At 39.4% G+C, this 72,089-nt stretch overlaps 3 protein-coding genes across 9 annotated transcripts; 2 read left to right on the top strand and 1 right to left on the bottom strand.

The window, feature by feature from the left end:
- Positions 1-35,581: 35,581 nt before the first annotated feature.
- Positions 35,582-37,563, top strand: LOC122027078 (pirin-like protein). Its single transcript, XM_042585909.1, has 6 exons — positions 35,582-35,752; positions 35,844-35,893; positions 35,975-36,013; positions 36,115-36,143; positions 36,278-36,444; positions 36,827-37,563. Exons 1-6 carry the CDS (start codon positions 35,634-35,636, stop codon positions 37,329-37,331), a joined length of 909 nt encoding a protein of 302 aa, XP_042441843.1. The 5' UTR covers positions 35,582-35,633; the 3' UTR covers positions 37,332-37,563.
- Positions 37,564-38,963: 1,400 nt separating this feature from the next.
- Positions 38,964-39,735, top strand: LOC122027080 (zinc finger A20 and AN1 domain-containing stress-associated protein 11-like). Its single transcript, XM_042585912.1, has one exon. It carries the CDS (start codon positions 39,058-39,060, stop codon positions 39,523-39,525), a length of 468 nt encoding a protein of 155 aa, XP_042441846.1. The 5' UTR covers positions 38,964-39,057; the 3' UTR covers positions 39,526-39,735.
- Positions 39,736-39,949: 214 nt separating this feature from the next.
- On the bottom strand, positions 39,950-48,619 carry LOC122027079. Of its 7 annotated transcripts, XR_006124283.1 has the most exons (5): positions 48,430-48,619; positions 48,251-48,300; positions 44,618-45,723; positions 40,575-43,285; positions 39,950-40,144 (listed from the first exon to the last, which is right to left on the bottom strand). XR_006124283.1 is itself a non-coding variant. In XM_042585910.1 (2 exons), exons 1-2 carry the CDS (start codon positions 45,129-45,131, stop codon positions 43,200-43,202), a joined length of 600 nt encoding a protein of 199 aa, XP_042441844.1. In that variant the 5' UTR covers positions 45,132-47,763; the 3' UTR covers positions 40,472-43,199. The 7 variants fall into 7 exon arrangements, 1 of the variants encoding a protein (XP_042441844.1); XR_006124279.1 differs by lacking the exon at positions 48,251-48,300; XR_006124284.1 differs by lacking the exon at positions 48,251-48,300 and having other exon boundaries at positions 44,618-45,661.
- Between the last annotated feature and the right edge of the window lie 23,470 nt (positions 48,620-72,089).

Below are 72,089 nucleotides of genomic sequence, written 5' to 3'. Positions count from 1 at the left end.
CACTCACCAGGATTTTCCATTTGCCTAGATTCACTCACTAGGACTTTCCATTTGCCTGGCTTCACTTACCAGGACTTTCAACACCAAATGTCCGGTCAAGACTAACCCACCTGGATTTTCTCTTCTGCCAACCTTCCCATTGAACTTTCCCTTGTCTAACCTCCAGTTAGGACTTTTTAATCAAGTATCCGGTCAACTTTGACCTACTTGACCAATCTAAAAACACGGACAATTGCACCTGTAATCTTCATATATTGTCAAACATTAAAACTCAAACATCAAAACTCAAGTTTGAGCCAACTCAAGCTTAGTCAACCTGGTTAACCTTAACCCAGGGGATATTGCACCAACATCCTATTTCGGATGACAGAAATCACCTAGGCAAGCGAAACTGGAGCGAAAGACCTTGATAGAAAGTCAACTGGAAGTTGACTCTGATCCGAGCGCCCGGATCACCCGGGGCAGCCAGGGCGCCCCGGGTGTGTGCCTTAGTCAAGGGCTAGTTCATCCTGGTCCAACCGCCCGGACCTGGTCTAGGCGCCCGAACCAGAAAAGTTATCTTTTGCGGAGCTGTCATGATTCATTGCATCATGGATAAAATTTTATCCATCCCTAGGCGTTTGGAACCCTTCTAAGCTCCCGGATCAGTGTTATAAATACAACCCTGATTTTAGTAGTTGAAGAACAACACCTGTAAATAATTTCTTTGTCTGTTCTACTACTGTGTGAGTTGTCAACGCTTTAAGAACCTTCTCCGCCTAAAGGAGATTTTGATAGTGAGATTTAATTGCCTTGGATTAACAATCCATTTATTCCAAACCAAGTAATTCCTTTTGTGCCTCTGTCTTTAGTTAATTTACTTCTTATTTCTTTTTCTTACAAGTGTATGTTTTAATAAAGCTATAAGTTTCGAGGAAGGTATTTTTTTTTGTGCAGGGCAATTCACCCCCACTTGCCAGCCGCAAGGGACCAACAGTTTGCTCCCTCATCACACTGTGGGGCCAATAATGAGGGGTGCTTGGGGTGATAAGTTACCTTTTGCCACATATATTTTAAGAGGCAATTTACGATGCACTGTAAAGTATTTTACTCTAATGGAATGACAAACATGAAATGTTAGGCTATCGGGTCGCCTATTACAAGTGTTTCATGATTTATCCTAATAACCAATAAAAAACTTTCACGGGGCTATGCCGATTATCTCCAAGATTAGTCGACTTAAAGGGCTGGATACTTAGTGCTAATAAATATATTCTAAGTGGCAATGCTCCTGCTACCATCCAATGGTAAAACACTTTTACAATTAACTAGACATTTATAGGTCAATTCCTAGTTGTGCGTACTACGAAATTAATTTCTTCTAGTGGAAAAATAACCCTGGAACGCTGACTACGAAGTGACGAGCTGTTCACATTTATGGATATATATATATAAGTGGCATGCCCCGAGATTATTTTGTATGTGTGTGTGTGTATATATATATATATATATGGTGCAACTCCCTATATCAGTGGCGCAGTGCACAACTGAGGGGGTGGGGTGCCTGGATCATTTTCGAGTGCCCCGACATATATATATATATATATATATATATATATATATATATATATATATATATATATATATATATATATATATATATATATATATATCACAACATTTTTTTTTTTTAATCTTAGGGTTTAACTTGATTAATTGACTTGAATAGTTGGATACTGGATTATCAAAATATATATAATTCAATATTTTTTAACTAAATTTATCCTTTTAAATTCACCTAATCCAATTAAAAGAATTAAGTAACCTCTAACCTAATTCAATCGGCTTTATCTACATTTGATCTCAACCTGAAGAACTTTAGTGTCGTCCATGACTATAAATCACATAAATACTCCAAAGAAAAGAAAAGAAAAAAAAAGAGTTGATGCATTCTCTTCTGAAGCATGTTCAATGTCTGACATGATTTTCTTCATCAAGTTTGATCGATTAATCCTGAAGATAAATGATATTTCCCTAATCCAGGTACCTATACACAACTACTATATTATTTTTTTGAAAAAGATAAATATTTTATAAATGTCTTAGGTGAGTACCACTAAGAGCCTACAATTAAGAGCATGCAATCATGAGCTACAATCATTAGACGTCCACAAGTTGATACACATGTATCTATACCTTATGGAACATCCTATCAACATCAAGAATAAGATCCTCAAAATGATATCTATTACAAGCTTCCCACAATACATAAATCATGCTCGAAATAGCAAAATACTTTGCCTCTATGATGCAGCTTCTATTTCTGTAATGCTGGTCGAAAATCTAGAATAAATCTTCAATTATTTGGATCTCATATCTAATGTCTATCCATCTCTTTACCTTGTCCCATAGAGCCTGAGTGATGGGGCAATCAAAGAAGATGTGCACATTTGATTCATCTTGCAGTCGACATATAACAAAAACCTTATTGGGCTCATATGATAACCTGTTCGTCGTCCGTAGCTGCCTATGCGCAAGCAACCACACAAAAAATCGGTGCTTTGGTATGAGTTTTGGCCTTCAAACCACTAATTCCTAAGCTACCATAGGCCCCCTCGGTTTGAAAAACTCATAAACATTGGCAATCCCACTTTTTTCCCTAATAAACCACTCCAGCAGTGCCATATTCGTTGCCCCTTGCCTGTGTACCCTTTAAACTATCTGATCTTGAATGCCCACTAGCTGTTTGATCAAAGGGGAGTCTGAGGCCTTGACCTTCCATTGCCAAAGGTTAACTCCCTTGATGTAATGTTGATGAATCCATCTTACCTATAACGAATCTGTCTTGGATTAAATATTCTATAGCGTCTTACTTCGTAGAACATTATTCCATGTATGGAGGTCCCGAAGTCCATTGCCCCCCTCTTGTTTGGAAAGACAAATCATGGCCCATGATATCAAGGGATGCTTGATGGTCCAAACAAACATCCGATACATATTATGAATCTATTGGTGTAGTCTGCACTAATAATCAAACTTAGATTATAATACATGAGAATGGTCCAAACAACATTTTTTGTTTTTTTAATTATAGAGTTTAACTCGATTAATTGACTTGAATAGTTGGAAACTGGATTATCAAAATATATATAATTCAATATTTTTTTAAGCTAAATTTATCCTTTTAAATTCACCTGATCCAATTAAAAGAACTAAGTGACCTCTAACCTAATTCAATCAGCTTTATGTCTGCATTTGATCTCAACCCAAAGAACTTCAATGACCTCCATGAATATAAATCACATAAATACTCCAAAGAAAAGAAAAGACAGAGTTGACACGTCCTCTTCTAAAGCATGTTCAATGTCTGAAATGATTTTCTTCGTTAAGTTTGATTGATTAATCCTGAAGATAAATGACATTTCCCTAATCTAGGTATCTATACACAACTACTATATTATTTTTTTTTTGGAAAAGATAAATATTTTATAAATGTCTCAAGAGAGTACCACTAAGAGCTTACAATTAAGAGTACGCAATCATGAGCTACAATCATTAGAAGTCCATAAGTTGATACACATGTATCTATATTTTACAGAACAACCTATCAATATCAAGAACAAGATCCTCAAAATGATATATATTACGAGCTTCCCACAATACATAAATCATGCTTGAAACAACAGGGTGCTTTGCTTTTATGATGCGCCTTCTGCTTTTGTAATGCTGGTAGAAAATCTATAATAACTCTTCAATTATTTGGATCTCATATCTGATGTCTATCCATCTGTTTACCTTGTCCCATAGAACCCAAGTGATGGGGCAGTCAAAGAAGATGTGTGCATTTAATTCATCTTGCAGTCGACATATAACACAAACCTTATTTGACTCATATGGTAACCTGACCATCGTCCGTAGCTTCCCATGTACAAGTTGCCACACAAAGAATCGATGCTTTGGCATGAGTTTTGGCCTTCAAACCACTAATGCCCAAGCGACCATACGCCCCCTCGACTTGAAAAACTCATAAGCATTGGTAGTCCCACTTTTTTCCCAGCAAACCACTCCAGCAGTGCCATATTCGTTGCCCCTTGCCCGTGTACCCTTTAAACGATCTGATCTTGAATGTCCACCAACCGTTTGATCAAAGGGGAGTCTGAGGCCTTAACCTTCCATTGCCAAAGGCTAACTCCCTTGATGTAATGTTGATGAATCCATCTTACCTATAATGAATCTATCTTGGATTGAATATTTGTTTGGAAAGACAAATCATGGGTCATGATATAAGGGGATACTTGAAGGTCCAAACAAACATCCGATATATAGTATGAATCTATTGGCGCAGTCTGCACTAATAATCAAATTCAGATTTTAATATATGACAAAGGTCTAAACAACATTTTTTTGTTTTTTTAATCTTAGGGTTTAACTCGAATAATTGACTTGAATAGTTGGAAATTGGATTATCAAAATATATATAATTCAATATTTTTTTAGCTAAATTTATCCTTTTAAATTCACCTGATCCAATTAAAAGAACTAAGTGACCTCTAACCTAATTCAATCAGCTTTATGTCAACATTTGATTTCAACCCAAAGAGCTTCAATGTCCTCCATGACTATAAATCACATAAATACTCTAACGAAAAGAAAAAAAAAGAGTTGACACATCCTCTTCTAAAGCATGTTCAATGTCTGAAATGATTTTCTTTATCAAGTTTTTAATCGATTAATCTTGAAGATAAATGACATTCCCCTAATCTAGGTACATATACAACTACTATATTATTTTTTTTGGAAAAAAAATATTTTATAAATGTCTCAAGAGAGTACCACTAAGAGCTTACAATTAAGAGTATGCAATCATGAGCTACAATTATTAGAAGTCCACAAGTTGATACACATGTATCTATACCTTACGGAACATTCTATCAACATCAAGAACAAGATACTTAAAATGATATGTATTACGAGCTTCCCACAATACATAAATCATGCTCGAAACAACAAGGTGCTTTGCTTTTATGATACGATTTATGCTTTTATAATGCTGGTAGAAAATCTAGAATAACTCTTCAATTATTTGAATATCATATCTGATGTCTATCCATCTCTTTACCTTGTCCCATAGAACCCAAGTTATGAGACAGTCAAAGAAGATATGTGCATTTGATTCATCTTGCAGTCGACATATAACACAAACCTTATTTGGCTCATATGGTAACTTGTCCGTCATCCATAGCTTCCCATGTGCAAGCAGCCACAAAAAAGAATCGGTGCTTTGACATGAGTTTTGGCCTTCAAACCACTGATGCCCAAGATGCCATAAGCCCCCTCGGCTTGAAAAACTCATAAGCATTGGCATTCCCACTTTTTTCCCCCAGCAAACCACTCCAGCAGTGTCATATTCGTTGTCCCTTGCCCGTGTAGCCTTTAAACTATCTGATCTTGAATGTCCACCAACCGTTTGATCAAAGGGGAGCCTGAGGCCTTGACCTTCCATTGCCAAAGGTTAACTCCTTTGATGTAATGTTGATGAATCCATTTTAGCTATAACGAATCTGTCTTGGATTGAATATTCCATAGTGTCTTACTTAGTAGAACATTATTCCGTGTATGGAGGTCCCGAAGTCCATAGCTTCCCTCTTGTTTGGAAAGAAAAATCATGGGCCAGGATATTAGGGGATGCTTGAAGGTCCAAACAAATTTCTTATATATAGTATGAACTATTGGTGCAGTTTGTACTTGTAGGATCGAAAAGAATTTAGATATCTCCACAATTGCATGATATTGTCCACTTTGGGCCTAAGCCCTCATGGTTTTGCTCTTGGGCTCTACCCAAAAGGCCTCATGCCAATGGAGATATCTTTTTCTTATAAACTCATGATCTTTTCCATGTGTTTTCAATGTGGAACTATGTTTGCAACCTTGCAATACCAACAATCACCCCCTCAAACAAAGGACCACAGGCTTCCCAAGTCCGATTCTCGACCCACCAGGTTTTCCTGCCCTTCGGTCCACTCGACCTACTAGGACTTCCTTGCCTAGTTGGAACTAGGACTTCCTACCTGGTGTCTGATCCTCTTGATCCAAACATAGGAGCCCCCACTTTCTTTGTTCGAGGCCAATATTACACCCACATGGCTTAATCAAACCATAACTCCTGTGCACAGTCGGTGGTTAAACCTTCTGCCAGTCCGGGCTCTGATACTAATTGTAGGATCGAAAAGAATTTAAATATCTCCATAATTGCATGATATTGTCCACTTTGGGCCTAAGCCCTCATGGTTTTACTCTTGGGCTCTACCCAAAGGGCCTCATGCCAATGAAGATATCTTTTTCTTATAAACTCATGATCTTTTCCATGTGTTTTCAATGTGGGACTATGTTTGCAACCTTGCAATACCAACAACACTAACAATCAAATTTAGATTTTAATGTATGACAAAGGTTAAAACTAGACTTGTGATTTAACCTATTTACTAAGTGTGCAGAACTTAAAACTTGATGGGACCTAACACAGACTGAAGTCCAGTTAGGAACTGACAGGAAGCCCATATAAGTTGATATCTGGCAGGAAGTCCAGTTGGGTCTGCGGGACCTAACAACTAGCTCAAAATCAAATGGGGCATCTAGCAAGAAGACTTAGTTGATCGAGAGTTGAGTAAGTCTACAATTGGTAAGTGAGGTAAGCACTGAAAGAGAGAGATCTAGTGAGTACGAGCCCTAGTGGGGTTATAGGCAATGGTCTTATTTAAATCCATTTTAGAATTCTAAGTTGAGACCATGACTATATCCTGATCTTGAGAAGACAAGATATAATTCATACATATTATTTTTAATGTGATAACTCTATTTTACAAGTTACCTTTTGTTATTTGAACTAACGTATCTTGCTGGAACAAAATGGAAGAGTTAGCCTCAGATGAATAGTGCTTGAGGCGCCTCGAAATTGACTGAGGTACCTCAAAGCTGAATGGAGGTGCCCTGGATAAGGAGGAGATGCCCTCGCATAGATAAAATTTGAAGATAAAGTTTTGCTACGGGAATGCACCTCGGAGCGGAGCTGGAGGTGCCTCAGAGTTGATGGAGGCACCCTCGCATGGATAAAGATCGAAGTCTTCGGATGAGATAAGCGTCGTTGGAGACGTTGATAACTAGCATTTTTTATCTATTATTTTGGCTCTTATTTTGGCATTTTTACCATCTTGTATGCATGAATTGGTGTTTATATCATGTTTACGAGTAGGAATTTATTTGAGACTTAATTATAAATTTCCTACAATTATACAGTTAAATCTCATATTTTTAATGTGATTTTGTAGGGAATTCAAAGAGCCATGGATCAGGATCATGTCGGATCAAATTTAGCTTGATTTGGAGGTTAAATGGAATAAATCAAGTTGAATCAATCTGAAATGATATGGACCATTGGATTAAAGAAAGAAGATCAAATGGTCAGATCTCCATCTCATCCTCACAAGAAAGGACAACTCAGATTTGATGAGGAAACCTTTATTTTCTCCAATTCACGCAGATGAACAGTGGCGAGGGATTTTCTTGTTTTCAGCTAGGGTTAGCGTTTCTTCTCCCCCGACACCCCTGCCCATTTTCTCCAATTGATTTGAAGAAGCAAACGATAACAACTTCTAGTGACGCTATACTAATAGTGGCCATTGAGCATCGCCGGAGAGGTTTCTCTAGCGAGGTTCTCCATTCCCTCGTATCTCCTTCAAGTGAGCTTTTGCCCAACACGATGAAGAGGATAAAGCCTTCGCGACGGTGGCGAGTTCCTGTATTCCTTTGGCATTCTTCCACCTCCTTATACCAGTAGCAAGGTTTCAGTTCTTCGTGTTTCTTCTTCGTCCCAAGCTCCCCCTTTTGAGCGAGCTTTTGTTGAATGCGGTGGAGAAAGCAATGGCTTCTCAACAGAGCTTCGAGTTTGGTTCTTCTCCATCATTCATCCACATTTCTACTCCAGTGTCTATGCTTAGAGCACTCTGCCGAAAGTAATGAAGAAGGCAGCAACAACTCTAAGTTTCGACAACCATTTTCATTTCGCCAGAGGAGTCCAGTCGACGATCTTCCAGGTTTCAACACCACACAACCTTAATCTACTTAGTGCGGTGAAGAGGGCAGATCTAGGTTGATGGTTCTTGGCAGATTTCCTTCGCATCTAGCAGATTTCCTTAGAGTGGCTCGCTTCGAGCAAATTGTTCAGGCATGTTATTTATGTTGATGATGTTATCTGTAGTGTAGAGTGACACTGCATTATGGGTTCATTATTGATGGCTAGATAGGACTTCAATTATTCCATTAGATTTAGAAACTCCCAAAATAAATTCTTGGTTCGACTTGGTCTAAAACAAATGCCCTGTCATTAGTTCCACGTGAGAGATGACCTAGTCCTCTACTATACTACCTTAGTGTAGGTTAAGAGGTTTAAGTTAAGTATAAATTATTAATTTGATTTGAGCGAGTGACAAATGACTCTATCAGGTGCCCTGAACCTTTGGAAGCGCCCCCAATAATGTTTAAAAGGAGGGTTTGGCCAAGATTTTAAACGCAACTCTAAAACACAATTCTTAGATCATCTGGCTACGACGTACTCATGCTACCGCTTTGCTACGACCCTACTATGCTCAACTACTACAGACAGAGCTTCACCGACTTTGAGCAACAATTGTCTACCATTACAAGTGTTACTATATTTTAATTTTACTTATTATTATATTTGCATAGGAAAGTGTAGTGCATTACACTATTCTCATTTATGTATTTAAGATTTAAATTTAGTGAATTACCCATCGAAAAGATTCAAAGGGCTTAAATCTTAGAGTAGAAGTGATTGAAGGCTCCAAACTAAATAAATCGTATATCTTGTTCCATTCTTTCTTTCTTAACTATTTTTCTATTACACACTCATTTTAAAAAGTCAAAAAAATCATTTTTAAAATCACATGATTCACCCCCCTCCTCTCTCACATGCATCGGTCCTACAGAATCTTCTCAATCACTCCACTGAGTATGGGAAGTATGGAGAACCAATAGCTAGCATTCAACTCCTTGGAGTAGCGATCTAACCAACTCCAAGTGACCTGCATATGATAAGATTTGTTTCAGCTTTGCATTTATCTTTCTTATTATCGCATCAAGTAGGGGTCCATAGTTCATAATCCGCAACTTCTCTACCGCAAGAGGAATACCCAAATACTGAAAGAGAAAAGTGTCCTCCTAGAATCCAATAATCTAAAGTAACTGTGCTTTCATTCTATCATCTATTCCGGCCATATACATGTTGAACTTCAAAGGATTTGCCTTGAGCCCAGCTTCAACTCCAAATTACTTCAAATAGTCTGCTATTATACCAAAATAGAGGTTCATCCGCTCAAGCAAACAACAATAAGTCATCGGCATATGTAAGATATATGATCCGAATTTACTTACACTTGGAATGAAAATGAAAGATAGACAAGGTCGCAGGGATGAGGCTATCTAAATCCTTCTTTATAATACCTCAATGCACAAACAAAATAATAACGGTGATAAGGAGTCACCTTGCCTTAAGTCATACCTCCCACTGAGAAATCCATGAAATCCACCATTCAGAGAGATAGAATATGTGGCCGTGGTGACACACTCTTGGATCCATTCTCAAAACTATTAGGGAAACTCAAAACCAATAAGTGTCAATTTGAGGAAGCTCCAATCAATCATATCAAACACCTTCTATAAATCCACCTTAATCATATATCTTAGTGAAATTCCTCTACGTGCATACTTTCGAAGTAGTTCTTGTGCTAGATTGATGTTGTCTCCTGTCGAACGCCCCTGTACAAAGGCTGCTTGCGCCAGATCTAACAAGCTGCCCAAAATTGGTGCTAATTAGCTGATGAACACCTTAGCTATTACCTTGTAGAAAATGTTACAGCAAAAGATTGGCCAATAGTCCGCTAGTCCTAGAGCATGATCCACTTTGGAACTAAGACAATCAAGAAGTGACTCCATTGCTTTAGCAACTTCCTAGGCTGAAAGAACTCTTGAGCTACTGTTATAAAATCTCTCCCAATTGTATCCCATGTGGAGGTAAAGAATTTGGCACTGTATTCTGTTGGAACCCCAAGGTTGTTTTGGTGTGATCAACAAGTTAAGATAGGTCATTTTTTCTAACCTAGTGTCTAAGTGTGCAGGAGCTTAGGAGCACATGTAGTTGAGCGGAAGACGCAGCCAGCGAGAAGGACGGCACGCGGTGTGTCCGAGGGACGAGGCGCTGCGGAAAAGTACACCGGCAGACGAGAAGGAAGCGCGCGGTGGTTCCGAGGGACAAAAACCGGAGCGGAAGATTGCTCAGGGAGCAAGAGACGCAGCTAGCGAGAAGGACGGCACGCGGTGCATCTGAGGGACGAAGACTGTGGATGAGTACGTCGGCGGACGAGAAGGGAACACGCGGCGATTCCGAGGGACGAGAAGTCGGAGGGAAGCCCGCTCGAGAAGACCGAAACTTGGGTTCTGGTGAGCCCTATTCTGGATATCAGAGATCACCCAATCAAGCGGATCTGGAGCAGAGGACCCGGACGAAAGTCAACTGGAGTTGACTAAGCATCCGGGGCGCCCGGAACTGTCCGGGGCGCCAGGAACTGTCCGGGGCGCCCGGAAGTGAGTTTTTGACCGGATCGAGCTTTGACTCGATCTGAACGTTGGGGGATAAAATTTATCCCCCCAGGGCGCCCGGAACCCTTCCAGGCGCCCCAACCAAGGCTGTAAATATAGCCTTGGTCCAGAAGCTTCAGATCAACTCAGTGCATTCTATTTCCAACACTCGCTACTGTTCTAGATTAGCTTCTCTATTTTACGCTTTCACTGCTGTAAGAGGCTTCTCCGCCTGAAGGAGATACTAGTGCTACATTCCTTGGATTAACAACCTCCTTGGTTGTAACCAAGTAAAAACCCTCTGCCTCTTTCTTTCTGCTTTTATTTACTGCTTTAATTTTATACAAGTGTACTGTTGAGAGTTCGAGAAAGGGTTGTCTTATTTTTGCAGGCTATCCAACCCCCCTTCTAGCTGGCCACAACGGTCCTACAAGTGGTATCAGAGCCGAGGTGCTTCAGGAGGACTAACCGCCGAACGAAGCAACGAGATGGCCGGACCAAGCATCTACCCGCCAAAATTCGAGGGGGACTTCGCAAGATGGAAGAAGCATATGGAGGTATTTTTCGATACTGACTTTGATTTATTATTAACAATGGAACTTGGTTTTGAAGCTCCCGAAGGCAAAGTAAAATATCAATGGACGAAGAAAGAGCAAGCCGACTACGTGGCAAACAAGAAAGCAGAATTCCATCTGCTAAGCATACTTCCGCCACAAGAAGTCAACCGTGTCGGCTCCTACAACTCTGCAAAGGATTTTTGGGAGAAGTTCCTTGAACTACACGAAGGAACATTCGAAGCCAAGCTTGCGAGACGGGACTTACTTCGCAACCAGCTCACCAACCTCTGTCTTGAAGAAGGTGAAACAATTGCACATCTACACTCGAGGATACATGAGCTCATCACCGGACTTTCGAATCTCGGAGAAGAGGTAAGTAACTGAGATTCGCTAAGGTACGCTTTAAATTCCTTTCCGAGAAATCCAAAATGGGCATCACTAGTAGATGTCTTTTATATTTCAAAAGACCTAGAAAAAATTTCTTTAGAAGAATTTTTCTCAACATTTGAATTGCACGAATCAAGATACGCAAGTTCAAAGGAGCCTAAGAATAACATCGCCCTCAAAGCATCGAGAGATGAACTTGAGTCGGAATCTTCTCTCGACAATGAGGAAATGATAATGATGGTAAGACGATTTAAGAAGTTATACAATTCTAGAAAAACTAACCATCCACAGGGTAGAAAGAAAAGAACGACCAGCTGCTACCATTGCCACGAAGAAGGGCACGTCAAGGACAACTGCCCCAAGCTAAAGAACAAGGATAAAGATAAAGGTAAAAAGCCTGTTCAAAAGCGCAAGGCCCTAAAAGCGACGTGGGATGATACGTCATCCGAATAGGAAGTCGAAGCATTCTCCAGACTCGCACTAATGGCGAGTCATCAAGACGACGACTGCGATTCAAGTTCCTCCGAGATGAGCATCGAAAGAATCGATGAAGGGGGAGCTTCGTTGGAAGAAAGCAGCAGTTCAGAGGGAGACACGGACAACGAAATTGACAAGGTAAGTCAGGTACATTCACTTCCTCCTGATAAGCTTTTTAAATTTGTTAAATTACTAACTAAAGACTGCTGCAAGTTAGAAAAAGAAATTAAAAATTTAAAAGGAATATTAGCTGAATCTTGCCCGTTAGAAATGTTAGACAAATCAAAACTAGAAAATGAAAAATTGAAGTTAGAAATTCAAAATTTGAAAATTCAAGTAGAAAACTTAAAAAACCATAAATGTCCATCTAAAACCAATTTTAGAAGATCTAATAATTTAAATTGGTACTTTAAATATCACCCTAGATAAATTAGGAACATTTCAAGAAAATATGCCCCTAAAAACTTTTTAATTAATCCAGTGGGTTGGAACCTATATTGGGTTCCTAAATCATGCTTAAACTAAAACTTTAAAATTAAAATTAGCGCTTTAAGTGAGAAAATTAAACAAAGAATTTCTCTATGAGGTTTTGTCAAGGAAGTGATTGTTGCTCCAATGACCAAGAAGGTCTAGTGCCTCGCCATGACTTGAAAGCTAAAATATTGAAATAAATATTTAATTAACTTACTAATAAAGTATTAATACAAGAATTAATTAATGCTTTAAAAAGGTTATTCAAAACATTTTTTTAATTTAGAAATTTACTTAGATTTTTTTTTTGTAAAATTGACTAAGTCATTTTTTACTTAGAAAAATTTTCTGAAAATTCTCAAAGACTTAAGTTAGAAATTTTTGCTATTTCAAAAATCTTTTTACTTAGATTTTTTTTTACTTAAAAAAATCATTTTCTTCCTAAGTTAAAATTTTTTCCCTGAAACTAGAAACTTCTGCTTTAATTATGTAGAAAAAACTTTTTCACTTTTTTAAACTTAGAACTTTTTGACTTAGAAATGTTTTTTTTCAAAATCTTTAACCCTTGGATTGTTTTTTGGAACCCCATTTTTTTGTGATCAAAGGGGGAGACGGAAAAGTATAAGTCTAGGGGGAGGTAGACCAAAATTTTAACTAAATTTTAACTTGTGTTATTTTTTGCACTTAATTGCAAATTTAGCTTATTTTATATCTATTTTTAACCTTAGCTTATCTTGGGTTGATCACACCAAAAAGGGGGAGATTGTTGGAACCCCAAGGTTGTTTTGGTGTGATCAACAAGTTAAGTTAGGTCCTGTTTATTTCTAATCTAGTGTCTAAGTGTGCAGGAGCTTAGGAGCACAGGTAGTCGAGCGGAAGAAGCAGCCAGCGAGAAGGACGGCACGCGGTGCGTCCGAGGGACGAGGCGCTGCGGAAGAGTACACCGGCGAACGAGAAGGAAGCGCGTGGTGGTTTCGAGGGACGAAAGCCGGAGCGGAAGATTGCTCGGGGAGCAAGAGACGCAGCTAGTGAGAAGGACGGCATGCGGTGCGTCCAAGGGACGAAGACTGCGGATGAGTACGTCGGCGGACGAGAAAGGAACACGCGGCAATTCCGAGGGACGAGAAGCCAGAGGGAAGCCCGCTCGAGAAAACCAGAACTTTGGTTCGGGTGAGCCCTATTCCGGATATCAGAGATCACCCAATCAAGCGGATCCGGAGCAAAGGACTCGGACGAAAGTCAACTGGAGTTGACTAAGCATCCGAGGCGCCCGAAAATGTCCGGTGCGCCCGGACCAACCCGGGGCGCCCGGAAGTGAGTTTTTGACCAGATCGATCTTTGACTCGATCTGAACGTTGGGGGATAAAATTTATCCCCCTAGGGCGCTCGGAACCCTTCCAGGCGCCCCGACCAAGGTTATAAAATATAGCCTTGGTCCAGAAGCTTCAAATCAACTCAGTGCATTCTATTTCCAACACTTGTACGCTACTGTTCTAGATCAGCTTCTCTATTTTACGCTTTCACTGCTGTAAGAGGCTTCTCCGCCTGAAGGAGATACTAGTGCTACATTCCTTGGATTAACAACCTCCTTGGTTGTAAACAAGTAAAACCCCTCTGCCTCTTTCTTTCTGTTTTTATTTATTGCTTTAATTTTATACAAGTGTATTGTTAAGAGTTCGAGAAAAAGTTGTCTTATTTTTGTAGGCTATCCAAACCCCCTTCTAGCCGGCCGCAACGGTCCTACATATTCATCCGGTCCCGGGGCCTTATCACTCCCGAGTCATTTAGATGTGCCAGATCGCTTTCTTATCTATTGGCTTGATTAAATCCGCTGTTTGATCATTAGTTAGCATCTGTCCAAGAATCTGAGTGCTATCTATGGGATTGCATTGTGTCATTTGCTAAAGCAAAGAGTGAAAGAAACCCACAAACTCCTCTGCCACCTTATCCAAGCTTATTATTGGGTCTCCATTTCGTTTGGTGAGTGTAACTATAACATTCCTTTTGTTGTTCCTCTTCACAACATAATGAAAAAATCTGGTGCATCTATATGAGTTCTTAAGATAGATATTTTTGGCTCTTTGTTGATAGAGTTACTTTTTTTACCTACGCAAGTAGAGTGGCATGCTTCCTTATGTGCCCATTATCCATAGGAATAGCACCTTCTGTTAGAATTGTATGTTCTACTTCCTCCAAATATATTTTTTGTCTGACGTGCCTTCTCTAAGATGTGCTCAAAATGCTCTTTGTTTATCTCCTTCTATAGGAAATGGGAAGGTGGGAATATGCCCACGTTGCCCACTACTCTTAATGGAAAATAGCCATTATACCCCTGAGTTATTTCCCTTTATAAATGGTGTGTCCAAGGATCATTCAACAAGAATGACAACGAAGGTTGTGGAGAAAGAGAGAGGAAGGAAAACATCCAAAGCGGTGGGATTTAGTTCATGGAATTATGGAGAACTTTCTGACTTTATGATCGCTCTTCCAACAACAAGTTCGAAGATTACATTCAGCCATCGCCGATTGCAAATATGTGGGAGATCACTGTAAGTCTTTAATTCATTTCAATTCATGCATTTAGAAAATCAACAATGGTATCAGAGTGAGGTTAGTTAGTTCTAAATGCATGACAAATCTCCTGTTTAAATGTCGCTCCGATCAATTTTGTTACTTGCTGCCAACACATGGCAAGTTCGCGTCCATGTCACGAACTTCCCCAATTGCCGACGTTGTAGACCTCGAGGGACACCCACGGAGTTTGTCTCCGATTTTAGCCGGTGGTTGTGCTCATGGCCGCCTCTCGCCGAGGCCTTGCATCATTAGAGGACACTGGCGGTAATGATCCATGGTCGGCGACGACATTTAGGTTGGTTGGCGGCATGCTCATGATTGCCTCTCACAGTTTCTGTGCAAGCAGGGACTAGCTACCCGCATTTATCGCGGGTGAGGCAGTGAGGTGGTGTGCGGCAAGGAGATTGTGGTGAAGAAAGTGGCAGCGACAGCGTAAAATGTGGAAGCATAAACTGTAGGCTAGGGTTCATGGCAGAAAATGAATTTTTTTTATCTATTTAATGCATGCTGTGAAGAATGACATGAAATGCTTGATTATTAAAAAAAAACATTTTATGTTTTCATAATTAAATTCGATGCATGCATAAATGAAATGTTGATTTTATTTAATGCAATACATTTTGTTCACTTGAACTGGGTTCAAGTTTACATGGGATTAGTTTAAAGTTAATTAGAATCAGACCCGATTTAAATTAAACCATTAGTTGGTTTAACCGAATCAATTTGATTTAAACTCGAATTAATTTGGGTTATTTAATTGGGCTTAGAGCTAATATGATTAAATGATTAGATTTGTTCTAATTGGTCAGACTTAAAGCAATGGGCATTGGTTTGATCAAACGGACCTGAGTTTGATCAATAAGTCTGAAACTGATTGACATGGACTTAGATCAAACGGTAATACAAAGATCTCTATCCAATTAGATCAGTTCTAATTGTGGAAAATGGACCCAGCTTAGGATCTGAATTCCTAATCAACCGATCTAATTGATCAGTCAACTTAGACTCCTGAAAATCAAGAAAATTTATTTTTCTTGATTTATTATGTTGGTACTATGCCTGTATAAATTGAATTAAGCCAATTTTGTATTGGTTAGTCAGTTTTGTACTGACTTATTTAATTTTAATTTTTCAGATGACACGGACGATTACTATATTGACTCGTCGCGAAGTGCGTTGAAATCATCTTAAGGAGGAAATTCATGAGATAGAGTATAACTCTACTTATGGAATCGACGAACACGTTGGACGACTTAATGATCTATTTTGGGGATTTGAGCGAGAAGAGTTTCCAGTCCTGGACAGTTATAGAATCTGAGTTTTAATGCGTTCATTGCAAAAAAATCCTAGGATGATAGCAGAATATATTTAGGGGCATTATCAAGGACGCGTTACACAGTATTATGTGAGGAACTACTTCACCATATGACTGAAGAAAATCCTGAAGAGTTCGAAGAGGACTCAGAAATGATTGAGAAGGATCCAATTGGAGATCCAATAAAGAATGCTAAAGTTGTCCTACCTGAGATTACCCCAAATGAGTCCAGGCTGAAAGGAATAATGTTGACCGCTGTACTACTGTCTGTCCTAGTGGGAGTAGTAGTAGCCTATCTAGTTTATTAGAGTTTTGTTATTGTTATTTCTATTATATGTGAATAATATTAGTCCATTTTGTTCATGTCAGTTAGTTATATGTTAACAATATGCAACATAATTTTATGTTAATGATATGTTCATTTATTTATGTTGTTTACTCAACATGATTTATCCGGCAGATAGAACAGGGGGCCCCCGTTTTGAGGGGTCGACGCCACGTGGAAGTCAAAAGGCTAGGCGGACCGGGCGGCTGACCTGAGAAGGATGGGCCGACCTCCCGGCCGGCCGGATAGGAGTCGGGATTTCGGCGCTCGAATGAACAGTGACGACGGGCCGAGCGGAAGTCATGCTTAACCGAAGATATAAGGTAACATAGTGCTAACAGTCCCTACATAGCACCCTACCAAAAATCTCCCCAGCATATCGATGCAAACGTCAGGCCGGACGTGATTGGAGTGTCGTCCGGCCATCGCATAAGATGAGGGCCGTCCGGATGGCACTCCCTGGTCAAACGGATGTACCAGCCCGTGGTGGGTAGAGAAGGACGAACATCTTCTGACAACTGTCAAGTCCTAGGGCTAGGCCATACTCCAAGTCTGACAGCTAGGTGTTCTCTTGTCCCATCGAAGACGTGCTTGGACTGTAGCAGTATGACGTCAGGTAAGCTCTCTGACAGATACATACCGAGGTATGGGCTGCGGACACGTATGCGCCTCGGTGGACGTGCAGAAGCTCTTTCACCGCTCTATATAAAGAGCCTCATACTTCACCGGAGGTACGGGTTCAACACCTTTGGGGCCACTTTTTTCACTGCTTGCTTACCTGACTTGAGCGTCGGAGGGTCGCCGCCGAGAACCCCTTCCCGGCCCGACTTCTGTGCAGGTTCGCCGGAGGTTCGTGCAACTAGTCGAAGATCCACGTCAGCAGCCGGGAGCGCCACGTGTCCAGCGTCCGTTGATTCAGCATTCGGACAGGATCAATGATTAATTCATTTTTATTAAATGATCAGTTCATTTAATTAAATTAATCATGATTTATTAAATGATCAGTTCATTTAATTAAAGAAATTATAATATTATAAATGATTAGTTCATTTGTTGAGATGTGTGTAATAGAATTGATCAATATTGATTTGATTGGTCATACGAATGATGAGTGACGACATTGTTGTCACTTGATTTTGTAAACCAACTCAAATTAATATTGAGTCAATCATAAATTGCATGCATATGAATTACACTGAATACTAAATAATGTGTTTATTTATGATAGATTATGGCAACCAAAAACATTATAACTGAACTCAACAAGGATGAAAAATTTAATGGGGATAACTATAAGATCTAGTACCTTAAGATACAATATATATTTGAGGAACAAGAAGTTCTGGAGGCTGTAAATTAGGTTATGGTAGAACCTGTAGATGGTCCCACTATACAACACAGATGAGATCTTGATGCCTATAAGGCATGGAAGAAAAAGGACTCCACTGCAAAGGACATATTGATTAGTTCAATGGTAGACGACCTAGCTTTTAAGTATGAGTTGTATCTTTTGGCTCATGTAGTTTGGGTAGCGCTTAAAGAAAAATATAGTGGAGTAAGTCTGAGCAAGCTTCGACAGCTGACAATCAAGTTTGACAGCTACAAGAAGCATCCAAATGTATCAATAGTTCAACACCTCAGGGAGATGTCGAACATGATTCGGGAGCTTAAAACTGCTGGTCATGAGTTGACCGATGAACAACAGGTTTAAGCAGTTATTTGTTCACTTCCAGATTATTGGGAGACCATGAAGCAGACCCTAACTCACAGTGAGAGTATCAAGACTTTTACTGACGTCTCATGCCATGTAGAATTGGAGGCAGAGAGAGTTGAATCCGCAAGGATTTCTGGACAAGCCTATGTGGTTGTAGGTTATGTTGGATCATTTGGATCCATGAAAAAGAAATGGTTCAAGAAAGGGAAGGGAAAGAAGAGAGAAGCTGTTGTTGTGGGACAGGGCCCAATCAAGAAGATAGTAAAGAAGATTGGAAAGAAACTTAAAAACAAGTTGACTTGTTTTAATTGTGGCAAGAACGGTCACTTCGCTCAGGAGTGCACTGAGCCGAAAAAGGTAAATCCAAATGTGTATTCTTTTCTTGAGTATTTTGTTGCTAGTTCAGTGTTGTTAGCTGATTCTTATCCTTTGTAGATTATAGATTCAGGAGCAACCAACCATGTAGCTCAGGAACAAGTTACATTTGTTGAGTATCGTCGGGTACCAGCTGACAACAAGTGGATCTATGTAGGAAATAATGTAAGAGTTGAAGTCAAAGGAGTCAGCACTTGCAAACTCAACCTCTGTGGTGGTAGTGTTTTGTTTCTACATAATGTCCTATATACTCCTGAAATTCGACGAAATCTTGTTTCTGTTACGTGTCTTCTTGATTTAGGATATTGTATTAATTTTTACAGTCGGTGTGTTGAACTTAAGATTGACTCAGTGTTAATCGGACATGGTTTTTTAACAAATAGTTTTATGGTTCTTGATGTAGAATCAGATGTCAATTATGCTATTCATGGTTATTTTTTCAAACATTGCTCTAACTAGTGATGCAGATATAACTGATGAGATTTGACATGCTAGATTAGGACACATAGAACAAGAACGTATGAATCGGTTGGCTAGAGAGGGTCTAATGGGCACTCGAGCTAAGATTCGCTTGTCCATATATGAGCATTGTCTTGCTGAAAAAACAACTAGGAACCATTGGTAAGGCTATTAGATCTGAATCAATATTGCAATTAATTCATTCGGATATTTGTGGTCCAATGAATGCAAAGGCTAGACATGGAGCTTCCAATTTCATTACATTTATTGATGATTTCTCTCAGTTTGATCATGTATATTTGATTTCTCACAAATATGAAGCATTGGATTGCTTTATTCATTATATAAACGAAGTTGAGAATCAAACGGAATATAAAGTTAAGACTTTACGCACAGACCATGGAGGGAAATATTAGTCTGATTTGTTCAAAATAATATGTAATGATAGAGGGATTATAAGACAACTGACAATCCCTAGAACTCCACAACAAAATGGGATAGCTGAAAGAAGAAATAAGACTCTTCTTGAAATGGTTGGGTCTATAATGACACAGGCTAATTTGTCAATCTCCTATTGGGGAGATACATTATTAACTGCAACCTATATACTTAACAAAGTGCCTTCAAAGTCAGTTCCATCTACCCCATATGAATGTTGGATAAGCATAAAACCATATTTAAGTAATTTGAGACCCTGAGGATCAGCTGCTTATGTTTATAATAGTTCTCACAAATATGGAAAACTGGGACTGAGGGTAAGAAATGTATCTTTATAAGATATCATGAGACCTCCAAAGGTTATGTTTTCATAGGTGAGTAATTAGATGGAACCATCTCCGAAATAGACTCGAGAGATGTGACTTTTCTCGAAATAGAGTTCCCAATCAGAGGTGATGATAAAAATGTTCCTCTATTTGAGGAGGATGAGATGTTATCAATAAGAGAGATGTCAAAAGGGATACCTGAGTTTAGTCAACTGAGTGGGAGTGATATGCTGAGTCATGAGTTGACTTCTCAATAGCCCAACTTACAAAGAAGTGTTCATAAGATCAAACCTAAGAAAAGATTTGATATTGAGAATGAGGCATTGATTACACTTCCAATTGATGACGACGAACCTCAATCCATTGAGGAAGCATTGGGATGTAGAGTTAGAGAAAAATGGAAAGTTGCAATGGTTGAAGAGATGGAGTCCATGATTTAGAATCATGTTTGAGACTTAGTCGATCTTCCTCCGGGCCAAAGGGCTATTGGGAATAAGTAGATTCTCAAAATAAAGAGGAAAACTGATGGATTGATTAACAGATACAAAGCTCGTTTAGTTGTAAAAAGATATACCCAAATGGAGGGTATTGACTTTGAAGAGACATTTTCTCCCGTAGTGAAATTTATATCAATACGAGTTATTTTGGCCTTTGTGACACATTATGACTTGGAATTACATTAAATGGATGTAAAATCCGCTTTCCTTAATGGTGATCTTGACGAAAAAATCTATATAGTTCAGCCAGAAGGTTTCATTGCTGAAGGCCAAAAGTAGAAAGTATGTAACTTAAAAAGTCTATATATGGGCTCAAGAAATCGTCAAGATAATGGAACATAAGATTTAACGAAATCGTTTTATCTTATGGTTTCGAGATAATCGATGAGGATCATTGTGTTTTCCTGAAAAGAGAAAAAAGAAAGTATGTCATTTTATCATTTTATGTTGATGATATGCTGATAACTAGAAATAACATAGGATATGTGAATGAAGTCAAGAAGTGACTGTCATCACAATTTGATACAACAGATATAGGAGAAGCTGAATACATCTTAGGAGTGAAGATCATAAGAGATCGTCCTTAAAGACTTTTGGGTCTGCCACAAGAGTCTTATATAAATAAGATGTTACATCATTTCAGCATGTCAAATTGCAACGTAGAACATACACCTATTGTGAAAGGTATTGTTTTGAGCAAGAGTATGTGTCCTAAAACTCCAGAGGAAATAGCTGAGATGAATAAAAAATTATATGTCAGTGCTATTGGTAGTTTGATGTACACTATGTTGTGTACACATCCTGATATCAGCTATGTTGTGAGCTTGGTTAGTCGCTTCCAATCAAACCCAAGACCGAGACACTGGAAGGCGGTGAAAAGAATATTCATATATCTGAAGGCAATAACAGATTATTGTCTCTATTTTCAAGGATCAGATTTGGGTGTGAAAGATTATTCAGATGCAGATTGGGTTGAGGATTTGGATGATAGAAAATCCACATTAGGCTATGCATTCTTGCTGAATGGTGGCGCCATCTCTTGGAACAGCAAGAAACAAGCTTGTGTAGCTTTGTCGATTATGGAAGCTGAATATGTGGCATGTTCAGTAGCTGTGCAAGAAGCAGTCTGGTTGAGAAGGTTCCTGAAGCATATGAAAATTGCTGAGGATAGTGGGAGTCAAGTAACTATCTACTGTGATAGTCAAGCTGCAATAGTTTTTTCCTAGGATCTCAAATATCACAGTAAAGGCAAGCATATAGAAATTAAATATAATTTTGTGAGGGATATTGTAACTAAAAGAAAAGTAATTCTTGAGTATATCCCTACACATGCTATGCTTGTAGATCCTTTTACTAAGCCAATGACTAAAGAGTTATTTAAAGAATATGTAAAGTCTTTGGAACTTCGTAGAATGTAACAATATTGAAATAACTGTTAGGACCAAAAGTAGCTAGAGGGGGGGGTGAATAGCTCGTTGCTTTCGCTCGTTGCTCGGCGTTGCTTGTTTCTTCAAAGATGTGCAGCGGAAATACAAAGAAACAATCACACAACGCTAACACGGTTGGTTTACTTGGTATCCACCTCACAAGAGGTGACTAATCCAAGGATCCACACCAACACACACACCCTCCACTAAATAAAACTCTCCTTTATGGTAACTACCAAGGGCGGAGAAGCCCTACAAGACTCAATACAAGAAGAGAGGGAAATGATACAAGAAATACAAGCTTACAAGCTTACAATGAGTATAAACCCTAACCCTAGCTTCTCTTCTTGGCTTTGATCCGCCTCTTGACTTGGAAAACTTCCAAGATCCTTCAAGAACTGGCGATCTGAGCTTTGTGAGTGCTGTGGAGAAGCTGGCGAGAAATCTGGAGTGTATCGGAGAAGAGATGCCAAAGGAATCGTGCGCCTGCGGCCTTTATCGATGCCAACGGTCGGATCCCGATCGATTCGAATGTTCCCAATCGATCGGGGAGGCTTTGGATCGATCCACGGATCGATCCAGAGCGCCTCTGTGCTCTGGGAAAAATGCCTGGATCGATCCAGCGCTTATCGCGCGAAGCAGCCGCGTCCCAATCGATCCACTGATCGATTGGGACATCTGGATCGATCCACGGATCGATCCAGAGGCTCTCTGTTCGCTAGGAAAGGCTTGGATCGATCCACTGATCGATCCAGTACTTGGTTTTTGCCCAAAACCAAGTCCCAAGCCTACCAAACCAACACCCGGTCAACCTTGACCTGTTGGTACACCATGCCTAGCATTTGGTTACTCCTTTGACCTGCTAGGACTTCCCACCAAGTGTCTGGTCAATCCCTTTGACCCACCTGGACTTTTATATTCATGCCAAGTATCTGGTCACTTCTTTGACCTACTTGGACTTCCCAACACCAGATGTCCGATCATCCTTGATCCATCTGGATTTTCCCTTGCCTGGCTTCACTCACCAGGACTTTCACCTAGCTTCACTCACTAGGACTTTCCATCTGCCTAGCTTCACTCACTAGGGCTTTCACCTGGCTTCACTCACTAGGACTTTCACCTAGCTTCACTCACTAGGGTTTTCAATCTGCCTAGTTTCACTCACTAGGACTTTCCTTCTGCCTGGCTTCACTCACCAGGACTTCCATTCTACCTAACATCCCAGTTAGGACTTCCCAGTCAAGTATCCGGTCAACCTTGACCTACTTGACTCTTCTTCAATCAATTTCTTATTGTCAAACATCTAAACTCAAACCAAGACTCAGCTTGGTCAACCAGGTCAACCTTGACCTGAGGGATGTTGCACCAACAATCTCCCCCTTTTTGATGTTTGACAATACCACAATAACACTTACAATACCACATGTAAGTTAGGCTAATCCTATAGCCTCAATCTTCATGCCACTAGGTAATGAACACATAAATTAAGCTCTTCATTTTCCTCCTAAGAGGGCACACTCCCTCTAGGTAATGAAAGCCTAATTTACACCCATTCACAGGTCCTTTCATTCTCCCCCTATTGGCACACATCAGCCCATCTTTGGGCACACATCAACCCATGCCCCAATTTTTGGTACACATCAACAAATCCATTTGTTGACGACTCTCCCCCTGAAGAGTTGCTCATCGTTGTTCACAACATCACTCGTTGTGATCAACACGATAATGAAGGTCCCATACCCTTCATTTATCCTTACTTCTCCCTCAATGTAGACAAATACCCAACCCTGAGCATTTTCTAACCACTTGAGTTCCTACTTGAAATAATGAGGATATCCACTCCCCATTTCAAGTTCAAAAGCTCATACATGAGCATTTTCTTTAAAGAAGGTTAACCACCTTCCAAGGTTCATGAAAAATAATTTTTCATGTCTTTAAAGAGTCTCTCCCCCTAAAGACATGGTGGTAACTTCTGTCATTGCATCAACAATGACTTGGAATCCCTAAACCTTTAGGAAACCCAAATTTAGAAGTTTTGAGGTTCAAATACTCAAAATTTGAAACAAACCTCAACTTAAACTTCAATGAAGCCTTCCTTAACCAATCCATCCTTATTTTCACATGAAAACACCCTTTGTATGTATACAAATATATTTTGGTGGGTTTGGAATGGTTACCTAGACTCAAAGGGGTTCAAAGATGCTGAAATCAGACCTTCCCAGCCAAAATCAGCAACTTGGATCGATTGGAGTTGGGTTCCAATCGATTGAACCTTTCTGAATCGATCCACTGATCGATTCAGACTACCTGGATCGATCGGCTGATCGATCCAGCGAGCTTCTGCTTGCGGGGGACTTGCCTTCTGAATTGATCCACGGATCGATTCAGGCACTCCAATCGATCTATGGATCGATCGGAGCTCTGATAGTTGCTGAAATTTCATTTCAGTCAACTTCAGAAACCCCTAGAAAATTCTACAAAAATCCAAAAATCATGAAATTTCGTGTAGACATTATTTAGGGCATACTTAATCATGGAAAAATAGTTTTCTATAAAAATACATCATATTTTCAAAGATTGACACAAGATTGAAAACTTGCTAAAACTTTAGCGTTTTCTTCAAGTTTGTGTCTAACTATTCAATGGTGATTACTATCAAAAGATAGCCTTCACCATGGTTTTCCAAAAGCATTTTTTTTTTTAAAACATTTTCAAAACCAATATCCCATCATGTTCCTTGGGCATAATGCACATGACTTGTACATTAGCTTTCCCAATGATGGGAAAACACATAACTATGTGTTTTGATGAACCTAAAACTCAAAAGAATGCACTAAAACAACATCTTGAGCTTTATTCATCATCCTAACATCTCACTTGTATCTAATATGTACTAAAAACACATACAAGTCATCTTATAGGTCTTTGTGAGATGTAGATTTTGGTTTTGCCCTTAATCTAGGGATCATGCATATCTATCTAGGCATTTTGGATATATTAGACACCTACCTAGGATGTCACTTGTTAATAAGTGTTGTTAAATGCCTTTTGTCCTTAATTACAAGGAATTAAACTTAATGCAAGATAATGTTATGGCATACATCAAAAAGAAATAATTTTCAAAAGAAAATATCCTATAACTACATGATGTATGAATGTCATGACATGGTATTTTTGGATTTTTCATAATAAAATATAAATGCAAAAATAGACATGATGTCATGGCATATGATGGGCAAACAATCATGGCAAGATTTAGCATAAATAAAATATACCTAGATTAACTATCTAAGTATCCTTAAAACCTTAGCTAAACTTACAGCTTAAACCTAGATTGCCCTAAAGTGCTTCATGAAAATGCCAAAGCCTAAATTGGCATTTCTAATTCCCTTGATTAATTTATGCCAGTCGAAATTAAGTATATCCTCAAATGTTGGCATATTTCATTTTTCCACAAGAATAGCACCTTTAAATCAAGGCCCGGATCGCCTTAAATTTCCTAAGAACATACCAAAATCCCAACTTGGTAGTTCTTATGAATTTCCCAATATGTGTCATTTAAGATTAAAATCAATTCTTCCACCATTAGGCACATTTTACTCTTTCAAGGAGTAAATAATACTTCCATTTCATTTTCAAAGGTTAACAAACCTTGAAAATGCTCCTTGAGTTTCAATTTCCTCAAAGTTGGGTTAACTACCCTTCTAATCGGAGTTGACACTCTCTAACCCATTTATGGGGTAGAGAAAATGCTCCTAGGAACCCAACACCTATTGGTGCTCCTTGGATGCTCTAGGTACTCACTAGGGATAACTTCCCTAGATACCTTCCTAGTGACCTTGTTGGGCTTCTTAGAAGCCTTGGTCACATTTTCTAGGTCAACTCTAGGGATAGCCTCTCTTGTGACCTTGTTAGTGACTTTCTTAGACTTCTTAGAAGTCTTAGTCACTTTGGTTGCAAAGAGACTTCTAGGGATATCTTCCCTTGTATCTTTGATTTGACCTCTAGACTTAGGGTTTGTTCCATAGCTATATGAAACCCTATGATAACTAGGCACATCCCTTTTTGCTTTGGGTTTGTATCCCAAACCTCTATGGCCATTGGATGACTTTTGTACCCCTAAACCTAGGTTATGCTCATTTTGACCTTTTAGGATATTTTCCATCCTTTTTAGGGTCTTTTCCATTTTATCAAGTCTTGATCTCAAGACTTGATTTTCTATCATTAAATCCTTAGATTTTGATTTTTTATTACACCCATGAGCATTTTTGTTTTTGGGCTTGTATCTATTATCCTTAGTGTTCTTGCCCAAGTGTCCATCTACCTTCCTAACCTTAGGTTGGGTAGTTTTGGCATGTAGGGCCACATGTTTTTCCTTAAAGCCCTCATGCTTCCTATTCTTATGGTAAATCGCATTAAAATGGTAAAAATTAGAACTATCATGCTTTTTACCATAATGTAAAGGGGTAGGCTCAATAAAAGATACCTTCTTCTTTACCTTGGAGGCTCCCCCTTGACTAGTGCCTCCTTGAGCCTTGACCACCTTCTTCCCCATGGGGCATTGACTTCGGTAATGCCCCTTTTGATTGCAAGAGAAGCATATAATATGCTCCTTGCTCTTCTTTGTGTTGGGGATGATCTCCTTGGGCTTCACCTTGCCTTTTTGTGCCACTTGGCCCTTCTTCTTGGCCAATTTAGGGCACTTGCTCTTGTAGTGCCCATGTTCCCTACACTCAAAACATATAATATGATTTTTATTATTAATTGAACTATTTTTACCTTCTTGTGTAGGGATGGCATCTTTTCCTTTAGATCCGGAGGTTGAAGCTTCCTCTTGATCGGACCTTGATTCTCCTCCATTTGATTTTTCTTGACTTGTGGAGGTAGAATCTTCTTCCTCCTCTTCGTCTCTTGACTCGGATGTAGAAGCTTCTCCTTCTTCTTGATCCGGCGTCACCAAGGATTGCTCCCCCTCAATCCTAGAGGTGGAGGCTTCATCTTCTTGAATATGAAACAAGGAGTATGCTCCCTCCTTGTTCCCTTCGTTACATTCCCTTGAGGATGAAGCTTCTTGGATTTCCTCTTCTTCGGAGGTTGAGCATCTCTCAACCTCGGAGTCCTCCTTTTGGTCTTGCTCCAAAGAGTCACCCTCTATGGATACTTCTTGCTCTTGTACAGTGGAGGGGATCTCTTCATGAAGCTTGGCCAATTCGCTCCATAATTCCTTTGCATCTTCAAATTCTCCAATTTTGCAAAGGATGGTGCTTGGTAATAAATTGACCAAAAGCTTGGTCACTTTGTCATTTGCATCGCACCTTTGAACTTGCTCTTGGCTCCACTTGCTCCTCTTGAGAACTTTGCCCTTTGAATTTCTTGGAGCCTTGAAGCCTTCCATTAGAGCAAACCATTGCTCTATCTCCATCATAAGAAAGTTTTCGATTCTTGATTTCCAAGAATCGAAGCTTGTGGATGTGTATGGTGGAGCCACCCTTGTGTCAAATCCAAGTCCATCTTGGAATTGCATCTTGAAGTTGAGCTTGTTGAAATCTTTGACTTTTGATGAATTTGCTTCAACTTCTTCACCCTCTAGCTTTTCTTGTTATGCTTGACCCTTCCGGCGATGATTCCGGTGAAGAGCGGGCTCGCTCTGATACCACTTGTTAGGACCAAAAGTAGCTAGAGGGGGGGTGAATAGCTCGTTGCTTTCGCTCGTTGCTCGGCGTTGCTTGCTTCTTCAAAGATGTGCAGCGGAAATACAAAGAAACAATCACACAACGCTAACACGGTTGGTTTACTTGATATCCACCTCACAAGAGGTGACTAATCCAAGGATCCACACCAACACACACACCCTCCACTAAATAAAACTCTCCTTTATGGTAACTACCAAGGGCGGAGAAGCCCTACAAGACTCAATACAAGAAGAGAGGGAAAGGATACAAGAAATACAAGCTTATAAGCTTACAATGAGTATAAACCCTAACCCTAGCTTCTCTTCTTGGCTTTGATCCGCCTCTTGACTTGGAAAACTTCCAAGATCCTTCAAGAACTGGCGATCTGAGCTTTGTGAGTGCTGTGGAGGAGCTGGCGAGAAATCTGGAGTGTATCGGAGAAGAGATGCCAAAGGAATCGTGCGCCTGCGGCCTTTATCGACGCCAACGGTCGAATCCCGATCGATTCGAATGTTCCCAATCGATCGGGGAGGCTTTGGATCGATCCACGGATAGATCCAGAGCGCCTCTGTGCTCTGGGAAAAACGCCTGGATCGATCCAGCGTTTATCGCGCGAAGCAGCCGCGTCCCAATCGATCCACTGATCGATTGGGACATCTGGATCGATCCACGGATCGATCCAGAGGCTCTCTGTTCGCTAGGAAAGGCTTGGATCGATCCACTGATCGATCCAGTACTTGGTTTTTGCCCAAAACCAAGTCCCAAGCCTACCAAAACAACACCCGGTCAACCTTGACCTGTTGGTACACCATGCCTAGCATTTGGTTACTCCTTTGACCTGCTAGGACTTCCCACCAAGTGTCTGGTCAATCCCTTTGACCCACCTGGACTTTTATATTCATGCCAAGTATCTGGTCACTTCTTTGACCTACTTGGACTTCCCAACACCAGATGTCCGATCATCCTTGATCCATCTGGATTTTCCCTTGTCTGGCTTCACTCACCAGGACTTTCACCTAGCTTCACTCACTAGGACTTTCCATCTGCCTAGCTTCACTCACTAGGGCTTTCACCTGGCTTCACTCACTAGGACTTTCACCTAGCTTCACTCACTAGGGTTTTCAATCTGCCTAGTTTCACTCACTAGGACTTTCCTTCTGCCTGGCTTCACTCACCAGGACTTCCATTCTACCTAACATCCCAGTTAGGACTTCCCAGTCAAGTATCCGGTCAACCTTGACCTACTTGACTCTTCTTCAATCAATTTCTTATTGTCAAACATCTAAACTCAAACCAAGACTCAGCTTGGTCAACCAGGTCAACCTTGACCTGAGGGATGTTGCACCAACAATAACAATTAGACTTTGTGATTTGATTGTGTCATTTGCTATAATTTATTCAATGTATATGTTGTATTTGTTACATTCATATAAGATCTCGGTGAGTATGTTGACATATTGAGATTGGTCCACTCACATGGACAATCATCTCTGTTTGTTAAGTACAAATAGAGATAAGACCATTATTTATTGAATAGCTTATGTAGCTGAAATTAGAGATATATCCATAAGTTGAGGTCGTCTTGATAATTGTGTCAAGATGAGATCATTTATGTGTTAATAATGATCGAAGTAAATGAACCCACCATTTACTGAATCCGTTGAAGGCCAGATTAGAATTCATATGTTGAATTCAGGATTAGTCATTAGGTATATCTAGATCAAAATCTGTACGATATTAAATTTGAGAAAAACATGCACTCTTTTTAGTAAAGAGAATAACATCGTAGCATGTGATTCATATCACATGTGCTATTGTCACAATAAAGGTAATAGGAGAATGGATCCATGTTTCTCTACTATATGATACCTTTGAGATTATAAGTTAATCTCAATTTTTTGCTTTAGTGATTATTTAACTGTTTACTTGAAGTCCTAATCAGTGTTTACTACTTTAGCATGTATCCTATAGCTATGTATAATTCGGTCTATGGAATATAACTAGAAAAGCGACTGATTAGTATAAATAAATTTTAGCTAAAAAAAGAAGATTAAATATATTTACATCATTAGATGTTATTCACTGGTCGACCCATTTCCGTTATGTATAGAAATGAATGTGAATATTGGATATGGAACATGCTCTTGATATAATGGTCATTATAAGGGATTAGAGATGTTCATATTGATGTAAATAAAAATTATTTAATCCAGATAAATAGCAAAACATGGATATCTCCAAGATAATAGTTGTGCACCACTGGAAGATTGGATGGATCCTGAATAAAGGCTATGTGCCACCAGGAAAGAGGCTATATGTCATGCAGAGTGTCTCTAATTTATTTGAGCGACTAAGTAAAGTGTAAAAACTTTGTTAGTATTGATCGCTCAGAGAGTGACTATGTAAGGTATAACAATCTTCTTAGCAACTATCGCTCAATGTGCTTGTTGTCGCACGAATCATTTTCTCTAAGTATGGATTGAATATTCTAATATTGTCTATGTGACTAAATTCTCAAATAGTCTATGTGACTTATTTAGTTTTTGTGACTAACTGGTCTTAGTAACTAACATGAATGAACTAGTCTTAGTGACTTACCTTGGACGAGTGGGAGATGTAGGAAATGAGAACGTGAAAACATACCCACATTGCCCACTACTATTAATGAAAAATGTCCATTATACCCCTGGATTATTTCTCTTTATAAAGGGTGCGTCCAAGGATCATTCAACAAGAACGACAACGAAGGTTGTGGAGAAAGAGAGAAAAAGGAAAACATCCGAGGCGGTGGGATTTGGTTCGTGGAATTATGGTGAGCTTTCCGACTTTGTGATTGCTCTTCTGACAACAGGTCCAGCAAGTCCGAATATTACATTCAGCCATCGCCGATTGCAGATCTGCGGGAGATCGCTGTAAGTCTTTAATTCGTTTTAATTCATGCATTTAGAAAATCAACACCTTCAACCGGGTAAGTTTTGCCTTGAGCACAAACTGCACATTCCCTACAGTCGGACCCATCCACAAGTCTGCCACCACTTTTTGGAAATTCCCATGCAATGCCCACATGTTGAAAAACCTGAAGGGTCGGTTAGGAGCTCGATCTCGAACTAGGGTATGTACAATGTCGCATGAGTGGTCCAATAGGCAGTCGAGGGTTGCAAACTCTACATAGCTGCCATAATCTATCAACATCCAATGTGAATTTATCAAAGTTCTATCCAATTTACATGAGATCATACCATTAGTTCAAATGAGTCTGCAACCTATAGACCGAAGATCCATCAAACCATACATTTAAATAAAATATTAAAAATATCTTATTTCATAGTTTATTACAATATGTCGAGTGACTATAATATGAAATCAATAAACGAATGTAACCAAGAAACCCTCCAGTAATCCGACATTTGATATGACACTGCTCCGTAGCAATAATAATACCCACGAGAATCCTTCCAGCTTTGTTAAGTGATCCACACTTACTGTAAGTATTATTATTATTTGTTTGTTGATGCTGTATCTTTTGTGTAGTGGTCAGTGTGACTTTAGTGGAACTCCTGTGCCTTCCAGCTTTGTGTAGGGATAAAGGAAGACCAGTAAAGTCAAAGAACATGCATGCAGTGCAGTGAGGCACCTTCAGTGGGACACATTAACAACTTTGACTCCCCTTCAACCTTTCCCAAGGGGAACATCGGCCACTAGTCCAAAAGTTTGCAATTATTGATGGCATAACTTCATGGAATTAAAAAGATGTTATACTCAACTATGAATTGTCTTATGAGAATTAATGATGCAGAAACGAGCCTTCGTAGCCAATGAGATCGACAAAATTAATTAGGTTAATTATATATACTTGAATGATGAAGACAATTATGTGCATGTTTCAATGGTTTAGTATGAGTTTATTTCGATTAGACAAGCTATTTAGGGTGTGAACTTGATTACGAGATTGGATATGAGTTAATGGGATCCATCCACTTGGCCTATTTGGCTTGATTAACCCTTTTAGCATGCATGATTAGCCAAACCAACTTACTTGTCTTGATCAGTCAACTTGGTTTGTTTGACTTGTTGATTATATTCATCTAGCTCGCTTAGCCCTTTTAGCTTGGTTGGTGGCTCTAGCTCGCTTAGCCGGTCTTATTTTCAATTATTTTTGGAAAAAATACTCAAAACTCCCTAATAACAAATTAGTTTTCCTCCTCAGTCCTCATGTTAGAAAAAGTTTATTCTCAGGGGGCGTTTGGTTTAGGGGAATAGGAGTGGGGAATGGAAATGAGAATCATTGATTGCTATTGTTAATGTTTGAATTATAGGAATAGGAATGCAAATAAGGGAATGAATCCTTGAAATTGGGTAATAACTCATTCTCATGAATCTCCCCTTCAATGAGTCATTACCCTATTTTCATCAATCAAAATATTCCCTTATTCCAAAAATACCCTTGACCTAAAACTAAAATTTTCTCCCTTAATATCAAATATCAAAATTTATTTATTTATTTTTTCTTTCATATAACTTCTCTCTCCTTGTTCTCTCTCATCATATTTTCTCTCTCATCATTTTATCACACACTTTCTCTCTCCTATCACACTTCTTACTCCTTTTTCTTTTTTTTTCTCATTACACTTTCGTTCTCATCACACTTTCTCTCTCCTCACTCTCTCTTGTCACACTCCCTCATTTTTTCCTCAACACACTTTCTCTCTCATCATACTTTTTCCCACATCATACTTTCTCTCTCCTCAATCTCTCCCATGTTCTCTTTTTTTTTCATCATACTTTCTCTTTCATCATACTTTATCTCTCACCATACTTTCTCTCTCCTCAATTTCTCTCATCACACTCTCTCTCCTCATTTTTTCTCATTACATTTTCTCTCTCTTCATCCTCTCCCATCGTACTTTCTCTCACATCATATTTTCTCTCTCATCTTCTTTCATCATGCTCTCTCCTATCACACTCTCTTTGCTCATTTTCTCTCATCACACTTCCTCTCTCATCATACTTTCTCTCTCATCATTCTCTTTCATCATATTTTTCTCTCACATTCATCTTTTTCTCACATCTAATTTTTTTCTCTTATTTTTCTTTAAGGGTAAAAAAGAAAATTTTAATTTATTCCAATAGAAAATATGCAACTAACCAAACATTGCTTTTAAGAGTGATATTTATGCTCATACCCATTCCCATTCCCATTCCACAATATAATGATTCTCATTCCGATTCCTATTCCTAGGAAAGAACCAAACGCCCCCTCATTCTTTGCATGTAAATTTTTATTTGCTTCAACTCTCTAATGCATACCGATTTACCTAATTTTATTTTTATAAAATATTTAAATTAAAATTTAGTATATTTTTTTTATTAAATTAAACATGATTTTTTTTAAGCCTGATCAATCGATTAGCTTACGCTGAATCAATTGGGCCGGTATGACTCTCAATCGATTAGTTAGCTAGGTGAAAAAAGAGTCATGTTCAATTTGATAAAAAAATAAATTAGATTTTAGTTTAAATGTATTAAATTTAGAAAGAATTATATTTTCTGTTAAATTTTTTATATAAAAAATAAAGAATAATTAGATAAATTAACGGACTATTATGTTTAGTTAGGAAATAAGAATAAATATTTTTTAACATATGGATAGAAAGTAAAATTGAAGTTATGGTTGATTTTTTTTTTCACAATTTAGGGTTGTTTTCTTCTTGCTGACCTAGCTCATGTGTTTGTTTAATGAATCGGCATTAACTTTGGTGGGATCCCTCATGCCTTCTAGCTTTGTCTCAGCCTAACAAAAGCCAAATAGCAATGAAAGGACCACTTCAACATTTGTCTTCTTCTTTTCACATGCAACAGTACATGGATTGACTCCTTCCTTAAGAAGAACATCTTCCATTAGTTGAGATGTTCATGTAATGAAAGCTATACTCAACTAATCCACCACAGTACTTCTAGAAGCATTTCCCATTCAGCCTCCCTCCCTTTAGTCGGTAGAAGGGAGGATATTGTCCTCGGGATTATGGTATAATGATAGGATACTCAGATTATCATCTAGATATTTATGATTCGAGCCTCAGTTATGATAAATTTATAGAAATTTTTTCTCCAAATGGGACACACAATTAAAAAATGTTGGATTTTTGGGCTATCCGCTGTGAACACTTCTGGATTTACCTTGGTGGTCGATGGAAAACTTTCGTGAGGTCGGATCAGTCACTCCAGGCTCGACGTTACCTAACCTGATTAATCGTTTTTTTTATAGAAGGGAGGGTGCCGATATAGCTCCAACTCTTAGGTTGAACTTAACTTGTGGCTTCTCTCGGTACTCTTTTTTATAAATTTGATATCAGGTAAGATAATGATTATCTTATGGACTAATGAAATGAGAGATTGAGGAGAAATTAAGAAGAGAGATTACCAAAAACAAATTAAAAAAATCCATTAAATTTATCATAAAAGAAAATTTTGTTAATAAAAAAGAGATTAATTCTCATATTTATACATAATCTAGATCTTATAACTAAGAAATAAAAGAAATATTAAAATAAAAGAAATATTAATATATGAACTTCAATTTCAATCAATCTTATTGAAAAAAAAAATTCAGAAAATAAATTTTTTTAGAAAAAATTGAAATTAAATGTTGATATAGAAAAACTAAGACTCGTAGATACAGAAATATCAAAATTATCTTAAATATCATAAAATAAAAATTATTAAAAATAATAATAAAATCTTTAGAGTACCAGTTGAGGGCTTAAACGATAGAATTTGAATCCGAAATTTGATGGTTATAAATTTACTGATAACAAATATAGATTCTAAAACATAATCTGATTTTAAATTCCAAGTAAAAAATTTATCCCTTTAAAGTTTAGATTTTTCTTGCACCAGAACTTGAATTTTATTAAACTTGGCTTTAACTTGATTTATTTAGTTGATTTTTATATACATTAAACAAATATAAATAAAATTTTACTAAATCAAATATCAATCTTATTCACAAATATTATTCATTTATAACCATATGTCCTCAAGGCCTAATAGCCCATACTATGGTCCTTATGACAATCACATGACCAGCCCACTAGCCCATCAACTTAGAACCCTTCCTGTTTTTTCTTCATCCCCAACTCATTAATCTCATCCGATTTCTCACAACTTTGACCGGAAAAAAAAAAGTTAGATCCTCTTTAAGGCCCTCAATTCTCATGGATATAGAGAGAAGTAAATATAAATACTCACAAAGCGAAAGCGAAGTTGAAGCTGGAGACGATCCAAAGAGCATCGCTAGCTTTCTCAGAATTTCTAATGAATCATTCATCTCTACTGGTTGTTTTGATCCATTCACATGCATACTGTTCTACTCTTTCTAGTTAAGAAACAACAATCTTCATCGACTTCATGGTGCTCAATTTAGTCAATTCTCTTGAATAGACATGGATCAGCGATGCTGCTAATTAATTCCTTAAATTCAAGAACAAATCACCAGTCAAACAGCACATGAACATGGTGCGTGATTTAATTGGGAGGCTTCGCCTGGCCCTCCATTAATTATTAAACGCAATGCACGACACTGCATCGATCACTGCTGCGTCACCTGGCCGTCATCCTTAATCAATTCCCTCTTATTTCTACGTTGAAAGAGCATCGCCGCCCACCGGAAAACGCAGACAACTCATAAACCACCACCAAAGTCAACATCAACAAACTTAAGAGAAAACAATCTTCGCCCAGAGCCGCTGCATGCATCAGCATGAACGCAGCATGACGAGGAGGGACGAAGGCGACAACTTTATGGCAAAAGCAAACCACTCGATGCAGCAGCGTTCGGTTTGTCTGGCCCCGTTTCAGTACGCAACAAAAGTCCAAGGAAAGGAAAGAAAAACCGATGGAACAGAGCAGCCCCAGCTCCCTATAAGAGCCCCATCGCCCACCGTCTTCAATTCCTCAATTACACCTCCACCTTTTCTCTTCCTGCACTGCCATGGCTGATACAGACAATTACTCCTCCTCTCTGCGGAAGCCACGGCATGTGGCTAGGAAGTTCCAGGCGCGGCCGCAGCGCGAAGGCAACGGCGCCGTCGTCCGGAGAAGCATCGGAAGGTGATTGATTGATTGATTAATTGATTGATCATCTTCTCCTTCAGCACTGCAATTTCACATCTTAATTTACAGTCACCTCTTTTTGGTTCAGGTTTGAGTTGAGGTACTTCGACCCTTTTCTTGTTCTGGATGAGTTCTCAGGTGAGTTCTTCGATCCATCGCCAGGCATTACTTGTAGGAATTATCTCATAAGAACTGAAGCTTAATTCTTCTGTGCCACAGTTTGTGCTCCTGCTGGATTCCCTGACCATCCTCATCGAGGTGTATATATATACATATATCCATGATTGGTCCAGAAATTTGCATCCATTCTAAACTCAGAATTAACTGAAATTTTTGCTTCCCCCTTTTTGATACTTCAGGTTTTGAGACCGTCACTTACATGCTAGAGGTAAAGCATTCTCTTTATCTTTTGATGCTCAATTACATCAAAACAGAGCCATCAGTTTGTTGCTCTTTCACAATCATGCAGTAGGTGGTACTAGTATTTGTTGGTTTACACCATTGGCCATGTAAATATCTCAGGGAGCATTGACACATGAAGACTTTGAAGGCCACAAGGGAACGATAAAGGCCGGCGACCTGCAGTGGATGACCGCCGGCAGGGGAATTGTGCACTCTGAGATGCCTGCAGGGCAAGGGGTCGCCAAGGGGCTGCAGCTTTGGGTCAATCTCTCTTCCAGGAACAAAATGTGAGTCTTGTTTCTGAACAAAGTTTAAGCTTCCACATAGTAAAAGCAGGGACTCCCTTTAGAACACAGCAATGTGGAGCCAGGAAGAACCAATCTAATGATTTCAGGCATTGGTAGTGTCTGGTGGTTGGAGCCTAACTTTGGTTGCACATTTTGTAGGCCATAATGAATTTTCTTATGCAAAAATAATATAAAAAAAACCTTTATTTTTAGTATCATCAAGAAGGAGAGTCTTAATGTAACAATAAAATTACTATATCATGTCATAGAAACAATCTATTCTCTTATTAAAGAAAATAGAAAGAGAAAAGTATTCCTTTAACATTGTTCCATATGTCTTGACAAAGCCTATGCTTATGTAGTCTCTATCTTATCATTGTAGGATCGAGCCGAAATACCAGGAGCTTCAAAGCAAGGACATAGCTTGCACCAACAAAAATGGCATTGAGGTTCGTGTTATCGCAGGTGAGTCGATGGGAATAAATTCGCCGGTCTACACCAGGACTCCGACCATGTACTTGGACTTCACACTGAAGCCTTTAGCGCATCTTTGCCAACCCATCCCGCCTACTTGGAATGCATTCCTCTATGTCCTTGAAGGTGAGGGTGTGTTTGGTGTTGAAAAGTCCGGATCGATTGGAACGCACCATCTTCTCCTTTTGAGCCACGGCGATGGACTTGAGGTGTGGAATAAGTCGGTAAAGCCTTTGCGGTTTGTGCTTATTGGCGGTGAACCATTGGGCGAACCGGTGGCGCAATTAGGGCCGTTTGTGATGAACACGGAGGAAGAGATCGATCAGACGATCAATGACTTCCAATATTGCGAGAATGGATTTGAGAAGGCCAAGTTTTGGAGGTCGGAGGCAATGATAGCCTCAGAAGGTTGACAGTATCAACTTATGATGTTGAATGTTTATTTGTTGATACAAAGTAGTATTACTATGTATCCACTTCGCCTAGTTCACTTAAGACTAAACCTTTCATTCCATCAAGAAAAATATTCTTTAAATTTATCCAAGAAATATCGTGTTAATGTTAAGATCACATTGACCAAGTGTATTCAAGAAACTTCGTGTTCACTTATAGTGTAATTTTGTCTTAAAAATACCATTGAATTCAGCACTGCTTTAGAAATTATCAAGTTATAAGTTCTACGTGTAAAAACTACTGACTAATTTCTACAGTATAGAAATTAATAGATACCTACTGCAGATTATAGAAGATACCTACTAACTTCTGCAAGCAGTGACGGATATAGAGGAGAGCAGGGATGTGCTTGAGCACTCCAAGAAAATTCTACCACTATGTTACAATTTGAGGGACAGTAAGAAAGAAGACAAATTCCAGCTTCTTTCTTTGAATACCCTCTTCTTTTTTTTTTTGTCTAGATCCGACATTGTCTACACACTCGATAATAATTAAATTATGTGTATTTAAAATATTTACTCGTTGAAATATTATTTTAATTAAATTATCAAAATTAAAATGATATTTATTTTATTGAAATATTATTTTAACTATATTATTTCATAGAAGTAAAATTAAATATATAAAATCTACCACTATAAAAAATAGCCACTAATTACAACTATAAAAACTAAAGGATTCTCTGTTTGTAATCCTTGATCTCCTGATCTCTTTCGTAATTTACATGTCGAATCGTGACAGAAATTCAATTAAAATTGATTGTGATATCTCCTGAATTCACCTTTCCACCCAGACAGACGGTCAAAGATCGCTAGCGATGGGCAAGACACCCCTTGCTCGATGTCATACAATCCACTTACCACCGACGATTGTCTATCTCAACTCAAAATACAACCTAAATGAAAAGGTGAATTCAATAGACAACTAATTTTAATAAATTCTAGCAACAATCCGATGTATAAATTACCAAAAAGAATCAAGGATTATAAATCAAAGAATCCCCTCTTCAAAAAAAAAAATTAAAAAAAAAAACTAGCTAGTTTCTAAATTTTACACTTTATTTTTCTTTCCGTTGAAGTAAATTGTAGAAAAACTTTCATTATTAATTTGGCGGTTTCATCCACGGGAAAGCGTGGAAATTAAAGAAAAGATGGGTCATTTTCCATCTTCACTATCTACGTGGCTTATTATCTACTCACACGTTCATCTTTAGTTTTTGCCGCATTCAAATTTCCAACGCGATCCGTTTCGTGACGATAGCCGTCACCACCAGGTGGACGATGAAGGACTGGGAGCCCGCGGCAGCAGCAGCGTGACGTGACGTGACGCGACGCCGACGGAAAGGGCGACCCACCCGCAGCCGTCGGATGAGTGAACTTCCACGTGGTGGTCAAACTGGGCGGCTCCGCGGGGTTGACCGGAAGGCAGATTTTACCAATACGCCCCCTGGAAAGTGGAAACTGCGAGCCCGTCCGGAAGACGCCCACCACGCGTTCTGCCACCGTTTTCCATTTGTCCTTTTTCCTTTTTCCGTCGCGTGCCGCGTCATCGTCGGCGTTTCTCGCCCCTTGATAAAACCCAACCGCTGGTTCGTTTCTCGCCCCAGATCCCAATTTCTTCCGCCAAATCACCCAATTCTTTTGGTCTTTTTTTTTTTTCTTCCGACCTCGATCTCTCTATTCATCGATGGCGCAGCGAGAGGAGGAGGAGGCGAAGCTCCAGCGGCTCTGCGTCAACAACTGTGGCTTCCCCGGCAACTCCACCACCAACAACATGTGTCAGTCCTGCTTCCAGCTGCAATCGGCAGCGGCGCCAGCCTCCGCTTCGCCTCCCCGGTCCTGCTCTCCCAGATCCGCCCCTCCAGCACGCCCTCCGGCCCCGGTGAAGCTTCCCGAGGAGGGAGATCCGAAGGGAGAAGCTGCCGCCGCCGCGGCCGTGGCGGCGCAAGCGCCGGAGAGGCCGGCGAACCGGTGCTTCTCGTGCCAGAAGCGACTGCGGCTGGCGGGATTCCGGTGCCGGTGCGGCGAGCTGTTCTGCAGCCAGCACCGCTACTCAGACCGCCACGAGTGCAGCTTCGACTACAAGACGGCCGCCCGCGCCATCATCGCTCGCGAGAATCCCGTCGTCCGAGCGGCCAAGATCGTCAGGGTTTGAGATCGTTATGCTTGTGATAGCGTGCTGGCTAGTGCTTGCTTATTTCTGTGTGAAAGACAACGAGGAAGGGAAACCGCCACTAACGGTGGAGAAACAAAAGAACTAGGGGAAGAAGAAATCCAGAAAAAAATACTCCCTTGGGTTCTATCCCTCTAAAATCTGTAAAACAAAACAAAACAAAAAAAAAAAATCTCCTTCCTTGTGATTCCATTGCAATTCGTTTATTGAAATGATATGGATTTAATATGATATTATAGATGAGGATTGAGATCGACTTTATGATCGAAATGATGTACAAAAGAAGAGAACTGCTGTTTGAGAACCAAACTAGCAGAGAAAGGAAGATGATTCAAAAGACTCGGACCAAGCAAAGAACAGACCTGAACCCCAAAACACGATATAGAACAGCAAACACTTGAAGCAGAATGAAAAGACACAGCAAAATCCATAGCCAAAATAACTAGTCATACAGAAAGGCTAAAACTAGTACCTCTGTTAACCATCATTGATTAAGAAGGTAAGCGTTATCACTCTCATTGGTGTCCCGGTCATCTTTCTGTTAATCATCATCATCATCCAAACCAAGTACCTCTGTTAACCATCCAGACCAATTTCCTACCTGCACTGAAATTCACAGCTAAATTGATGCATATATGAACCAGGTTTATAGCAGATTACAAGGGAAAACTAAAACACTGCAGTCAACCAATGTAAGAACAAATGAGAAGGGATTATTAGCTCGAATTCAATGAAAGGTCAAGCTAACAAAAAGAAGTATCATTTATCAAGATTAAGAAGATATTACAAGAAGAAAATCACTTGGTTAACAACAAAAAGATAATATTAAGAAATTTATCAAGACAACATTGAGTTTCATAATATTGGTTGCTTCCAACTTCCAACCAAGTGTCACAAGCATAGTTCAAAAGATGAATAAATCAGGACATAGTAACTGAAGCACACAGATTATGCAAATAAAGAACAGTCTATAATGTCTTTAAAATCCCTTCATCAACATCCAAAGGAACAATACAGATAACAACACTTACAGAACTTTTTAGTTGTGCAGCGGATCTAATCCCGTCCGAAGCTAAGAAGAGTGGACCGCCGATAATGTGGTGCTGGAGTTGACCATGAGAAGACTTTAAGCTAGAAACCAAGAGGAGGGGGTGAGCTATCCTCGTCGCTGGAAGAATCTACAAACAAACCGGGCTTGCCCCAGCCTTGCATGCCGATGCTCGAGGTCGGTCCCAAAAATATACAAGGAGCAAGTTCAATGGTAGAGTAACGAAATGCATGAAGAATACGCCTTAGAAACGTGCCCTAGCCCGGGGGACACCCTCTAGTAGATCAGTGAGCAGGTCGTAATATTAGTCGTCACCGCTCAAGTCACTTTCTGATGATCTCCTGTATCAAGAAAATGAATAGTACAAGAGAATAAATAACAAAATAAGTGTATGCAGTAAGGAGTCTCTTTCCCTTTTTCCCCCTCTCGCCTCCTTTTTTTTTTCCTTTTTCTCTCCCCTCCTATCCACGGGACGGACTTTTTTTATAGGAGGGTCATGTCAAGACAAAAGATGTTAGAGGTCATGATACCCTTGTCTAAGTGTCAGAGGGTCTCCTCCAGACAAATATGTTAGAGGTCATGTTACCTCTATCTAAATGTCAGTAGATGAGACAAAAAGAGGGGTGACAAGCCCATCAGTCTAATGGGCTTTCAATGGATTGGCTCGGCTCTGGAAGTGTCGGGAGGCCCTGGTCTAGGCAGCCCTGGTCAAGCCGCCTTGGTTTGGGCGGTCCTGGTCTACTTAGCCAAGAAGTCTGGTTGGCCTGCTTGATCGATCAGTCGATTGGCCGGACGACCGGATGGTCGAACGGTCGACTTTGGAAGATTGTCAGCCGACTCTGGTATGAGTGACTTTGACCTAACTCAGCATACCATTTTGACCTCCTTTTGCATCGATGGTAGCTTTTAATACTCGCCGTATCAGGATCCAAAGCTTAAATTCCCAGCTGGGATTGGCTAGACTCTTGGGTATTGAACATGGCAACATCTAATCTGGATATGCATAACTCCATCACCTAGGGATACGAGAGATTTATCGTCCATAAATTTGTTCAAAAGTGAATAACTGATGCCAGAATCACTCAAGGCAAAACACAAAAGAACCATGACAACTGGAATCTATAAGGTGTTTTGAAAAAGACATTGGAGTGTTGGACCATGCAACATGTAGAAGAAAAAAAGGGTTAGCAGCAATATAAGAACGGATGTCTCACGTTACTAAGAATGATAAAAAAAATAAATAACCAAGAGCAATTAGATACCTCTCCAAGAGATTTTATAAATATGTCCAAAAATAATCAATCAATTCAATAGTTGAAAATTTGAATGGGTGGTGAAAAGTGTAAAGAGAGGCCAAATAAAACTTAATATATAAGAAAATTGATTGAAATATTACTAGTGATATAGCCTCACATAATGACATAAAGCATGATGGAGGGCTAATCAACTGATACTAACATTGAGAATTCAAAAAATTAACTACAAACCAGTTATATTACATCAAAAGATTGATAGAATCTATTGAAATTTGGTCTGACGCAATCAAGTTGGAATCGGGATAAATTGAGATGGCTTGACTTATCTAACTTTCCCTTGAATCTTAGCTTGATTTATAAAGAACTCACATGGAAAGAAGAAAGTCTTCGTTGATTAGCCTTTTCACACCTCTAGATTCTCCACAAGTTCAAGGATCATTCGTTCAACCTTTCCATCACCTTTTGGACGCAACACTTCACCCTTCTGTCTCTTGTTTACTATTCATCGAGGGAGGTTTACAAAACAAGATAGGTTTTTATGGATGGAGAAAGAACATAATAATATCTCTCAATCTACAATAATCCAAAAATTGTGCCTCCTTAATTAAAACTTTAAACCACTACAACATTAAACACTAACAATTTAGTATTAGTAATCTATATCAAACTTTAGATTCACTACAAGATCAAGGATCATTCATCCAACCTTCCCATCACCTTTTAGACTCGACACTTCTTTCTCTTACTATCGATCGAGTAAGGTAATTAGAACAAGATAGGTTATTGTGGATCAAGAAAGAATACAATAATATTCTACAATTGTCCTTAATTAAAAATTGACTAACCCTTATAACATAGAACATTAAATAATAACACTAATAGGTTAGTTGTTATTGATATTTTTATATTAAAATTATAATTTTATTGTTTGTTGAAATATATTTTTATTATTTAATAATTTTTATTAAAATTGTTGCATTATTTGTATATTAAATAATTAGATATGTAATGACACATATTAGGTATTCTTCTTATTATAGCTTTTTTATTTTCTTATTTCCTCACTGGTTCCGATTTCATGGATCCTATCAAATCCTATACAGCCAAATTGCGATCCTCGTATCAATTTTGACAACTATAGATCTAAGATCCTACATAGTTGGGCAGCACAACTTTTGTTATTAATGATGATGATGACAAATGGATGATGAATGATAGCTAAACATACCGTTCTCGCCAATACAGGTAAGCAGCCACACTCATGGCCTCCAGCACGGACTGGACATATTCTACTGAAAGCATCATGAAATGCACTTTTCCATAAATTGGTAGAAAAACTTCCTTGCTACTGATCAGCCAGTGATGATCCTAGCAATTTTCCTGAGATTCTTGGTGTGTACAAGTCCTCCACTGGCATTTGCATGTGGGGTGCCAATGTCTGAAATAAAAAATCACACATGAAGAAAAAGGAAGTTATTAAGAAAGTACATGCGAAGAACGAACAGAAAACAAACTGCACTTTGCCAAGTTCTAAACATGAAAGAAGGTTGCCCCATGAACTAGAGTATAACCAACAGTCTCATTCCCTCTTTATAGTTAAACTAAAATGACTAGAGATGTTCAACACACGTAATCTGGGCCAAATGGTACACATGCAGAGGTAGGTTAAATTTAGCTCTTTCATGTTGATACTTCACATTAATCATGCTAACTTACAAAACAAATCCAGACTGGTTTCTGAACTGCAATTTTGACCAATTTAATCAAAAAACTCATGGCCAAGGAGGTTCATATGTTCACCTCCAGGCACCAGATTTTTCTGGATTTCAAAATACTATCTAGACACTAGACACAGTAATGACCAAAAGGAAATAAATGAAATGTCCAATTCAACCTCTAAGCTTAAAGAGTTAAACCTCAACGAAAGTCAAGCCAGAAATTAGACACTTGTAAATAATCTTATCGCATCATCGAAATTATTTTGATAAATCAGAATAAATAAAGATGTTCAGAGTTCAGACACAATCTGGAAGAATTATCCTATTCTAGCATGTTATGTCCTATATATTCGTTTTTAATTTCTCCTGCATGAAGGGATTCAATCTAAAAAGTCAAGAACACTTCTTTTAGTTTAACTTAATGATCAATGCCTTGTGTACTTGGGAGGACAGAAACAAAAACTATAGAAAGATTTCCATAGTTTTCTCCCTTATTTACTTCGAAAAAATGAATATTTCCTTTCTTTTGTTTACCTAATGGACTAACACATTTATGAATCCATTGGCACATCATTTTCACGGGGCTGCCTGATTTTTTTTTCTTCTTCTTTTCCTTCCCTAGACATGTTTTTCCCTTTGAATTTCTTTTCCCTCTCCTTTCCATCGTTCAGAGTAACCAGAGCCTAAATGATAATCTCATCTAGAAGACTTATTAACAGTCATTAATGTCTAAAGAAACAGTAATTTGGACTGCCGTAATGTATATGCAAGACCATGTGCAAAATGTTTGCACTTCCAGAAAATAGCAGCTGATTTGAAAACCACCAATACAATTGAAATTGATAACCAGGCACAGATCCATTGGCGTGTTTATGCTGAATTAGCTATGAAACAATCAAAATTTTTTACAGGAAGAATGGCCTACAAATTTTCTAATGGTCCTATAGAAAAAAAGGAAATAAAACTTACGCACACTGATTCAACAATTCATGAGAATATCCAAGATTCAATCTTATCCAGCACTTGAGTTCTTTGATATAAAATTTTAGTACCTTGAAACATCATTACCGCAGGGTTTTGCAATATGTACAAGTCCTGCCACTGTATTTTTTGCAATTGTAGCCTTCTTGTCCTGAGTCCAATATTTGCAAGCATGAATATATAGCCTACAAAGACGCCAAGTGGAAGTGTGAACATTATGTGCTGAACTTCCATGCTCTGGTACAACAGAATAGAGAGTTGTCTCAAGAGCAGCAACTTCTCTGAGTTCTTCCTCAAGTTTTTCGCTCTGGAATCTATCTCCTCAATCTTTTGATATGCATTCACCTTGTCATCATTGATGGCATTCTCTTCAACTGTTTCATCAGCTGTACGATTACTCTGACTGCACACAGGAGCCTCATCCATCACATCTATTTCCTTAACCTCTTCAATTGTTTTGTCCTCAGTTTCTTCAGACACTTCTGATGAAGTGGTGGAAGAAACAATTATATTCTCCCTTTTATTGGTAGGAGTTTTCATTGATATTGGTTCTCTGACAGGCTTTTGAGACTTCTTTTGACTCATGATGTTTTGAACATTAGTCTACCATCTCCTTAACGATTAGCACTTCCTCTCAAGGTGTGAGTACTATTCTCAGAAGGTTCTCTTTTTGAAAGCTTCTTTGGAACCCTTGACGCTTTTTTACCTTGTTGTCATCATTAGTTGCAGTTTCTCCTTGAGATGAAAGTGAATCCCTTGCTGGTTCATAATCAGACTCTCCATCTTTACTATTCTTAATATCCTTTTCCAAATCACTTAACGATCATCTATTTCTTCACCACACTCTTAATAGCTAGTCTTCTACCCAGTAGATTCCTTGATATTATCTTAAGTTGCACCAACAGCAATCAATTTTATTTAACTGCTGAATGTTCAATCTATGCCATCAACACTGATGTTCTCCCATGCAGCAACCTTCCTTTGAAGTATCTGTGCAATAATCACAGAATTGATCAGCAACCCATCAGTCCACCATTATCTAACCCTCTTTGAATGGATCGCTGAAAGTGTCTAACATATAAAGACGCATGGATTGTGTGGTCTTCATAATTCTTCTAACTTGTTCGTAATTTTTCATCAAAGAAACCCCAGAAGAAATAGCAGAAATTATCACAAACTGTAAAAAATTATTTTTCTGCAGATTACTCTATGCAAAATTGTAATCCTTTGTACGAGCATTTTTCAAAAAGTACATCAAAGACCCACATGATTGATTTCATGATGATAATTGGCAGACAAAAATAACTAAAAAGAGATAAACTTGCAATCAGAAATATAATATCTTAGCTGAAAACATCACTGAGACGTGATCAAGTAAATCAAATTACTTATTATCATTAACCTCAAATTGTTAGAATCTTTCAAAATAAAGAGGGATTCCAGAATAGCTTTCAAAACATGGTGAAAGAAGAAGAAAGCTATTAGAGTTCATAGGGAACATTAGTGTCGTACCTAAAATTTGGAAGAAGATTCAGACAGTTAAATATGAATCCTTTCATAAAATCATGTCTTCATTAAAAGGTGGAGTTGGAGGGGGCACCATGTGTTTTCATAGTAGAGTCATGTGTAACGCATACTCATGAATAAAGCATATGACAATCCAAGTCAAGTGCAACACACGAGTAGCATAGTGCCCACGGACACATGTTAAGCATGTCATGGCATCCATGTGGCACTTACAAGAACACTTAGCAAATGAGACTTAAAGTGCATGGCACACATGGTTCAATGTAACACTTTGCTAGTGAATTTTTACAATTCATACATCGGCATCGTTAAGTCACATACTTAAGTTACTGCTGCATAAGAAGTCTCCCTCCACTTTTACTGCCAAGTAGGAGGGTCAATCCATGTGCAAGTTGCACAACAACAATTGAGTTTGAGCACAAGTAGTGTGATCTAGCGAACCAACATATTTGTGTGAATAAATAATTCAAAATGTGTGATCTAAATCATTATAGTGACACGAGAAAATTTTAGATGATTGCAGCAAAGGATGCATATCAACGAAAAAGTTTAGATTAGTGTATATAAGAATTAGAGTGAGCTAGGAAAATTGACTTCAAGTTCAAGAGAACCCGCAACAAGTTAGCATTAACCATTCTCAATCTAGTGACAGCAACCTTCTTCCCAATGCATGAAGTTCTAACCAAAACTATGCACATTGGCGAGTTGATTAGATAGAGGTGTCAAAACGATCAATCAAGGCGAGCAAGGCATAAGCCCAAGGCCTGTTTACATACCATGCAAGACAGATTGGACATGATATGGTTTTTTATCACCAGTTGTGTCCGGCACAAGCTCTAATATTAGCAAGGGTTGCCCAACACAAACCTAAGCCCACTAAACATAATATTTGTTAAAAATAAAATATTAAAAATATATGAGAAAATTTTAAAAAACAAAGAAATATAAAAAATATTTTAAATAAATAATTTATTTTAAGTATTTTTTGTTTTCTATTTTTTTTTTTGTTTTGAAATTCTTGGGTCAAGCAAGTAAATTGCACCCGACTCACGAGCCAAGCCAATAACCACCCTACTCAACTTAGCCGGATTGAGTTCAACATGACAAGACATATTCTGTCACGGGCATGACCAAATCAATCTGCGTCGAGTCACGACTTGGCCCGATTTATAGCTATAACATTAGAAGAACTTGCTTTCTAGTTGGATGGAAACAACTCTTCTTCGACAATGCAAGCTATAGAAGAAGCATAATTCATCATATGCTTGAAAAAAAATTAATGGACCTCAGTTGCACAGTAATGGTGCAGACAAATGGAAACTTTAGGAAAATTGGCTATGCAATCAAGTATCACCAATTGCTACAAGTCCATCATTTTTGACCCATCAGCATCCAAAATTCTCAAACACAAATAGTAAAATTGATCCTTCTAGAGAAATGTGTGCTTTGATGGTTGTATAGAATAACTAATTTGAAGAATTGCCATTATGCCACACAGAATTCATTTTTGGAACCGCACAAAAAGAGTGATTTGCGCATTTATATAATGCTTAATATTAAGAAATAGCAACGAGGGTTCAGCTAAGAGAACTTAGCATTCCATGTCAAGAAGCCAACCAGAATCCATCGCCATAGCGTGTTTGCTAAAATCATTTTACCTTAAATCTATCTTTCAAAGTGAAACACATTTCAAATGCGAAGAAGCCTGCCTACCAGAATGCATTGCCATGTGAATTCGATACTGTAAGTTGATTTCCTAGTCACAAGAGGAGCATCTCGAAGAAGTTAAGATTCAATAGTGGTGGTCTAAACACTTTTGCACGGACCTTAGTGCAAACACAATACAACACCCAAAGAGGTCCAATGATACGATTCTCAGTAATAGACACCTAATAGAGCCAACACGCCTGACGCGTCTTGGCATAACGCCGATCTTCAAATTCCAGTATCACTCGGCTAACTACCGATCCAAGTAAATACAAAAATCAATAGGCGAACGAATTTACTTCGAGAGAACCAGCCATCAGACCATACAAAAGCAGTGATCGATGAGTGACGAAAAACAACAAAGCAATCAAGCACAATCAAATGTTCCAGAACTAAGCAAACAGCAACAACAAAAAAACGCAAAGAGATTGCATCGAAGGTAAAAGATAGGGTGTAGATCTCAACAAAACCTAGGCTCCTACAGATTGCCCGCCAAAGAGATCCAGTCCAACCCCCAGCGCTAACAAGCCAACAAAAACGCAAATGTCCGAAGTGAAATGGCCACTTTCCAGAAAAGCAGAGAAGGCCCACGAGACAAATGACAGGACGGCGAAGAAGAAAATAATGGAGAAAAAAGTTTGGGATTCACCTCTCCGCCCGCTAATGACGCCTCCGCTTCTGGATCTCCGTGGAGAGGGCGGCAGTTCATCCGCACTGTTAACTGAGCACGAATGCCGGACTCCACCAGCAATCTATGAACTCAACCTGATGGAGAATTTTGAGGTCCGGGCGCAGGCACGATCGCTCGCAGCAACTCCCCCCTCCCTATATTTATTTATTTTTATTATTTTTTTTAATTCAGATGTCCAATTTTTATTAGTTTGAGGTCAGGACGCAGGCACGGTTTTTCATTCATAGGGTTGTAAATGAATAAAATATTTATGAATATGTTTGATATTCGACTTAATAAAAATTTATTTATATTTATTTAATATATATAAAATTAATTAAATAATAAATTTAAATAGTTCATTAAGTTAAATAAATAAATTTGAACACATATATATTCAGCTCGTTAACATTCGTGAATAATATTCGTGAACAACGTTTATAAATAATGTTCATAAATTATATTCATTAATAAAATTATTTTCAATAAGCTAAATAAATAATAAAATAAATAAATAAATTTAAATTATTAAACTTAATAATCAATCAAACAAACTTGAATTTAGAGCTTGATAATATTTAAACGAATCAAGCTCTAACTAAGCTTAAGCCAAGCTCGAATCAAGCTCAAGTCAAGCTTAAATTGAGAGTTTGATAATATCTAAACGAATCAAGCTCAAGTCAAATTTCAAACAAGCTCAAGCTCAAGCTCAAGCTCAAACTCATAAAAAATAAATCAAGCTAAACTTGAACACTCATTTTAAAAACTTAATTTATTTTAAACTCAACTTGATTCAACTTAATTATCTTATCAAATAAATTTAAACACCTTAAACCTCAACTCAACTCAACTTATTTATAACCCTACCCACCTTTTGATTCGCCATCTTCTTTTCCCTTCCATTTTAGCAAAAAATAAAAATTAAATAAAATAAATAAAAATTAAACAATTACGTAGCAGTCCCGGCTCCCCACGCCCCTGCCAGAAATAAATCATCGGGGCCACGGTAACCCAGAGAAGATAAACACCTAATAAAATATTTTCCACCGAAATTGACCTCAAGATCAGGCCTTTTACATGATTAATTGACCCATCGATATTGGGTTACTTATATAAGTACTTTATCGTTGGGTCGTAATCCGGAGTCTTTATTTATTTATTTATTTATTTAATATTAATTTTTTAATTGATTAAAAATAATTAATTTAATCTCATAAAAATTTAAATAAAAAATATAAATAACTCATCATTTCGTAGTCAACATTTTAAGATTGTTTTCACATGCGCCACAGTTAGAAAGTGACATGTAGATGGCTAAATAATTGTGAAAGTATTATATCAATTTATTATTATTATTTTTTAATTCACACTAAATATCTAATTTACATGAATCTTAAGGATGATCAACTCAATCCTAAAAATTTTTTTTATTAATAATCAGAATAAATTAGAAAGCACTCGTAGCAAATAACTCATCAGTCCAGTGTTCTTAGTGTTGGATAGAGACACATGTACGAGGGAGGTAAATCACATGATTTTTTTAAAACTAATTTTATCGATTTTATAAAATAAAGTCTGCAGTGAAAAATTAAATAAGAAAATAAAAATTCGATCGGTTTTACTTAGTTCGAAACCGTCGACGACTCCTACTCCAAGACCGAAGTCCCGCAGATCTATCAACGGATAATCTATTAATAATTTCTTCCGGAACCACTGGAAGAGGGAATCAAGTATAAAAAAGAATAGGAAAAAGTGTAATATGCTACACTTTTCCTTTTGCAATAATTAAGTACAGAACTGAACTTCGTTACATAACACTTTTGAAGATGATCGGATCGTGCTCGTGCTCGGTGTTGGACGGCTTCTCATGGCAGTCAAGCACAGTAGAGTTGTAGCAGAGCAGCAGCAGGAAGCCGGAGCAGTCGGAATGTCAAACGGACGAGTAGAAGCTTGTAGAATTGTTATGTTCAAAGCTTTAGTCGAATGCCTCTTTTATAAGGGATGTCCCATAATATTGAAGGCGCCTTCAATGCCCATGTCTATGCCTTAAAAATCGGCTTCTTATCGTCGACAACGTCACTGCCTTATATGACCGAAGGCACCTTCCAAGCACTCGAATGCCCCTTCAATAGCTCTGCTCAAGATATTTTTCGTCTCCTGGAAGACGCCTCGTGTACTATTCACCTGAGGCCTTTTGTGCTTCCTTTGTCCTACAAAATGTGTGAGTCCAACACAAAATTATTTAACCTGCAGAACAAAGTTAGCACAATAATAATGTAATTAATTTATAACTTAGGCATGCCCTCCATACTAGGATCTAGTTAAGGTCTTAATATAGATTTTCGAAATGGACCTAAATTGAACCGACACATACTGCCCCCTCAACCGAGGCACGTCCTCACTGAGTCACTCTTCTCCAGTGACTTACCTCCACTTACCAAGTGTCAAGTTACCTCCTTGACATCCAATTTGGCCCACCAGGTCTTCCTGCCGGAATCACATATTCGAACTTCGCCAATCAAGAATCGAACATCCCGATCTCCTGCCAGAATCGTACATCCAGACTTTAATTCATTGGGAATCGTGTTGGTGCAATATCCCTAGGTCAAGGTTGACCAAGTTGACTAATCTTGAGTTGACTCAAGCTTGAGTCTTGATGTTTGGGTTTCGATTTTTGACAATATGTGAAGATTGCAGGTGCAATCGTCCGATTAGGGAGATTGTTGATGTAATTCCCCCTGGTCAAGGTTTGACCAGTTTGATGTGAGGAAAAGTCAATTAGGTCAAGGCTGACCGGATACTTGAGTAGGAAAGTCCTAACTAGAGGTTAGGCAAAAGTAAAAGTCCCGGTGAGTGAAGCCGGACAGTGGGAAAATCCTAGTGAGTGAAACCAGGTGAAAATCCTAATGAGTGAAGCTAGGTAAAAGTTCTGGTGAGTGAAGTCAAGCAGGTGAAAGTCCCAGTGGGAAAATCCTGGTGAGTGAAGTCAGGTGAAAACTTAGTGAATAAAGCTAGGTGAAAGTCCTGGTGAGTGAAGTCAGGCAGATGGAAAGTCTTGGTGAGTGAAGTTAGGCAGATGAAAAGTCCTAGTGAGTGAAGCTAGGCAGATGGAAAGGCCTAGTGAGTGAAGTCAGACACATGGAAATCCAAGTGGGTCAAGGTTGACCGGACACCTGGTGTTGGGAAGTCCAAGTAGGTAAAATGAGCGACTGGATACTTGATATAAGAAAATCTAGATCGGTCAAGGGTGACTGGACATCTGGTGAAAGAAAGTCCAAGTGGGTCATGGAGGACCGGACACTTGGCACGAGACGGTAAGTCCAAGTGGATCACGGTTGACCGGTCACTTGGCACGAGGAGAAAAGTTCAAGTGGGTCAAAGTATTGACCTGAAACTTGGTGAAGAAGTCCTAGCAGGTCAAGGTTGACCGGATGCTATGCATGAGGAGTTCCAGCAGGTCACAGTTGACCGAATGTTGGATTTGGGAACCCTTGAGCTTGAGTTAAGCAAGTCAAGGGAGGTCAATCGATCAGTCGATCGATTGAATCGAAGCCCAATCGATCAGCCGATCGATTGGGAGAGTGCTGCAATAAACAGCAGCCTAATCGATCGGTCGATTGATTAAGAGTCTGAATCGCGAGCACAGAAGCATCCCCAATTGATCAGCCGATCGATTAGGCACCGCCAATCGATCGGTCGATTGATTGGAGTTGGAATTCTCACACGACATGAGGAAGGCTGAATCGATTGAGCGATCGATTCAAGCCTTTTCCAGCGAGAACACAGAGGCGCTCTAAGTGTAGGGGAAAAGGGCACTACAAGAGTAAGTGTCCTAAATTGGCCAACAAGAAGGGCCAAGTGGCACCTAAGGGCAAGGAGAAGCCCAAGAAGACCCCCCCCCCCCCCATGACAAAGAAGAGCAAGAAGCACATAGTGTGCTTCTCTTGCAATAAAAAAGGGCATTACCGGAGTCAATTGATACAGGTTATGATAGGTCGGCCTATCGAATGAAGAAGGAGTCATAATCGAGAAGGATATGAGAGGTATATAGCCAATATACCTTCGCGCGCTCAGTCTGGCAAAGCCCAACAGAGCATAAATGTGCTTAGCTTGATAGAAGCTCGTAGTATATTATCGGCCAAGTGAAGGCCAAGCAAGCACCAAGGTGCCTTCATGCGCTCAGTCAGGCAAAGCTCAACTAAGCGTAAAGGCATTTAACCTTATAGAAACTCATAGTATATTACCAGCCGAGTGAAAGCCGAGCGAACACCAAGGTGTCGTCACTCGCTCGATTAGACAAAGCCCGACCGATCATAAAGGTATTTAGCCTTATAGAAGCTCATAATATATTACCAACCGAGTGAAGGCCGAGCGAGCACCAATGTACCCACATGCGCTCGGTCAAGCAAAGCCCGATCGAGTGTAAAGGTACTTAGCTTTATAGAAGCTCGTAGTATATTACCGGCCGAGTGAAGGCCGAGCGAGCACCAAGGTGGCTTCACGCGATCGGTCAGGCAAAGCCTGACCAAGCATAAAGACATTTAGCCTTATAGAAGCTCGTAGTATATTACCGGCCGAGTGAAGGTCGAGTGAGCACCAAGGTGCCATTACGTGCTCTATCAGGTAAAACCCGACCGAGCATAAAGGTACTTAGCCTTATAGAAGCTTGTAATATATTACCAGCCGAGTGAAGGCCGAGCGAGCACCAATGTGCCTACACACGCTCGGTTAGTAAAGTCTGACCGAGCATAAAGGTACTTAACCTTATAGAAGCTCGTAGTATATTACCGGTCGAGTGAAGGCCGAGCAAGCACCAATGTGCCAACACGCGCTCGGTCAGGCAAAATATGACCAAGCGTAAAGGTATTTAACCTTATAGAAACTCGTAGTATATTATCGACTGAGTGAAGTCCGAGCGAGCACCCATGTTCTTGCATGCGCTCGGCTAGGGAAAGTCTGACCAAGCGTAAAGACATTTAGCTTTATAAAAGTCTGTAGTATATTACCGGCTGAGTGAAAGCCAAGCGAGCACCCATGTGCTTGCACACGATCGGTCAAGTAAAGTCCGATCGAGCGTAAAGACATTTAGCCTTACAAAAGCATGTAGTATATTACCGACCGAATGAAGGCCGAGCAAGCACCCACGTGCTTGCACGCGCTCGGTTAGGCAATGTCTGACCGAGCGTAAATGCATTTAGTTTTATGGAAATTTTTAATATATCACCAGCCGATTGAAAGCCTAACAAACACCAGTGTGTGTATATGTGCTCGGCCGGGTAAAACCCGACCAAGCGTAAGGGCACTCAGCCTTATAAAGTGTATAAATACTCTCAGTCAAAACATGCTTAGCAGAAGGTATTCTCAATATATACACGATCGGCTTGAATGATCGGTCGAGACATGCTTAACAGAAGCATATAAGTATGACAGCTTGGCAAACTTGGTGGGAAATATCTTCTAGAAGCTTCTTCAATTATAATGGCGTGTTCATATGCATATATCATCATAAATATGAGTCACAAACGATAAAATAGGTACATCTGGGGTACCAAAAAGATTCCTTAAAAAAATTATTGCACGAAGTTCAGGAGATGACTTCATCTCATAATAAAATCTAACAAACTGGGGACCACTTCATGACTACGGAGGTTACATGAGGTAGTATAAAAAGGGCGTTCCTCTTCGATGGCAAGGTACACAAGTTCTAGCATCTAGACTCAGTTTCAAAGTACTTCAGTTACTATTTTTTTTCTTCTTCTTCCACCCTTGAGAGAGAAACTGACTTGAGCGTCGGAAAGCCTAGTCAGGGATCCTCACCCCGGTCTTAGGTTGGTGCAACCTTAGGTCAAGGTTGACCTGGTTGACCCGACTCGAGTTGACCTGACTCGAGTTGTATTTTGATGTTTGACGAGAATAGAAAAGTTGTATCTTGATGTTTGATAAGAATACAAACTTAGGAGATTGTGGGTGCAACCTTCGGTCAAGGTTGACCTGGTTGACCCGACTTGAGTTGACTTGTTTCGGTAAAGTCCAAGTATGGAGACTTGGCACGGGAAAAGTCCAAGTATGGAGATTTGGCACGGAAAAGTCCAAGCAGGGAGCTTGGCACGGGGAAAAGTCCAAGTATGGAGACTTGGCACGGAAAAGTCCAAGCAGGGAGCTTGGCACGGGGAAAAGTCCAAGTATGGAGACTTGGCACGGAAAAGTCCAAGTAGGGAGCTTGGCACGGGAAAAGTCCAAGTATGGAGACTTGACACGGAAAAGTCCAAGCAGGTAGCTTGGCACGGGAGAAGTCCAAGTATGGAAGCTTGGCATGGGAAGTCGGAGAGGGCTCGGCAGCTCGTTCTCCGGACTAGGTCAAAGAGGGCTCGGGTGCTCGTTCTCTGGACCAGACGAAGTCGGAGAGGGCTCGGTAGCTTGTTCTCCGGACTAGGTCAGAGAGGGCTCGGTAGCTCGTTCTCTGGACCGGATGAAGTCGGAGAGGGCTCGGTAGCTCGTTCTCCAGACTAGGCAAGAGAGGGCTCGGTAGCTCGTTCTCTGGACCGGACGTGGAAGTCGGAGAGGGCTCGGTAGCTCGTTCTCCGGACTAGGTCAGAGAGGGCTCGGTAGCTCGTTCTCTGGACCGGACGAAGTCAGAGAGGGCTCGGTAGCTCGTTCTCCAGACAAGGTTAGAGAGGGCTCGGTAGCTTGTTCTCTGGACTGGATGAAGTTGGAGAGGGCTCGGTAGCTCGTTCTCTGGACTAGGTCAGAGAGGGCTCGGTAGCTCGTTCTCCGGACTAGGTCAGAGAGGGCTCGGTAGCTCGTTCTCTAGATCAGAAAGGCTTTAGGGTTTAAGGGTGGGAAATTAGATCGGTCTGCAGACCGATCCAGTGATACACTGGGTCATCTGATCGATCTGGTGACCGATTAGTAACCAAACAGATTGGGAGAAGGAATGGCCTGATCGGTCCACAGACCGATCAGGGCTCTGGCAACCAACTCTCTGTGAGAGTTGGGATCGGTCTGGGGACAGATCAGACTAGGGCCTGATCGGTCCACAGACCGACCAGAGATCGCGGCAACAACTCTCTGTGAGAGTAGGGATCGGTCTGGGGACCGATCAGCCTAGGGCCTGATCGGTCCCCTGACCGATCAGAGCTATCCTGGACCGATCAGGGTGGAGTCTGATCGGTCCAAGTCTAGCCGTTGAGACACAACGGCTAGATTTCTTCTTTCTTCTTCTTCGCAGGTTCATATAAATCAAGGGCCTCTACAGTAGAGTATATTGCTAGTCCTTGCTCTTCCTCCTTACTGCGATTTGAGCTTTGCTGAAGCTTCGTGTGAGCTTCCCTCGACTGGTTGATCAGCTGCTGTTGGCATCATCCGTGAAGTTGCTGCTTCATCAACGGACTCCAGTCGACGAGAAGAAGGCAAGCAAACTTGGTAGAGTGTATTTACATTCATATTATCCATTGTTTCTTGCTTTATTTCTTGTACTCCTTTATTGCAGTTGCAAAAGAGATTGTGGCGAGGTTTCTCCACCCAGAAGGAGTATTTATTAGCCGGTTTTCCGGGGTCTCATCCACCGATGGATTTATAGGATTCGTCCACCTTACGGACACGCCGAGGAGTAGGAGTATCATCTCCGAACCTCGTTATATCATCGCGTTTGAGGTTTGATCTTCTCCACTTTTGTTTCTACATTGTAGTTCCGCTGCGCTAACCTAAATTGTAGGAAGAAACGATAATTTGAGGTCGGCTATTCACACCCCCCCTCTCTAGCCGCTATCCGAAGGTCCTAACAATGACTTCATCTCATAACAAACTCTAACAAACTGGGGACCACTTCATGACTACGGAGGTTACATGAGGTAATATAAAAAGGGGGTTCCTCTTCGATGGCAAGGTACGCAAGTTCTAGCATCTAGACTCAGTTTCAAAGTACTTCAGTTACTATTTTTTTTCTTCTTCTTCCACCCTTGAGAGAGAAACTGACTTGAGCGTCGGAAAGCCTAGTCAGGGATCCTCACCCCGGTCTTAGGTCACTAACGCTTTGTTGGTTTGTCTCACTGTGCGTAGAATCACTGAGGGGTTCTTCCATATCTTCAGAGGGTCATTTTCATCAGAGATCATCGTTCGCCGGAGCTAGCGCACCATCTCGCAAATTTCAGACAAGATCATCAATGTTCTAAGGGGAGGAAACCAGCCAAAGTCAAAGGAGAAAGCTCAACTCAAGGGGGAGCTCTCAAGAGCAAACCCAATGTATCATTTATTGAGCCTATTCCTTTAAGTCATGATAAAAAGCATGCTAGGTCTAGTTTATATCATTTTAATGTTATTTATCATGAAAATAGAAAATATGATAGAATTAAGGAAAATTATATAGTTTATCATGCTTAAACCACTCAATCTAAGGCTAGAAAGATAGATAATAAATTAGGTAATAACTCTAAGGACTTTAGATATAAGTCTAGAAAGAGAAATGCTCAAGGGAAAAATGAAAAGTCTAAGGATTTAAAGATGGAAAACCAAGCCTTGAGATCAATGTTTGACAAATTGGAAAAGGCCTTTAAAAGAATGGAAAATATTCTAAAAGGGCAAAATGAGTATAACCTAGGTTAAGGAATACAAAAGTCATCAAATGATCATAGAGGTTTGGGGTACAAATCTAAGGCTAAGAAGGATGTGACTTCATACCATAGGGTTTCATATAGTTATGAAATCAACCCTAGGTCTAGGGGTCAAGTTAAAGATACAAGAAAAGTTATCCCTAAAAGTATTTTTACCAAGACCAATGTGACTAAGACTTCTAAGAAGTCAAAGAAAGTCATCAAGAAGATTACAAGGGAAGTTATCCCTAGAGTTGGCCTAAGTGAGTCAAATGTGACCAAGGCTTCTAAGAAGTCTAAAAAATTCATTAAAAAGTATCTAGGGAAGTCATTCCTAGAGAAAACCTAGAGCATCAATAGGCTTTGGGTTTCGAGGAATATATTCTCTATACCCTAGATGGGTTTAGAGAGTGTCAACTCTAAATGGGTGGGGTGGTTAACCTAACCTTGATAAAGTTGACACTTGGAGGTATTTTCAAGGGTTTTGTTAACCTTTAAAAATGAAAAGGATTAATTGTTTACTCTTTGAAAGAGTAAAATGTATCAAAATTTGAGGAATTAGATTTAATTTAAAATTGGCACAAATGAGGAAAACCAAAAGAAATGCCAAGTTGGGAGTTTGACATTTTCTTATGAAAATAAGAGCAACCTAGGATGATTTTATTAAGTTTAGCTAAAGTTTAAGAATACTTAGATACATAATCTAAGTATATTTATTTATGCTAATTGTCATGATTGTTTGTCCATCATATGTCATGACATCATATGTTACATTCATGCTCATTATGAAAATCAAACAAAAATATCATGTCATGTCATACATATATCATGTAACTATAGTATGCTTTCTTTTAAAAATTACTTATTTTTTATGTTTGTCATAAAACCATCATGCATTATTTTTAAATTTCTTATAATTAAGGACAATGACATTTACTAGCAAGTGACATCCTAGGTGGATGTTTATGAATTATAATGTCTAGATAGATATGTATGATCCCTAGTTTAGGGTAAAACTAAAATCTACATCTCATAAAGAATATAAGTTGACTTATATATGTTTTAGTGCACATTAGATACAAGTGAGATGCTAGGATGATGAACAAGACTCAAGATGTTGATTTAGTGCATCTATTTGAGTTTTGATTTCATCAAAATACATAGTTATGTGTCCTCCAATCATTAGAAAAGCTAATGTACAAGTCATATGTATTAAGCCCAAAGAACATGGTTGGAAATTAGTTTTGAAAATAAATTTAAATATACTTTGGAAAACCTTGGTGAATGCTATTTTTAATAGTAATCATCATTGAAAAGTAAGACACAAACTAGAAGAAAATATTGAAGTTTTCAAGTTTGTGTCAATCTTTGAAAATAAGGTCTATTTTTTTAGAAAACTATTTTTCCATGATAGTATATGACCTAAATATTGTCTACAAGAATTTTTATGATCTTTAGAATTTTATAGAATTTTTAGGGCATTTCTAAATTTCGGTTGAAATCCATTTTCAAGAAATTAGAGCTTCAATCGACCAGCTGATTGATTGGAGTGTCTCAATCGATCGGGGGATCGATTGAGATGGGTTTCCCGTGAGCAGAAGCTCACTGAATCGATTAGCCGATCGATTCATTCATGCCTGGTTCGATCAGTGGATCTATTCAAAGGCATTTTCTATGAACAGAAGCTCATGAAATCGATCAGTGGATCGATTGAAATGACTTCAATCGATGGAATCCCAACCCCAATCGATTGAAAAGACTAATTTTGGTTGCACAAGTATGATTTTAGCACTTTAAGCCATTTTTTATCTCGGTAACCATTCCTAAAACCCTTGGAATATATTTATATACATTTAAGGGTGATATTTTTGTTGAAATAAGAATGGTTTGGTTAAAAGTAGACTAAGTGGAAGTTTAGGTTGAGGTTTGCATTCAAATGTTGATAATTGAACCTCAAAACTTCAAGTTTTAGATTTCCTAAAGGTTTAGGATTCCAAGTCATTGTTGGTATAATAACAGAAGTTTGGAGCATGTCTTTAGGGGGAGTCACTCTTTAAGAACATGAAAATTATTTTGTTTAAATACCTTAGAAGGTGGTTAACCTTCATTAGAAAAAATGTTCTAGTATGAGCATTATGAAGTTGTTTAATGCTCAAGGGTGACATTGCATATAATGAAGGGTATGAGATCTTCATTGTAGTGTTGTGAACAACATATAAGGTTGTGAATCACGTATGAGTAACTCTTCCGGGGGAGAGTTTTTGATGTATGTCAAAGGGGGAGAATGTAGGGTTTAAGTTAGACCTTCATTATCCAAAGGGGGAGTTTGCTCTCTAGGAAAGGGACGGAATGAAGGAAATCCTCATTCATACTTTAGCATGAAGAAGAAGTTGAGGCTATGAGATTAGTCTAACTTAAAGGTATTGTTAAGCATCAAAAAGGGGGAGATTATTGGTGCAATATCCCTAGGTCAAGGTTGACCAAGTTGACTAAGCTTGAATTGGCTCAAGCTTGAGTCTTGATGTCTAGGTTTCGATATTTAACAATATGTGAAGATTGCATGTGTAATTTTCTTATTGCGGAGATTGTTGGTATAATTCTCCTCTGGTCAAGGTTTGACTAGTTTGATGTGAGGAAGAGTCAAGTAGATCAAGGTTGACCGAATACTTGACTGGGAAAGTCATAACTGGAGGTTAGGCAAAGGTGAAAGTCCCGGTAAATGAAGCCAGACAGTGAGAAAATCATGGTGAGTGAAGTCAGGTGAAAATCCTAGTGAGTAAAGCTAGGTGAAAGTCTTGGTGAGTGAAGCCAGGCAGGTGAAAGTCTTGGTGAGTGAAGCCAGGCAGGTGAAAGTCTCGGTGAGTGAAGTCGGGCAATGGAAAAATCCTGGTGAATGAAGCCAGGTGAAAATCCTAGTGAATGAAGCTAGGTGAAATTCCTGGTGAGTGAAGTCAGGCAGATGGAAAGTCCTGGTGAGTGAAGTCAGGCAGATAGAAAGTCCTAGTGAGTGAAGCTAGGCAGATGGAAAAACTTGGTGAGTGAAGCCAAGCATGTGGAAATCCAAGTGGGTCAAGGTTGACCGGACACCTAGTGTTGGAAAGTCCAAGTAGGTCAAAGGAGTGACCAGGTACTTGGCACAAGGAAATTTAGATGAATTAAGGGTGTCCGGACATCTGATGGAAGGAAGTCCAAGTGGGTCATGCAGGATCGGACACTTGGCATGAGATGGTAAGTCCAAGTGGGGCAATGGATTGACTGGTCACTTGGTGAAGAAGTTCTAGCAAGTCAAGGTTGACCGGATGCTAGGCATGAGGAGTTCCAACAGGTTACGGTTGACCGGATGTTGGATTTAAGAACCCTTGAGCTTGAGTTAAGAAAGTCAAGGGAGGTCGATCAATCAGCCGATCGATTGAACCAAAGCCTAATCGATCAGCCGATCAATTAGAAGAGTGTTGCGATAAACAGCAGCCCAATCGATCGACTGATCGATTGGGAGCCTGAATTGTGAGCACAGAAGTATCCCCAATTGATCAGCCGATTGATTGGACACCGCCAATCGATCGATCAATCGATTGGGGCTGGAATTATTGTGCGACGCGAGGAAGGCTCAATTGATTAGGCGATCAATTCAAGCCTTTTCCAGCGAGAGCACAGAGGCGCTCTGAATCGATTAGCCGATCGATTCAAGCCTCTCCAATCGATTGGGATTTGACCGTTGCACAGGTAGCAAGCTTTGGACGGCTAGGATGGCCTGGATTCCAAGTGGCAATCAATTGGGAGCAAGCCTAATCGATTGGAAGCCCTAGAGGCGCAATGTATAAAGCCGTGGCGAGCTTTCTTCTCAGTAGTTCTCTTGCTCGAGCCTTCTTCCAACACACGGGGATAAGTGTTGTTGCACTTTCAAGGTTCAAGAGGCGATCTACATCAACAAGGTCAAGCAAGAAGAGGTTTTTTACTTTGCATTCTTGTATTTTCTTCTCGCATGTGTTGTACCTTGTTGTGTGAGTTTGTACGAGGTTTCTCCACCTCCGGTAGTTACCAAGAATGAGTATTTTTCATAGTGGATAGTGCATCATCTGTGGATCCTTGGATTAGTCACATCTTCTTGAGGTGAATATCAAGTAAATCCTTGTGTTAGCGTTGTAAGGGTTGCTTCGAGTTCTATCCACTGCATATCATCATTACGAAGCAAGCAAAACAAGCACGACAAACTATTCACCCTCCTTTAACTACAAATCGACCCTAACAAATCGAACATCCCAACCTCCTGCCATAATTCCACATCTGAACTTCTTACCTAGTGTCAAGTCCTCTTGACCTGTCAAGTTAGTCAACCTTGCACACTCGGTAAGAAGGTTAGATCACAAATACTTGTAACTTTAATCCATTTGTCATTCATCAAGATTTAAATTTTAATCATTAGTGCTAACTGCACCAACATTTAAGTCAATCTTCCATTAAGAAACATATTCATCCATTAATTCACTAAAGTTAGGACTCAATCTTTAAAAGCTTAGGAAAATGAGAATGTGCCGCTGCACCATTGTCCCAGGGGTAAAAGTGTTTTATCATTGTACCGTAGTCTTTGAGCCATTATTGTATATTTATGTGACAAAAGATGACTTGCTCACTCCAAGCACCCCTCATTGTCGATCCCATAGAGAGATGAAGGGAGTTAATTACAGTGACTGAGCAACCTCTCCAGACGGGAGAGATTTTATTCTCCAAGAAAGTATTCCCCCAAGTGATTCAATCTCTACTCTCATATGGTAATCTACTATATTTATTATAGCAAAAGACGATGACCCTCACCTCGGGAGCCCCTCCAAAACTGCCCCAAACATATTGGAAAGGCGTAAATCACAAGGTCATTCAGCCAGCCAAGCATCTCTTAAGTGAGGGGCTTAACACAAGGTAACCCCATGATTCGAACCCAAGATGAAAAACTACCATATTTATTTATTTTATTTATTTCTATTTTTTATTTGACATTGGATATCTAGGTTATGCTAATTAGTCCTAGGATGACTAGCCTAATCATACAAAAGTTTTCCACTGGCCAATAAGGTAAATTAGGAAGTGCTCACAGTGAACAATTCATCAACCTAACATTTTAAGTCAATTGGTTATTAAGATAATTTATCCGTTAATTTGCCTAAGCTGAAACTCGATTCTTAAATGCCAAGGAAACTAAGAAGGTACTCTATTGGTGCACCATTGCCTCAGGGCCAATCTACCATATTTATTGCAACAAAGGGCAGAGTCGTCATCATAGTGACTCCTCCAGGGTGATCCTACACACTCTGAAAGAGGATAAATCATGGGAGGTATCTGTCCAAGCGTAGTCGCCCGTTAATTTATTGTAGCAAAAGGTGAAATTCGCCACCCCATTGACCCCACATGGCCGGCCCCATGATCATCTATGAGGAGGTAAATCAAGAAGGTGCAATTGAACACTGTGGGGAAAGACATTTATTTCGGCTCTGCCAAAATTCGACCTCTTACTCATTGTAATAATATCTGCCCCGTATTAGCCAACTCAACGTTGTCCTAGGACGTAGTCCGTCAATTTATTATAGCAAAAGTGGAATCTTCCACCCCGGTGACCCCACATGGTCGGCCCCATGACCATATGTGAGAAGGTAAATTAAAAATTTGTAGTTGACCACTGTGGGGAGGGTTGTTTGTTCGACTTTGCCAAGAATCAACCTCTATCCATTGTAGCAAGTTCTATCTTATAGTAACCAACTCAACTGTACCTCGGGGCGCAGTGACTGTCAATTGTGGCAAAAGGTGAATACGTTCGCCCCTAGCGCCCCCGCCAACTCGTCCCAAGGCCCACACCGAGGAGGTAAATCACGGACGGCTACTAGCCTTTGGAATAGTGACTAGCACATAAGGAAGGTATTTACCTCGACTTTGCCGAGATTCGAACCCCAAACCTCATTCAATGATTTTTGAAATTGAAGTGAATTAATAAAATTAAAGAGTTACATTAGTCAAGATAAAAAGGCCTATAGATTAATGACAGTATATAATAGGTGCTACCAAATTATATCTTAAATACTGAGCATGTCATCCTAAATTTCTATTGAACTAACTTTTATCACTTATAATTAACACGAAATGAAACTATATTTCCACACACACACAAAAGGGTTATTTAATGTGAAGGGGCCGAGGAGGGTGAACTTCCCACATGATCCGTCTTTCAAATTAATATTAGTCGAAAAGGATAGGACATAAGACTTCATCTTTCTAATCAATTCTAGAATTCTCAATTCGAGTAGAGATATTTTAAGTTGGATGGATGTTTAAAAGCCCAATGACTTTCATTGGACAAGGTTGGGTTGCATGTGCGATGGGTCTTCCAACTTTACGTTATGCAATCTAGATCGAGCCTAAGAGTATTCATATCAATTATTCTATTTAAAAATTTTATTTTAAATTTTAGATAGGATAGTTAAAATTTTTTACATCAACTATCTTATTCATTCTCTAAATTTAGGAAATATATTTCATTTCCTAAACATTATAAAGAAGAAAAAAAAAAAAAGCTAATATATGGTATAATAAAAAATGAATATCTAAATTTAATAAAATAATTTTTTTATTTTAAATTATATATTTTAGATAAGAAAATTAATATAAATATTCTAGGGTCAACTAATCTCTATTAGACCTACCAAGCTATCATGAACATTAAAAATCATCATTCTAATTGTCATGACTCTCACTCTCACTATCTTTAGGGATTGCATGGAGTTTCCTGGAGGGACCGATTTCATCTTTTGTAATTGCATGAAGTTGACTACTCCCCTATCTCAACGGTTAAAATGTTGCACAACTTAAGCCTCATGTCGTGGATTTTTTTTTACCCTGTCATATAGGTCTACGTGTTTGTTATTGTAGGACCATTGCGACTGACTTAAAAGGGGGTTGAATATCCTGTAAAAATAAAAAGAAAGACAACTCTTCTCGAACTCTTTAAGCTAACACTTGTATAATGAACAGAGCAAATAAATAAAACATTAAAAGACGAGGCACAAGATATTTACTTAGTTACAACCGATGTGGTTGTTAATCCAAGGAAGATTAAGCACTAAAACTCCTTCAGGCGGAGAAGCCTCTTACAGTGTTGAAGCACAGAAAACAGAAGCTCAACTACAACTAGAAGTGCACAAGCGTTGGAATTACAAGTAATGAGTTCGTTGAAAAGCTTCTGGACCAAGGCGATATTTATAGCCTTGGTCGGAGTGCCCCGAAGGGTTCCGAGCACCCTGGGGGGATAAAACTTTATCCCCAACGTTTAAATTGCGTTTGACGCGATCTGGTCAAGATTCAAGGTTCGGGCGCCCGGAGCCATTCCAGGCACCCCGGGCTATTCCGGAGCACATAGTCAACATGAGTTGACTTTTCTCCGTCGGGACCTTCGCTCCAGTTCAATTCGCCTTGGTCCGGGTCTTCAACTCCGGATCCACTCACTTGGGTGATCTCTGCCATCTAGAAAAGGGCTCACCCGAACCCAACTTCCGGTCTTCTCGAGCAGGCTTCCCTCCGGCTTCTTGTCCCTTGGAATCGCCGCGTGTTTCCTTCTCGTCCACCAGCGTACTCATCCGCAGTGTTTGTCCCTCGGTCACATCCCGTGCCGACCTTCTCGCTAGCTGCGTCTCCTGCATCCCGAGCAATCTTCTGCTCCGGCTTTCATCCCTCGGAACCACCGCACGCTTCCTTCTCACCCGTCGGTGTACTCTTCCGCAGCACCTCGTCCCTCGGACTCACCGCGTGTCGTCCTTCTCGCTAGCTTCGTCTTCCGCTCGAGTACCTTTGCTCCTAAGCTCCTGCACACTTAGACACAAGGTTAGAAACACACAGGACCTAACTTATATTGTTGATCACACCAAAACAACCTTGGGGTTCCAACAATCTCCCCCTTTTTGATGTGATCAACCCAAGTTAAGTTAGGGTCAAAATAGACATGAAAATTAAACAATTTATATTGCAATAACGTGCAACAAGATAGAAAAATTAAATTTCAAAAATTCCAATTTTCAATTTCTACCTCCCTCTAGACTTATACTTTTTCTTCTCCCCCTTTGATCACATAAAAAATTGGGGATGCAAGAAAAATCTAAGGGTTGACACTTAGAAAAAAATTATGGAAATCTATTTCAATGATTTTCTGGAAAACATTTCTAAGTCATGGAAAATTTCTAAGTTAAAAATAACTTTTTGGAACATTTCTAAGTTTTCGTCATCAAAATTAAGAACTTTCTTAAGCCAAAAACTTTATGCAAGAAAATTTAAGAAAATTGATAACATTTAAAAAAAAAATCTTTGCATTTATTTATTTATTTTATTCTAATACTTTTATCAAAAAGTTTTAAATTTTCATTTTAATTTATCATAACTTCTTAAATCACACTTTTTCATATTTAAAGTAACAAAAAAAATTGTATCATGTTAATTTTTATTATTAGTTTGTCAAAATTCTTTAATTGACCAGCTATATTTTTTTTAACTTAATACTTTTTATTATATTTTGAATTTCAAAAAAATATTTTGATAAGAAGAGTTCTAACTTGATAAAGTTTTTTGACAACATTTCTAATTCGCAAAATTCGTTCGACAAAATATTTTATACTTTGCAAAAACATTTTGACAACATAAATTTTAATTTGCAAAAGTCTGTTGATAATGGATTTTCTAGTCCGAAAAACTCTTTCGATAAGCTCTCTAATTTACAGAATTCATTCGAGAAAATATTTCATAATTTACAAAATTTATTCGATAGAAGATTTTCTAATCCGAAAAACTCTTTCGATAATATCTCTAATTTGCAAAATTCGTTCGAGAAAATATTTCGTAATTTGCAAAATTTATTTGATAGAAGATTTTCTAATCCGAGGCACTCTTTCGATGATTCAATTTTTAATTCGCAAAATTCTTTCAGTGACATTTCGATTGATTTAATCAATTGTTCAGAAGGTAGAGGTCATACCTTACTTACCTCGTCGGCCGTTGGTTCTTCCCCTGTCGAATTGCTTTCTTCCGAAGATTCTCCCCCTTCATCAATGCTCAGTGAAGAAGGGTTTTCTGTATCCTCAAGATGTGCTTCGACTGTTGGGGTTGTTGCGGCATGTATCTCGGTTTCAGACTCTTCAGATGACGGATCGGTGTTGGATTCAGCCTCGACTTGTTCTTCGTAGAGTTTCAAGAACTTTTCCCAAAGTTCTTTCGCGTTTTTGTATTCTCCGACTCTGTCGAAATCTTCATGTGGTATTGCGCTCAGAATGTGAAATTCTGCTCGAGCGTTTGCCATAGACTCGTCACGTTTGCTTCTTGGTCCAGAGGCGTATGTCGATTTTTTTCTCTGTATGTGTTCTTCGGTTCTTCATAACCAAGTTTCATTATTGAAAAAAATACCAGAATCAGAGTTTAGATATACCTCCATTTGTTGTTTCCATAAGGAGAACTCCCCCTAGAATGCAGGTGGGTAGTCGCTAGCTCCGGCCATCGTTTTGTTGCTTCAGACGGCGGTTAGTCCTTTTGAGGCATCTCGGCTCTGATACCACTTGTAGGATCGTTGCGGTCGGCTTAAAAGGGGGTTGGATATCCTGCAAAAATAAAAAGAAAGACAACCCTTCTCAAACTCTTTAAGCTAACACTTGTATAATGAACAGAGCAAATAAATAAAACATTAAAAGACGAGGCACAAGATATTTACTTGGTTACAACCGATGTGGTTGTTAATCCAAGGAAGATTAAGCACTAAAACTCCTTCAGGCGGAGAAGCCTCTTACAGCGTTGAAGCACAGAAAACAGAAGCTCAACTACAATTAGAAGTGCACAAGCGTTGGAATTACAAGTAATGAGTTCGTTGAAAAGCTTCTGGACCAAGGCTATATTTATAGCCTTGGTCGGGGCTCCCCAAAGGGTTCCGGGCGCCCTGGGGGGGGGGGATAAAATTTTATCCCCAACGTTCAGATCGCGTTTGACGTGATCTGGTCAAGATTCAAGGTCCGGGCGCCCCGGGCTGTTCCGGGCACCCGGAATGGTTCCGGGCGCCCGGAGCACTATAGTCAACAGGAGTTGACTTTTCTCCATTGGGACCTTCGCTCCAGTTCAGTTCGCCTTGGTCTGGGTCTTCAACTCCGGATCCACTCGCTTAGGTGATCTCTACCATCCGGAAAAGGGCTCACCCGAACCCAACTTCCGGTCTTCTCGAGCAAGCTTCCCTCCGGCTTCTCATCTCTCGGAATCGCCGCGTGTTTCCTTCTCATCCACTAGCATACTCATCCGCAGTCTTCGTCCCTCGGTCGCAACCTGTGATGACCTTCTCGCTAACTGCGTCTCTTGCTCCCCGAGCAATCTTCTGCTCCGACTTTCGTCCCTCGGAACCACTGCATTTTTCCTTCTCGTCCGCCGGTGTACTCTTCCGCAGCACCTCGTCCCTCGGGCGCACCGCGTGCCGTCCTTCTCGCTAGCTGCATCTTCCGCTCAAGTACCTGTGCTTCTAAGCTCCTGCACACTTAGACACAAGGTTAGAAACACACAGGACCTAACTTAACTTGTTGATCACATCAAAATAACCTTGGGGTTCCAACAGTTATTAGTATCTGATCCTGTCTGAGAAGCAGGACAAAACGGAGATCCGGAAGAAGAAACCCACTGTTGATGGAGAAGAATGCCTAGAGAACGCCGATCCGAGAAACCCAAAGCGGATCGGGAAGAATAGGATTACCCAATGCCCTCCCGGCACGAAGACCTGATGACGAGAAAGAAACTCAATCGAAGAGACACCCGAATTCGAAGCTCCCGAGACCTCCTGCACACAAGAGACCAGCCAACACTATTGTCAGTGACCTAAGACCGGGGTGGGAATCCCTGGCTAGGCCCTCCGACGCTCAAGTTAGTGATCTCTCTTGGTGTGGAAGAAGAAGATGAACAGTAGTTCAAAATTAGGGTTATGAATGTGCGTGATGATGTGAACTTACCCGGCCAACGGAGAGGATTCTCCCTTTTATACCACTTCATATAATCTCCGTAGCCATGAAGTGGACCCCGGTTTATTAGAGTTTGTTATGAGATGACATAAGCTGCGTACTTGTGGTGAATGACTTTTAAGGAATCTTTCTTGTACCCCAGATGTACCTCCTTTGTCGTTTAGCACCTGTAAAATAATCTAAAAACACATTTCCCGTCAAGATATATAATACCTGTCATATAGTCACATCTTGCAAATATCTTCATTAATTATCTTATTTGAAATATTTACCTCTATCCTACTTCATGAGTCCTTTTAAAGTGTTTCTATCGTTTTGCCCCTCCTGCTTCTATTATATCATGGATAGCTCAATGTACCAATGTTCCTTGTATCAGTCGAGGTTAATTACAACTAGATTTAGTTACTGATTATTATTCCTCATGAGGTTTCTATCGGCGCTCTTCTCTGTTATTTATCCTAACTAGGACTAGGCTATATTTTATCAAGTATCTTTCCAAGGTATTGGTCAATCGACCGGTCTTGGCTTTCCTTCTTAAAGCATATTTCGGTCGATGCAAACCTACCTCCTTTTGAGGTATATCCCGGCCGATATTAGCCTACTTCCTTTGAGGTATATGTCAATTAATACGGGTAGACATATTTCGGTCGATACCAACCTACCTCCTTTGGAGGTATATCCCGGCTGATATTAGCCTACCTCCTTTGAGGTATATGTTAATTAATATGGGTATTCCTCCTTGGAGACATATTTCGGTCGATACTAACCTACCTCCTTTGGAGGTATGTCCCGGCCGATATTAGCCTACTTCCTTTGAGGTACATGTCAATTAATACGGGTCTTCCTTCTTGGAGACATATTTCGGTCGATACCAACCTACCTCCTTTGGAGGTATATTCCGGGTGATATTAGCTTACCTCCTTTGAGGTATATGTTAATTAATATGGGTATTCCTTCTTGGAGACATATTTCGGTCGATACTAACCTATCTCCTTTGGAGGTATATCCCGGCCGATATTAACCTACCTCCTTTGAGGTATATGTTAATTAATGTGGGTCTTCCTCCTTGGAGGCATATTTCGGTCGATACCAACCTACCTCCTTTGGAGGTATATCCTGGCCAATATTAGCCTACCTCCTTTGAGGTATATGTTAATTAATATGGGTCTTCCTCCTTGGAGGCATATTTCGGTCGATACTAACCTACCTCCTTTGGAGGTATATCCCGACCGATATTAGCTTACCTTCTTTGAGGTATATGTTAATTAATGTGGGTATTCCTCCTTGGAGGCATATTTTGGTCGATACTAACCTATCTCCTTTAGAGGTATACCCCGACCGATATTAGCTTACCTTCTTCGTTTGGTTATCTCCTTCCCCCTCTTATCAGGGACCCATGAACCCTAACCCATATCACTAGCCTTCCCTTCAAGTCTAGTCGAAGAAGGTGTAGACGACTGACTAGACACAAGTCTGATTTTGTCTTTTCCTACCCGTGACTCTGCCCCAGATATTGAAATGACCTCACAGATTTTGTGTACAACTATTTGATGAAACTAAGTATAGTGATCCCGTGAACCTCAGCACAGTGATTCCTTGAGTCTTTTATCCTTTAAATAGGGTTACATCCTTCTCTTCGTTCACCACCCACCTTAGTTCTTTTCCTTCCTTGCTAACTTTCATTGCTAAGGTTATGGTCTTGGATCCTCCTCTTTGGAGGCGACTTTTGTCGGACACGGCGAGATCTATATATGAGTTTATTTAAATTTTTTGCTTCGGCTAACTCTAGGGTTCAAGGGATTGTCTTAAGAGATGAAGCTTCTCAAAGTCCAAACTTTTCATCCAAAGGTGCCAAGGTTCTGAAGGCTCAAGAAACTTCAGAGAGATTTTTACTACTCATGAAGGGGCAATCCAATAGCCCATGGATGTAGCGAGAAGGGCACAGCACATCTAGTCGACGGGCTAAGCTGGGCGGCTCTAGTTGGAGAACTCCAGGGCTTGAGGGGGGAAGTGACTTTTTCATTTACTTTTCCATTATGGTTTGAATAGATCTTTCCCCTTCCCCTTGCCCTTGAGTCTTTCTGTTTTGTTGCTTTCTTCGTACCAGGCAAAATATTGCTACTTATGCGCCTTGACAAGCCTGGGCGAAGTAAAATGTTTCCATCTCTGTTCCATGGTAAGTTTGAATCCAGTGGGACTGAAATTTTCTAAGCGTCTCAAGAGCTTATGTAATCTTTGCTATCTATCTGAGGTTTACTGTTCTGAGGGGAAATGTAATGTTATGTACTTAACCAGATTCTAAATGTAAAAATAATCTTTTGTATTGAATTAAGTGATTCTATTGAATCCTTTTGATTTATAAGAATAAATGTGATGTTGTGCCCCTTATCCCTTTGTATATTTTATGTGTCATTTATCATGGCCGAGGCTATCTCAGCCGTTGGAATATTTCTATATTATAGCTAAATGTTATATCAACCAATATTAGCTTTATCCATCATAAACAAGCCTGTCTTAGCCGATGTTATATTCATCTGTTGTAATTAACATTATACTGACTAGTATTGTATCTTTGATCATAAACAATGCTATTTAAACCAAAGTTATGTCGGCCAGTATAAAATTATCTTGATCAATGCTAGTCTACATTTTATAAGGATATTGATATGAAATCTGTTATTAGCCTAAATCTCTATCTTTAAATATTTTTGTCCTTAGCCTGGGCTTATTCAAAATTCAGTCATTTTCACTTTATTATGTTCAGTTAATTATGTCTCCTTTCGAAGCTTCCTAGCTGGTGATTGACTCTTCTTCGGGTGAGAGAATGTTAGAAGTGTACCTCGAGGTGTTACCAACCCCTGCGTGATCCGATCTGTCACATCCAATATAAATATTTTTTTTATGATGGTATGACACATACTTTCTCTGGCAGCTATGTCACGTAAGCCTTTGCCTTTTTCCTATGATCCTCAGCGTCTGCTGAGATAAGAGTGTTTTGATCTGACGACGGTTGTGTGCTTTTCGAACCCTAAACCCTTCGTATTCTTTTCAACTTTGTCCCTTCTTTTCTCTTCCTTAGCATTCTTTTCTTGCTGCGGTCTTCGACCAAACCCCGTGCTCATTGTTTCTCAACGATCTTCTTTCTCATTTTTAGTAAGTAATCTGTTGTTTTGCTAGCCGATATTCTTGTCCATGGCTGAGGAAGCAATTGCTCCTTGGTACGTCCACATGTCCTCTTCTTTTGATAAAAATGCTAGGCTAACCATCCGTCGTCAGTATGAAATTCCCCGAGAGTATGGCGTCATAATCCCACAACCTAATGATTGTCCTCATCGTCCCCCTACTAATTGCGTAACCTTTTTCAAGGATCAGTTGATAGGAGGTTTAAAGTTTCCCATTCCTCCTTTCTTGATTGAAATAAGCCAGTATTTTGATATTCCTTTGCAACAATTTGCCCCCAACGCCTTTCGTTATCTATGTGGTACTTACATGCTGTTTCGCTTGCGGGATATTCCTCCCACTCCTCAAAATTTCTTCATGTTCTCTTATCCCAAATGTTCGGAACCTGGTGTTTTCTTGTTTCATTCACGGACTAAAATGGTTCTTTTTGAGGATATGCCCTCGTCTCTTAAAGCTTGGAAATCCCATTTTTTCTTTCTAAAGTTTCCAGGACCCATTCCTTGGTCTTATGTCTGGAAATCCTTCTTGCCCCACTTGCCTGACGTCAAGGAGTTTCATCTTCATCCTTCTTTTCCTGTTTATTGTGAGAAGTTATTAGGCCACCAACTTTCTATTCCCAAGTGGCTGAGAGTCCACCTTCTATACCTATTTGGCTTAAGTCCCGTCAAACCTGATACTCAAGTTCCTTTAGGTAACACCTTCTTTCTTTCTTCTTACTTTTAACTAACTAAACTATTTTTCTTTTCTATGTAGTGGAGAGCTTTTATGACGCTTTGATTGACGAAGAACTACGTCTAGAAGAGGATGTAATTCGTGCTAAAGAAGCCGAACTTCTGGCTGCTATTATTCCTCCCCCTTCAATCGA

Source organism: Zingiber officinale, chromosome 10A (genome assembly GCF_018446385.1).
Source record: "Zingiber officinale cultivar Zhangliang chromosome 10A, Zo_v1.1, whole genome shotgun sequence".
Lineage (NCBI taxonomy): Eukaryota > Viridiplantae > Streptophyta > Magnoliopsida > Zingiberales > Zingiberaceae > Zingiber > Zingiber officinale.
Note: the sequence above shows the minus strand (reverse complement) of the source record. Positions and strands in the feature narration are given on the sequence as shown.

Coding starts and splice junctions, on each gene's coding strand:
- LOC122027078 (XM_042585909.1), top strand. CDS start 35,634: ATGGCTGATACAGACAATTACTCCTCCTCTCTGCGGAAGCCACGGCAT. Junction 36,014..36,114: donor CCCTGACCATCCTCATCGAG/GTGTATATATAT, acceptor TTGATACTTCAG/GTTTTGAGACCGTCACTTAC. Junction 36,445..36,826: donor CTCTCTTCCAGGAACAAAAT/GTGAGTCTTGTT, acceptor TTATCATTGTAG/GATCGAGCCGAAATACCAGG.
- LOC122027080 (XM_042585912.1), top strand. CDS start 39,058: ATGGCGCAGCGAGAGGAGGAGGAGGCGAAGCTCCAGCGGCTCTGCGTC.
- LOC122027079 (XM_042585910.1), bottom strand. CDS start 45,131: ATGAGTCAAAAGAAGTCTCAAAAGCCTGTCAGAGAACCAATATCAATG. Junction 43,286..44,617: donor TGCGGTAATGATGTTTCAAG/GTACTAAAATTT, acceptor TTTTTATTTCAG/ACATTGGCACCCCACATGCA.